Source organism: Marmota marmota, unplaced genomic scaffold (genome assembly GCF_001458135.2).
Source record: "Marmota marmota marmota unplaced genomic scaffold, marMar, whole genome shotgun sequence".
In the NCBI taxonomy this organism is placed as follows: domain Eukaryota; kingdom Metazoa; phylum Chordata; class Mammalia; order Rodentia; family Sciuridae; genus Marmota; species Marmota marmota.
The window spans coordinates 2,693,963-2,757,520 of NW_025999899.1; the positions used below are offsets into that span (position 1 = coordinate 2,693,963).

The 63,558-nt window shown below is 51.5% G+C and overlaps 2 protein-coding genes across 7 annotated transcripts in view; both read left to right on the forward strand.

Moving 5' to 3' along the window:
- Zzef1 (zinc finger ZZ-type and EF-hand domain containing 1) overlaps positions 1-70 on the forward strand; it is a 116,108-nt gene extending 116,038 nt beyond the window's left edge. For all 4 annotated transcript variants that reach the window (XM_015505889.2, XM_048798397.1, XM_048798398.1 and 1 more), the window contains one exon: positions 1-70. This exon is cut by the window's left edge and continues 2,561 nt beyond it. The gene's annotated coding sequence lies outside the window, so the exon portion shown is untranslated.
- Positions 71-18,935: 18,865 nt separating this feature from the next.
- On the forward strand, positions 18,936-59,183 carry Atp2a3 (ATPase sarcoplasmic/endoplasmic reticulum Ca2+ transporting 3). 3 transcript variants are annotated; one of them, XM_015505980.2, is made up of 22 exons: positions 18,936-18,967; positions 36,643-36,662; positions 36,916-36,998; positions 38,422-38,526; positions 38,693-38,831; positions 39,128-39,208; positions 39,294-39,379; positions 41,108-41,572; positions 43,206-43,294; positions 43,450-43,552; positions 44,747-44,878; positions 45,228-45,353; positions 46,801-47,019; positions 47,116-47,451; positions 48,326-48,546; positions 49,387-49,589; positions 50,113-50,198; positions 53,398-53,531; positions 53,740-53,857; positions 54,268-54,385; positions 54,767-54,866; positions 57,739-59,183. In XM_015505980.2, the coding sequence occupies exons 4-22, from the start codon at positions 38,485-38,487 to the stop codon at positions 57,800-57,802; spliced, it is 2,862 nt and encodes a 953-aa protein (XP_015361466.2). In that variant the 5' UTR covers positions 18,936-18,967; positions 36,643-36,662; positions 36,916-36,998; positions 38,422-38,484; the 3' UTR covers positions 57,803-59,183. The 3 variants fall into 3 exon arrangements, with proteins under 3 accessions (XP_015361466.2, XP_015361467.2, XP_015361468.2); XM_015505981.2 differs by having other exon boundaries at positions 54,767-54,839; XM_015505982.2 differs by lacking the exons at positions 18,936-18,967; positions 54,767-54,866 and having other exon boundaries at positions 36,645-36,662.
- Positions 59,184-63,558: the final 4,375 nt, after the last annotated feature.

Consider the following 63,558-nt stretch of genomic DNA (forward strand, 5'->3'; position numbering starts at 1 on the left):
GGATGTTAAGTTGTGGATAAAATATGCAAATGAAGAGAAATATATTGTACAAATTCTATATAAAAAAGTACAACTGTGTGTGATTCTTTTCCCTCTCATTTCTGTTTCTCTTTTGAAGATTATACTTAAGAGTTTCTACTAAACCCAAACAGATGGGATATATAGAATCTCATGGCTTTGGGTTTGAAAGGAATCAGGAAAGCTCTTTGGCCTCATCATCTCAATGTCTCTGGAATCCAACAGCCCCCTCTGCCACATGACTAGGGTGGATGCAATCAGGACCACCTTCTCCCTCCCTCCTCATACCTTCCCCCTCCCTCCTCATACCTTCCAAGGGCTTGGATTCACTTCAGACTAACCCTCCTTTTCAGGGCTCCTGGGGTCTCTGCACACAAATGGTGTCCTGAGTGTATTTCCCAGCAAGATTTCTCAATCCGATCCCACTGTCCTTCACCCCTCCTGTGGCTCACAGGACACAGGCTGGGAGGGGGCATGAAGAGGAAGGCAGGGATCAGGTCCCAGGACCAGCTGCTGTCCTAGGAGTCATTTCCCTCTTGCTGGCCTCTGAACCCATCTTCTGACAACCGAGGGCTGATTGTTTGCAGCCCTTGGGTCTCACGCTTCTTCCTCATATCTTTGTTTTGCCACATACTGCACTGCCTATTTCTCAGACATTCCTCAGGGCCAAGAGCTGTCTTGCAAGTTAGAGGAGAGTGCCTTTTTGATGGGAGATGGACTTAGCTAGCTATTGAGGCCCATTTGTTCTAGCCCTACAAGCTTGACACATAACCCTAAAGCCCCAAACTCTTCTGGGGAGTCCCTACCATTACTGAGGCAGGGCAGAGGCCTGGTTTGGGGTGACATTCAGGAGAACGGGGTGCTCCCAAGTCCCAGATTCTCCCTCTAGGGCTGATATTTGTGCCCTCCCCTCCTCATCTTGTCACCTGGGCATGATGGGGCTTTACCCAGAAAAGCAGGTCTGTGTCTCTGAGCCCTGGCCACTGGTGAGACAGACTGCTTTGCTGAGCTGGAAAGCATAGAAGAGTTGAGAAGTTCACTGCTAAGACCAGCACACGATCTACAGAGACTCAGAAACACAAGACAATTTGAACTCAAGCCTTTTAGCATGGAAGAGAAATAGGATTCAGCCAGTCAAGCCTCCTTATTTGATAAAGAACAAGATACTGTGATAGCGTGGAATGGGAGCAAGAAAGCACAGAGCTGAGCACACTTGCTGTAGCCTTGCTGTAGCCATAGCCTTGTGCTCATCCACTCACCACGTCCACCCAGAACCAGCACTGTGCCAGGGGTCAAGGCTTCCTGCAAATCATCCAGCTGAAAACCCAGCCTCTCAGACTGAGGCCAACTTTCAACATGGCTCTTCTAACTACTATTTGCTACCTACTCCCCTCATTCCCTGCTCGCAGAATCCATTTTTTTGGCAGGTAGTGATTGAAGATTCTTGAATCTCAGGGAAGGTGGGACTTTGTACCAGTTCGAGAAGAAAGTCCTCCTAGTAATCTCACCTCTGTTTGCAGAACACTTCCTTTCCCAGCTCCCCTTGGAGTGACTATGTGACCCAATTCCCTCTGAAGAGAAACTAATGCCTGCTGGAAGACTCTGCTCCTATCTACTCCCTTTGACTGAGGTGAGAGAGTGTGCTGCTTGGCACTCTGGGCAGTCTCACAGCCATCAGGTGAAAGAGGGAAGTGGAAAAGCCAATACGCTGAGACTATGGGAGCAGGAAAATGGAGTCTGTCTCCTTACCTGCATTGTTTGAGCATATGAACAGAATGTTTGTGGTTGGCTTTCTCTTGCAGATGAAAGCATTTCGGACCCAAATTTATGCAACAGTTTGGCTCCAGTAGGTTGAAATAAGATCACAGCTTTTTTTTTTTTTTTTCTTGTCACTTTACTGTGGACAGTATATGGACAGGAAACATGTAAGAAATTCCTGAAATATAAAGGCCTATGACCCTATCCAGTCAAGCTGGATAGTATCAAGTTGTAACCATTATCAGATTATTTCTGGGAACTCTTGCATATGCAGCTTTTCTCAGGTTCAGGGAGGATCCAGCCTTTAAAACTCATTCAATTGCAAGTTAAACTTCAAACTAACTTAATTTAAAAGGAGAATGTATTGACTTACAAAATGAAAGTCCTAAGAGTTTCATCTGGCTCGAGGCAAAGCTAAATTGTAGGGACTCAATGATATGAGTTCAGTCTGTCTGTCCCCCCATCCTGCCCTCCCCTCCCAACCCCCTGTTCCGCTTTTCTTCTGGGCTTTTACTAAGGTTCAAGGTGAACATGAGTGTGCTACCTGGTTCTCTGCACCTGGCCCCACCTGCTGCTGACTGCAGGGCAGAAAGCTTCCCATAACCACTTAGTGAGACTCCCTCAGTTGTTAGCTAATGGCTTCTAGCCATGATTTAGGCTCATGTTTAAAAGCTACTTGGGAGACTCATGAATTTGCAGGTTGTCACTTCAACTGCTGAGCAACAAGGCATCCATGACAACTAGGCAGACACTGCACCTGGGAAATCCCCACACAGCCACTGTGAATCATTGTTAACATATCTTCCTTGGTCACTCAGCTACTCTGACAGGCAAGGTGCCCCATAATGTGGCAGAGAGCAGATACATTAGTACAGAAATTCACAATGGGAGTGAAGAGAGACATCTAAAATCACTGATTATTTTCCCTTATTAAAAAAAAAATGTTTAATCAACACAATTGTATTTACTGGGTACTGTGTGATATTTCTATACATGTTTAAAATGTTTAATGATCACATCAGGGTAATTGGCATGTCATCACCTCAAACATTTATAATTTATTTGTATTGAGAACATTCAAAATCCTCTCTAGGATTTGTAGCTCCATTGTAGAGCACATGCTTAGCGTGCACAAGATCCTGGGTTCAATTCTCAGCACCAAAAACAAAAATTCTTTCAACTAGCTATTTTGAAATATTCATCTAATTATCAACCACTAATATTCTGTACTATAGAACATTAGTAGCTATTCCTCTTACCCAAGTATACCCGATACCTGTTAATATTCTCTCTCCACTCCCCACTTTCTCAGACTCTGTTAAGCACTATTCTGTTTCCTACTCCTGTGAGATCCATGTTTTAGCTTCCACCTATAAATGAGATTTTTTTAAAAAGTAGGTTTAATGGAAAAGAACAAGCACAAGTACATCAAGCTTATGCAAACAAAATCAGAGTCATTTAGTATCAGGCAAAAGTCATTTCATATATCAATATTTTTTTGCAGAAAAAGGGTATCATTTGCAATAAAAATATAATACGTGGTGGACACAGTGGCACATGTCTGAATCCTAGCTATCCAGGAGGCTGAAACAGGAGGATAGCAAGTTTGAGGCCATCCTGGGCAACTCAGTGAGACCCTGTCTCAAGATTAAAAAGGGCTGCAGATGTAGCTCAGTGGTAGAGCACCCTTGGGTTTAATCCCTAGGACTGAAAAGGAAGTAAGGAAAGAAAAAAAGTAAGGGGATGAGAAAAGATATATCTTGGAATTGGCTATCCATCACACGAAAGCAGGAGTAACAATATTCAATCGGACAAAATAGACTTTAGAACCAAAAAAAAATTATTCTAGAGATAAAAGAGGTACATATTATAATGAAAAAGGGTCAATACATCAGGAAGATAAAATAATTATAAATATATATGCACCTAGTAATAGTACTAAAAGAGCCACTCACTCTCATGGCAGGGTTCAGTTCCTCACAGGCTGTCCAACTGAGGGCCTCAGATCCTTGCTAGGTGTCACAGGCTTCTCCATAAATTGGTTCACAACATGGTAGCTTACTTCCCCCAGTATGAAGGAGCCAAGAACAAGAGCATCCAAACCAGAAAACAGTCTTTTTATAACCCAATTTCAGAAGGGACACCTTATCACCTCTGCTTTTTTTTTTTTATTTTATTGGTTATAAGGCATCAATAAGTCCCACCCACCACCCTCAAAGGTTGAGAATTTCATAAGGGAGGTAGGAATGATGGAGGTCATCTTTGAGGCTTCCCTCCACAGTGCCAGTTACTCTCTTTCCTCACAGTGTTGATCACAGTGTGCACATATACTGACTTACAGATTTATTTGTTGTGTCTCCCTATCAAACTATAAGCTCCATGGTGGTCGAGACAGTATCAATTTTGTTTATCAAAGTGTACCCAAATTAGAGCACAGGGTCTGGCATGATAAGCACTCACCAAATATTAGTTGAATCAGTGGATTTATAAATATTTACTTTGAACACAGAAAATACCTGGTAGCTTAGGTAAGAAAGTGAAGAGTGGTTTTATTTATTAATTTTGCAGATCTGAGGATTGAACCCAGTACCTGTGCATGCTAAGCAGGCACTCTATCACTGAGTGATACCTGAAGTAGTTATTTCTTTATATATATTTACTTTTTAGTTGTAACTGGACACAATATCTTTATTTTATTTATTATTTTATGTGTGCTGAGGATCGAACCCAGGGCCTTGCATGTGCTAGGCGAGTGCTCTACCGCTGAGCCACAATTCCAGCCCCTGTAGTGGTTATTTCTGAGGCATGGGTATAGGGTTGGAGAGGAGAAAGCCTTTTCTATTCCCCTCTTATCCCTTTGTTCCATCTGAATCTATAACAATGGACCAAGTGTTATTTTTGCAATCAAAACTTTTTTTATGGCACAGGGGATTTAATCCAGGGGCGCTCTACCACTGAGCTGCATCCCTAGTAGTCACATTTTTTCTTTTTCTTTCTTTCTTTTTTTAAATTTTGAGATAGGGTGTGAAGTTGCCAAGGCTGGACTTGAACTTGTGATCCTCCTGCCTCAGCCTCCAAAGTCACTGGGATTACAGGCATGTGCCACCAAGCCTGGTTTACAATCAAAACATTAAAACAACTGGACCTTAAAATCATAAATAAAAGACAAATGAAAAATTGGAAAAAAATACTTACAACATATACAAAAGGTTGTTTTCCATAATCTTTAAGGAGGCCTTACAAATCTCAAAAGAGAGCTGGGGTTGTAGAATGCTCACCTAGCATGTGTGAGGCACTGGGTTCGATCCTCAGCACCACATAAAAATAAAACAAAGATATCGTATCCACCTAAAACTAAAAAATAAACATTTTTTAAAAAATCATCAAATGAAGATCAACCCACCAAAAAAAGAGCAAGAGCCGTATACAATTCTCAAAAGAAAAAATACAAATGACCAGTAAGCAAAGGATAAATGTTCACCTGTATGAGTAATCAAAGAAAAGCAATAAACAAAATAAATCCAAGATATAAATGCAGAGGTTTTTTGTTTATTTATTTTGATACTAGGAATTGAACCCAGGGGCACTTAACCACTGAACAACATCCCCAGACCTTTTTTATATTTTATTTAGAGACAGGATCTTGGTTGAGTTGGTAGGTACCTCGCTCGGTTGCTGAGGCTGGCTTTGAACTTGAGATCCTCTTGCTTCAGCCTCCCAGGGTGCTGAGATTACAGGCTTGTTCCACTGTACACAGCAAATACTGATTTATTGGCAGGGATGAAAAGGCTCAATAGAACAGGCATGGGTGGGTGTGGGTAGGAAGGAACCTAGGTCTGCTTGTCCACCCTTTGCACCCACTGTTCCTCTCCTAAGAATTATCTAATAATTGGCCAACATACTGAGATGTTACAGCACCAGAAACCCTGAAAATATCCATATTAGAGAATTTATTAAATGTGATTATATTCTATGCAAATGATTAAAATAATATTGTACACGTGCTGTGGTTTGAATATTTTTTATCCCAACCAAAACTCATGTTGGGACTTAGTCCTCAGTGTAATGATGTTGAGAAGTGGTGGGACTTTAAAGAGGCTTTTGGGTCATGATGGATCCAGTTTCACAGAGGGATTAAGTTGTTTTGTGGGAGAGCGTTCTTGCTCTCACAGGACTGGATTAATTCTCATAAGAGTGGGTTGTTACAAAGCAGGTTTGTCCCTCATGTCTCTCTCTGTCTCATGTAGCCACTTGGTCTTCTGCTTTCTGTAATGAGTTAAAACACCATGAGGCTCTCACTATATACAGTAGCCCAGTCTTGGACTTCCCAGCCTCCAGAACTGTGAGCCCAAACCTCTTTTCTTTGTAAATCACCAGTCTCAGTATTCTGTGATAGCAGCAGAAAACACTATAAGACAACAAGTATATTTATTGATAATGCAAAACATGTTCACCACATTGCTTAGTGAAAAAACAAGTTATAAATAATACCAACAACCAATCACTTAAACGTAGAACAAAATTATATTTTTACCTATAGAGAAATGTCTGACATATTTTACAATAAAATGTTAACATTGGTTATCACTGGTGGTGAGATTATGGAAAATGTTATCACTTTCTGCTTATCTATTTTTGAATTTTTTCTACAATAGATGTGTAGTACTTGTATAATAAAAAAGGAAAATAAAAAGTTTTTTTTTTAATGTTCTATTGTGAGAGTTAATTTTTTTCAAGTTTTGTTTTTTAAATTTGTCACAGGGTTTGGCTTTCTGGGCTCCAGGCTGGAATATGTGGCGGGTTTCCTGCTTGGGGAATTGTGTGTTTTCCAGGTTGCCTAAGAGGCACTGGGAATTTGGAACAAACAGGAGTGGCCTGCTTCTCATGGAGCCTGGACAGTGGGCCTGGGTCACACACAGCCCTGGATGCTAAGCCCCACACACCAGCCCTGCTGCACTAAGGAAAGTGTCCAGTCCTGTGGAGCACTGTAATGAGAGCCTCATTGTCCTTGCTATTTACCCAGATCCATTCTTTTCTTCTCCCTGTGGCTCACTCAGTAAGAGTAGCCATGTGACACAGGTCTAGTCAATCAGAGCCTGCCATTCCCCCACTACAGTGATTGGTCCTGGGTTGGATATGTGACCCAGAGAGCCCAATGAAACTCAATCCCAGGACTTTTGCTCCAACTCTGCAGAAAAAGGAGTTCTCTCTCTGTTGGGGTGCTGGAGAAACGAGCAGCCCACCTATGTTTTTTCCCCTGATTTCTGTCACTAACAACCCAAAGAGGTCTAACTAATTAGTGAGCTAGGAGCCCAGTGCCATGCAAGGCCCAGAGCTGTGATGGTGACTGCACGCCATTTCTGACTTGCAGCACCTGCAGCCCAGTAAGCTCCAGGCTTCCTCCTCCTAGTTGACCTTGCCTGTAGTCTCCCCACCAACCTGCCCAGCCAGCCAGCCAGCCAGCCAGCCCTCTGGATCTTTCCATCTGCAAGTCCCTGGAGATGTTGTGAACTCCTCCACATAAGCCCCTCACTGGCAGAACAGCAAGATGTTGAACTCATGTTCCCCCCAAATACTTGGCTTCAACTTTCAAACTCCTTCATGTCTCTCATTGTAGCTTAAATTTTGTATAAACTTTGCATTCTCTACCGGTATGTTCTAACATTTAAAGAATGTTTTTCTCCCATGACTTCTGGAAACTAGACCCTTAGCAAATACATGACTTGCCAAAGTTTTCTCCTGTTCCTTGGGTTTGTCTTTTCACTCTGTTAATAATATCTTTTGATGCATAAATTTTTAAATTTTGAGGAAAACCAATTAATCTAGCTCTTCTTGCATGTGTTTTCAGTGTCCTGAGAAACCATTATCAAATCCAAGTTCATGAAAACCTACTCCTACTGCCCTGGGAGGATGGAAAAGGACAGACTAGGAGAGAGAAAGAGATGGCGAGTCAAGACAGGACAAGAGGACAAAGCAGGAGGGGAAATAAATAGGACCCAAGAGGTAACTGAAAATGAGGAGACAAGGACAGGCAGGCTGGCTGGGAGGGGAGGACAGAGTCCACCAATGACCACAGGAGAAGGGGTAGCTCACCAAGAGCCCAGAGGCTGGCCCTGGGATGAGGCAGAGACAGGAGACAGAAGTCCCTCACCCACCCCGCTGTGACACCCATGGAGGATAATGATCCTCAGAGGGTGACAGAACAGAGCATCTGGCTGACGGCTCTCAGCTCCTGGGGAAACCATTGGTTCCATTCCTCACCTCAAAAAAACAGATGTTAGTGTTTCCAGGTAAAATGAACCGTCAGTGTTCAAATCTTAGGTCAATTTAATCTGCACCATGACGCTTTAATAGAATACCACATATGGTCATTTATAATGAGCAGAGATTTCTTTGGCTCACAGTTCTGGAGGCTGGGATATGTCCAAGTTGGAAGAGTGGCATCTAGTGAGGGCCTTCCTGCAGTATCATAACACAGTGATGTTGCCACAGGGATGAGATCAAGAAGGAGAGCCAGAGGGAAGGAGGGTGAAGACATTGTTTATGATTCCTTACTCTCAGGATGACAATGTTAATCCATCCATTCATGAGGGCATAGCCCTCGTGGCCTAATTACTTCTTAGAGGCCCCCCTTAGACTTTCAACACTGTCGTATCTGGAGACCAAGTTTCTTACATGTGAACTTTGGGGATCTGCATGGATCTACTATGAACAAGCATGTGGTGGACAAGTGACTTCACCTCTCTGAGCCTCCGAGACCCCAGAAAAACCACCAAAGGAGGAAAACCTCAGGATGTAGCTAGCCCATTCTGTATGCCAAATATCAAACACTGTATATTGTGGGGATCTAGGAGCAGGTACCTGATTTATCTAATGACACATTTCCTAATTCTTTGCATATTTAGATTAATTACAAAGAGGGTTTGTGCATTTGTAAATAGAAACCCCACAAGGCCCTGTGTAGCCCAGACTTTCTCCCAGCCCAGGATGGGAAGCTGAGGGCGAAGGCCACACTATTGGTTTGACCTGAGCATGGCCAGGCTGGGCTTGGCCTGGGGCCGACTCGGGCAGGAAACATTTTCTGCCAGGAGTCCCAGACCCTTTGTGTCTGGGGCTACTGGGACAGGGGCTGCTGGACTGTGACTCTGTGAAGAGCCAAAGCAGGTCCTCCTGCTTTGTGATGTGACCCATTTTACAGCTCCAGGGTGTCTCAGAGGGAAGGCGACTTGCTCAGGATTTCATATGTTTCTGGCAAGGCAGCCCCGGCCTGGCCCTGGCTCCCTAGCTCCGTGGCTCCGTGGCTCCGTGGCTCCCTAGCTCCCTGGCTCCCTGGCTCCCTGGCTCAGGCTCTCAGCCCCACCTCACAGAAGGCCAAGGTCTAGGTCCAGGAGCTTGGGAGTCTTGAGATGCCTGGTGTCAGCCTCTGACCCCAGCTAGAGAGCCATATCCGCTGTTTGGCCGCAGGGTGTGGGCTGTAGCACCTCCTTGGGGAGAAGCTGGCATTGTGTTCTCAATGGCCAGTTATGGAAAAATCTCACGCAGGGAGCTGAGTAAACAGAGACGGGGGCTGCCACCATGGAAACAGCCGGGTGGAGGTGGCATTGGAGTCTAGTGGAGAGAGGCTGCAGCTTGGCCCAGGCTCACCTAGGAGCAGGGATCTGCCAGCACTGAACCAGGGTCCCTGAGGGGTGGCCCAAGGAGACCTGAAGCTCAGCAGTCCCCCAGGGTCACACAGAACGTCAGGGTCAGGATCCAGGGCAACACACAGGTCTCTGGTCTCTTGGTCCTCTAGCTTCTCTGCTAGATAGGCCAGCAGAGAAACAGCAGGCATTTTGTTGTTGTTATTGTTTGTTTGTTTATCATTTGAAGAGGCTTCAGAGACAACCCTCATCTTTTGTCTTCCAGGTGATGACCTTGATTGATGCCCAAAGCACAGAACCCTTGATATCCAGGTGAGATGGAAGGTGCTTTCCGAGTCTGCTCTGTGCTGTCTAGTTAAAACTTTGCAAAATCTCCAGAAAGATGTTACCACCTGGGAGACCTGTCACCCAATGGGTAAGCACACAAGGTTATTATCAGCACACGGAGGGATTAGCACATGGGAGGTAGTAGAGTTAGATTCAGTGGAAGCCAGGCTTGGTGGCATACGTCTGTAATCCCAGCTACTTGGGAGGCTGAGACAGGAGCTGCACAAGTTCAAGGCCAACTTGGGCAACTTAGAGAGCCCTGTCCCAAAATAAATTTTTAAAAAAATGTAGCTCAGTGATAAAGCCCTTGCATATGTGAGGCCCTGGATTTTTTCCCCAGCATTGCAAAAAAATAAAATTTTTTTCAGTAGATAAGGCTTCTGACACTCTCCCAGTACCAAGGACAGCTTTGTTGAAGTGGATGATGCCTCACATTGAGCATGGAAGTGCAGAGAGGCAAGCTGTGCTGTAACACGCTCCCTCGTGTGAGATAGGAGCAGTCCAGCCTCTGAGCCACATCAAGGCTTGGGCATGAGGTCAGCTTCTCTTGGGAAGCGACCACTTCCTCTTTCTAAGAATGAGGATCAAATAGCATTTCCCTCAAGAAGCTCCTGGCCACCAGGAGGGACTTGTCCTCTCAGGCCACAAGCCCTCCCTGATCCCCTCGTCAACTTTGGCTGCTGTGTGTCCCCCGCACACCCTATGCCATAAGCCTCCTCCCTGAGGGCTGTGTACCTGCTGCTCCACCTCAGGGACTGGGACTGGGTACTTAGTGGCCTCTGCCCTTTCTTTGTAGGGCCTCATTTAGAACCCATGAATGGGGATCTCTGACCTGAATGTTCCCATCCTGAAGCCACCATGTTCCTGTTGCTCAGCACCTGGACTCTGTGGTGGTGAGTCCCCGCCTCTGGCCTTAGAGCACAGGCGTTCATGTGGCCATCTGGAACAGTAAAGAGACTGATGTGGGAAAAGACCTGACCCCTTGAGGGCCCAACATGAGACTCAAGTTAGAGGTTGATAAAATGATTGGCAAAGAGAACCTCCTTCCTCTGGGGTGACCACTGAAGTGTGCTGTGAAATGGAGCTGCTGGCAGCCATTTTACCACTATGAAGGAAGAACCCCCCTGAAAACAGAGCCCAAACTCAAAGACAAGTTCTCAGACACAATTTTTTGGTTTTAGTTCAGTTTTGGTTTTTGCGGTACTGGGGATTTAACCCAAGGGTACTCTACTATTGAACCACATCCCCAGCCCTTTTCATTTTATTTTGAGACAGAGTCTCTCCTAAGTTTCCCAGGGTAGCCTCACATTCGCAATCCTCCTGCCTCAGCCTTCTGAGTAGCTGTGATCGTAGGCGCACATCCCCACACCTAGTTTCTAAGACAATTTGAGAACTCTTTTCAGCCATTTCTGAAGCCACCCATCCCCTGGAGCTTTCAGTGAATTGAGCCTGTGATTTCCCATCTGTGCTTCAGTCTGTTTGAACTGGGCAGTGGAAAGGGGACTGGCTGTCCATGTCAAGCTCAGACTCTGCTGGACCCTTTTCTCTGGAAGATCTCAGGGGTGAGCTGGCCTCCTGCTGGTCTCTGTCACTCCCTCCTCACTTAGACCTTCTGAAACACTAAGGGGCCAAGGGCACCAAGGAGGTGGTCCAGGGAGGGGGCAGGCTGGGCAGAGGTGTGGCAGCTGGGAGCTGGGGCCACTGGGCTGTGGGCTCAGGGATCCTGGCTGCCCTGGAGGTGGCCCAAGCACAGCTGGGAGGTTTCCTGAGGCCCTGAACTGAGTGAGACTAAAAGGGCTAGTGACACTTCCTTGTCCATCCCGTTGTATTGGCAGGGTCACTGACGTCACAGGCTACAGGGACTACCCAGAGCCCAGCCACCCAGCGGGTTCTGTCTGCTCAGTATCCTGAGGAAACAAGTGAGGCTCTGCTCCCACCCTGCCTCACCCGGAACCCCCCTCCTAGCCACAGCAGGTTCAGGATCCTCTGCAGAAGGTTCCTTTAGAGCACAAGTTTCTGCCTAAAACACTGGGCACTCAGTGGCTTTTGTTCTTCCTTTGGAATTCCTAAGGGCCTGGAACTGGAAGGAAAGCACCTCAGAGGCCACCTATACATCCCCACCACCTGCCCCTGTGCAAGACAGGAGACTGAGGCCCAGAGGGGCTGGTGTCTACCGGAATTTGCGTAGCAGGTTGTGGTCCTGGGTGTGGACAGGAATGGGAGCCTCCTGACTCCCAGGCCAGGTTTTGCCTAAGCGTGGGCATCTGGGGACATGAAGAGAAGCTGCCCAGAGGGAAAGCGGAGGACCATGAGTCATCTGGGTATCTGTCTGAACACGTTGGTGGGTCTGTCCCTGGACAGGGTGGGGGTCTGAATGTTCTGTAGCCCCCATTCCCATTCCCATGGAGCAGGATATGCCCGAGAGGCAGGACACACCCAGGGACAGAGGTCAGCAGTGGCTGGTGGAGAGCAGAGCTCATGGCCCCTTCAGGGGATCTAGGCTCCTGTCCCCAGCAGCATGGTCAAGGTGATGGTGCAGGGGCAGCCTTCCCTCCTCTATACCTCACCTTCTTCTGTCCCTCCGGGTCCCCACGTTGAGTTTGTTGGGCCTTTGCCGGGCAGAGGTGCATTCTAAATGAGAAGCCAAGGCAAGGAGTGTGCTGGTGGAGTCACAGTAGACAGGGACGAAGGGGCATGGGTCGGCATGGAGCAAGGGACCCCGTACCCACCTAGGGTCACAGTGAAGCCAGGTACATTCCCCACAGTGGACAGGTGCTCCTCCAGCCATCCACACAGGCCACGCTCTGGAGAGGCCACACTCCAGTCCTGCAGCCCGCAGCCCCCTCCAGAGGAAAGACCGCACCTCTCCTCCACAGCTAAAGGGCAGGACAGGAAGTTCCCAGGTAGGGATGTTTGCCTCTGGGACTTTGGGTTTTATAGTGACCTGTCCTTGTTCAGCTGCAGAGGCACAGAGGCACCCAGTAGCTTTCTCCTTGATGCCCGGGGCTGCAGGTCCAGGCTGGCTGAGGTTGACTGACACGCGGTTCCTCATGCAGTGTCCATGGGCGGGGCAGGCCAGCAAAGTCCATACTATCCCAACTTGGCTTCTGGTGGGTACCTTACTCTTCAACCCTGGGGCTGATGTTGCAAGGTAAACTTACTGAGATCTGGCCAGGCCTGGAGTCAGAGGGGAAGAACCAGAGCAGATTCAGCCCAGGAGACCAGAGGATGGACATATATGACCTGGGGCAGGGCTAGGAAAATTGTCCCAGCACCCCCTGCAGCAAGCACCAGCTTCCTCTGGGCTGGAGCTGGAGCTGGAGCTCAGTAATAGAACTTGCCCAGCAAACGTGAGACCTGAGGTTCTGTTCCCAGGACCGAAAAAAAAAAAAGAATTTTAAATTAAGCACCACCATAGAATTTCTTTAAGAATATAAGCAAACCAGGAGGCTAGACAAAAAGCCTTAGGGGCCAAGGTCTCAAGATGACTCATCTTGACTGGGCTTATCCTCAGGTCTCTGCAACCCCACCCGGCCTCCACCTTTGTTGTTTAATCAAAAATGCTGCTGGCTCTGGAGTCAGGTGGTTTCACTCCAGACCTGGGTGAACTCCGGGTAGGCGAGATCATCCACTGTCTGAAGACACAGGCGGGTCTGTTGTAGCAAAAAAGAGCATTTGTTCATAAAGCCGGTGATTAATCCCTGGGTTGCAGGGGAGCTGTGCTGCTCTCTCTTCCTTTCTTTGTTCTCCCTGGGAGCCCTCTGCTGGGTGGCCCTTGTCTGTTGGCTCCCCTCCAGCGGTGGCCTCCAGCAGAGTTAATGGCACCTCTGACAGTTCTGATTCAAATACAGCACCAATGTTTACAAGGTCGGAGTATAAGGCAGAAACAGGGGTGGGCAACATGAACTTGAAGGCTTCCAGGACAGGAGGGGACAAGATGCCATTGTCTACCAGTGGGTCCAGCCTCACTGGCTTTCCTGCCAGATGGGAGTCCAGCAGCAACTCTACCTGAGATCATCGCTACATCCTGGGGTCTTTGGAGATGCTCAGGGCAGCAGAATCATGGCTGTGTCCACTCATTCATTGGGTGTGGAATCACCCACAGCATTGATACCTATCCTTCCTCCCGGTCTACTAAGAGCGCAGAGATGAATATGGAAAGTCCTGCGATGTCTCTGTGAGATCACAGCTGATATTGATTGGGTACATACCAGGTGCCATATATGGTGCTAAGGGCCTATATCCCTGGCGGTGCATTCAGATAAAAGAAGCCAACAACTCAGATCCCAGTGGCCTTAAATAAAGGTATTTAAAATCATCTCTCAGAACAAGAAGTTTGGAGGTTGGAAATTTCAGTCTTTCTGCAGCTTAGCAATGTCCCCCATCCTCTGGCTCACACAACCTTATGTGTGCTTCACATCCTCAAGCTGGATGCCTCATGGCCACAAAACAGCTGCAGCAGCCTCCAAGCATCATAAACTTTCACAAGCAGGAAGGAGGAAAAGCAAAGGCTTCATTCTCTGGATTTTATCCAGTAAACCCCTGGCAAATTTCCCCTGATACCTCATTGGCCAGAGCTGTGTGACATGGTCATTCTTAACTGCCAGGAAGGTTGGAAAAGCCAGGATCTAGCAAAGAGGATGGGTATTTAACTTAGACTACTCATGATTCATGCCCTGGGCCTGGGCACTTTGCTACCTGGAACAAATTCAGATTTTTGTTAGTCAAAGGTGTGTGTGTGTGTATGTGTGTGTGTGTGTGTGAGAGAGAGAGAGAGAGTGTGTGTGTGTGTGTTTGTGTGTGAGAGAGAGTGTGTGTGTGTGTGTGAGAGAGAGAGAGAGAGAGAGAGAGAGAGAAAGAGAGAGAGAGATCTGTTGGGCAGACTGTTGCTCAGTGATCGAGCACTTGCCTAGGATGTGTGATGCCCGGGGTTCAATCCCCAGTACTGGGGGGAAAAAAACTTTACAATAGTCCACTGAGGTGGGGCCTATTATTATTTCCATTATAATGCAACTCAGCTAGACAGAGACATTTAGCAATATTCTCGAGATCATGAAGCTAGTAGCTAATTGGGATTTGACCCCAGAACTGTCTCCTGTATCCGAAGTGCATGTTCTTAAGTACACTACTGCATGCCTTAGGTACCTGCTGCTTAGGTGTGTACCACCCCAGACCCTAGAGCTCTGAGACAGGGTCTCCATAAGGTGCTGGGGCTAGCCTTGCAATCATCCTGCCTCGGGCTCCTGAGTCGCTGGGAGCACTTGCATGCACCACCGTGCCTGGCTACCCTTATCCTCTTAAGGGTGAAGAGACCCCATCTTTATCAAGGTATCATGCCAGGGTCTTGCTGACAGAAGCCTTCTGAGCTGATTTAAGCACAAAGCCGTCTGGTTTTGATACTTGCTACCTTGTAACGTGTTTCAAAGCCAAGAGGACAAATTTGCCAACACTACATTTAAAAACTACACCTATCTTTCCTTCTGTATTGTTTTCCACGTACCCATGCTGGGTTCTCCAAGTCCTGGGCAGGATTCCAATGTAAATATCACCAATGATGGAAATTTGGGGAAGGAGAGGAGGGTGAAAGACCAATTGAGGCTTGAAGAGTGTCAGTTCCTCATGGACTGCGGAGGTATGGAAAGTTCTTTGTTGCTGCTTGTTGGCTGCTTGCCTCCAGGATCTGGGTGGGTATTGCCCTTGGCCAGCTTCCTGGTCAGGTCACAGACAGTCTGATCAGAGGCAGAGAGTCCTGGGTAACAGAGGCCAGAGCCAGGGTAGGTCCTTGGGAGTGAGCCCAAGAACAAGATGGTCATTGCATCTCTGCAGGTGGCCGGGACCCCTCGCTGACTCTCCCTCATTTAGCTCTCAGGATGATCCCATGGGACTGAGACTACTACACTGTCTGTTTTATAATGAGAGGCTCAGAGGTGAAGTCCCCTGTCCAAGGTCACAAAGTGCAACCAGAACCTGTGGGCAGCTCAGGTGGAGTTTCTTTCCTGGCCATAGGTGACTGGTAGAGACCTTGGAGCCTTGAAGAGGGTATAGAGGTCATCTTGGGAGCCAAGGAGGTCCAGGGGCCTCCTCAGATCTCCCCCCAGACCATGTAACTCAGTGGCCCAGAGCAGGGCCTTTGAAGGCAGAGCCAGGGTACAAGCCCTGCCCTGTACATCGAGGTGACCTGGGGCCAGCCGGAGGGCACCTGTGCTATTAATGGCATGGTTAAAAGCCTGGGTTCTGGAGCCAGAAGGCCAGGGTTGAACTCCCCACCTTACCAGGCCCCAGTGTGTGACTCTGGCCTCCTTGGGCAAAACAGACCCTGCTCTCCTAAAGAGCAAAGCGCTTCTACTGGAGTCTGCACCAGCAAGGAGGCTGAGGAGGTCCTTCCTGTTAGCTATCATCACTTCCTACCCTCAGGCCCCTGGGGTAACATCCTTCCCTCCACCCCAGCTGCTGCCTTTGTGACAGAAGTTTGATTTGGGTATGCAAATTAGGGGTGTAGCTCCAGGGAATTTGAGGCAAATACAACTCAACTTGCAAATTTGGGCATTTTCGTGAAGTGCAGTTGTTAGAAGCGAGGTGACTGAAAGTCCCTGCCTACCCAGAAACCCAGTGACATGCAGGTCACCCAACCACCCGGGAGTGACCATGCTCACTGCTAACACAGATTCCCTTGGTTTCCTGGGCCTGGGCGGGGTTTGCCGTGAGTCAGGGCCTCCGGGAGGGAGCCCAGGAAGGTAGAGGACATGCCAAGGTCACCCACAGGGCCAGCTCTGGGTTTGAGAGCCCGGCCTCCCATCTCCCCAGGCTGGCCAGGGCCCAGCCATCAGATGTCTTGGATACCGGGCTGGGCTCTGCCATGCTGGGGATCTGGTGCCTTTGCCAACTTTCCCCACTCTCTGGGCTCCCAAGCCCCACCTGGGGACCTGGAAAGGACCCAGAGCAATGGGGCTGGACTGGAAGACGCAAGTCTAGGCGCTGGGCCACAATGGCAGGATATCCCCGGGGATCCGGGCCAGCTGCCCACACAGGGAACACCAGGGCGGGGACCTGGCACCGCTGAATGAGAAGGCCCAAAGGGCACCAAGGGAGGAAAGTCAGAACAGCTGGGCTTCAAGAAGGTAGAGAACAGGCCAGCATTGACATGGAGGCCATGACTGGTGGGGGGGGGGGGCGGAATTGGGTGCCCACAAATAGGGACCTGAGTTTTTCTACTGCTCCCAGCCTGAGAGCCAAAGGGAGGGCCTGGGTCACCTGTTATTTTGTCCTAGTGGGCTATAGGAGCAAGTTCCTATCAGAAATCATAAATTCCAGATACTGGTCTATCTCACCCCAGCAGCCAGATGACCTGGGGGCAGCAGGGAAGGGGCTTTCCCAGACTTCCACAGCCAGTGTGGTACCCAGGAGGACCCAGCCTGGCTTGAGGACTGGCTAACCACTCTAGGCCAGTCACAGGCCTAGAAGTACCCTCTGTATAAGGTTGAACCAACAGCCCAGCCCCCAGCCCTGCCCCTATACACTGGGGCCAGGGATGGCCTCCATGCCCAGGGTCTAACCAAGATGAACCTTACCCTCAGGTGTCTGAAAGGAGCCTCTTCCACATTCCAGATCTCAAATTCCTTTTCAAATTGTGCCTTAAGGTTTACAAGCTTGGTTGTTTGTAACAATTTACAAAGCAAATAGGGATTTTGTGTTTTATCTGCTTAGAATCCACTACTGCTGAGGCCCCTGCAGGTAAATTGGTCAGGCTCAGCCTGGAGCAACAGCCCGCTCCCTGACAGGCAGGGCCTTGGCTCTCATGGCCAAGGTGCTGATAATCATGGCACAAGGTTAGCCTAGAGACTGCTTAACTGTGGCTGATGTTGCAGCAGGTAGAGTGGCACAGAGCTAGGAGGGAGCCCAAGGCACTGTGTGGCAGTGGGCAGATTCCAGGCTCTCCCTGAGCTCATGATAGGATCCCTAAGTCTAATGCATCCAGTGGTAAGAAGGGCATGAGCTTAGAGAAGCAGATGTTCATTTGTTCTTTCACTTCCCAGTATTTGTACTTCATTTGCTTTTCTTGTTTTATTGCGTTGGCTAGAATAGTGTTCATTTAAGCAATATTTTTGAGGGTCTAGTAAAGGGAAGCCCAGGGGCTGAGTGGACACTGAGATGCAGCCCTCAGTGCTTCAGACCCATCTCCTGCCTCAGGACGTTCCCAGCCTAGAGGGTAACTGTATAGTGACCTTGTGCCCCAGCTGTGCTGTAGAGGCCTCCTGACGATTCAGGTGGGAGAGATGTGTGGTTTGGAGGCTGCAGATTCTGGCAAATTCACACAAATGCTGGATTGCTGAGGAGATTCCTGAGAGAGCAAGAGGACTTCTTGGAGAGGACTGTGAAGAATGAGGAGTGTTTAGACACATAAACATGAGAAGAATGACTTTCTAAGTACAAGTAATAACATGGCCAAAGGCAAGGAGGGAGGAAGTCTTGGAGGAGGAAGTACAGAGAAGAGAGGTCAATGAGACCAGAGTCTGGGGTGGTGGAAGGGCAAGGGTACAAGGTAAGGCTGGCAAGTCAGCCTTAAGGACAAGCTATGGACTTGATCCTACCTGGGAAGGCCATAGGGAGCCATGGAAGGCACTTGAGCAGGTGAGTGCCTCATGGCTATTTTAAGAGGATAACTGTGGTTGCAGCAGAAAGAGGAGGCAGGCCTGGAAGGGGCAGGCCCAGCCTTACATGACGCACTGCCCCTTCCTGAGGTCCAGGGGGGTCTCTGTCCACCATTGGGAGGGAGAGGGCAACTTCCTCTCCTTGGTCTGGCCGGGAAGATAAGGGGATGAGGACAGGAAGTTGCCTCAAGGAGCTGAGGAGCATGCAGCCTGGCTGAAGCTCCCAGCCCCATCCTGCAGGGTGTTCCTGTAGTGGTGGATGCGAAGGGAAGGGGCAAGTCCCCTTGTGCCAAATTGGAAAGGTGCCCTGGGCTAGCCAAGGGGCCCTGCGTGCCTGCTCTGTCCCCAGAAGGCCCTGTGAGCTCTGTGCAGGAGGAGTGTCTCCTCTGGGACTTCCCACAGCAGCTCAGCCCTTCAGCAGACACCCTCCTGACATGCCTGGGAACCGCGATGAGTCAGACCAGGCGACACAACCTCAAGGGTGTCTGGCCGCAGAGGCGCAGAGCGATGATGAACACCCAGGGTGCTGGAGGCTAGTGGGGTCACTTGGGGCATCGGGAGCGCTACTGGCCTCAAGGATCAGGGAGGGTGGAATCAGCTGGCTGGATGGTGGAGGGGTGTTCCCAGGAGAGACCCCAGAGGTGGGAGCTTCCTACTGTGAGATGTGGCCCCGGGAGGCCCCCAGAAGAGGCAGGAAGTGGTGAGAACAGGGTGGGGGAACATGGGGAAGTGGCTCTAGGGCTGAATGGTGGGATGGGGTCAGACTAAGAGGAGCCCAGGAGGGTGGGGCGGGGGAGGACTCTTGGGAGGGGTTGGAGGAAAAGGTGTGAGGAGAGCTGGGGAGCCCAGGAGGATGGATAGGGGTATGTCAGGGACTTGCACAGGGTTCCCAAGCCTGAAAGACTTAAACAAAGTCCTTAAGGGGGGAGTCCCCTGCTCTGGACAGTGGGGAGCAGAGGGCTTCCCCACAGCAGGAGGAGTAGACTCAGAATAGGGTCTTAGAATGCCTGGGACACAGGCTCACTGAGTCCTAGTAACCCCTAAAATATACAGTCAGGTTTCTAAGCCTAGAGGGATGTTTACAATTTAAAAAAAAAATTCTGTATTATTTTATTTTTACAGTTCTGGGCATTGAACCAGCTCACGACTCTACCAGTGAACTACATCCCCAGCTCTTTTTATTTTCTATTTTGAAGGGGGGTCTCACTAAGATGCCCACGCAGACCTCGAATTTATGATCCTCCTGGCTCAGCCTCTGGGTTTATGGGCCCAAACCACCACGCCCTGTTGCACTGTTTGCATTTTGATTCAAACTCATTTACAAACCAAAGCGGGGCAGTGGAGACAACCCTGGCCTCTCTGCCTCTCCCAGGGCAGAGGCTGCCCAGCCATGTGCACTACCCACACTGACACAATAAACCCCAGAGGCCTCGTGGCCACGTCAACTTTGTTCCTTTAGCCTTCAAAAGTGTCACTCCCTCCAGAGAGTCTCTTCTGGTCTCCCTGACTAGGAGAAGTCATCCCCTCTTCATCCGCCAAGTTCTCAAGGCACACTGGCCGCACACACTGCAGTCTGTTCTCATGTGTAGTTGGTTTCTCCACCCAGCCTCATGCCCCCAGTGCTTGGGATTGAACCCAGGGGTGCTCAACTACTGAGCTACATCCCCAGCCCTTTCCATTTTTTGAGATAGTATCTCATTGAATTGCACAGGTGGCAACCTTGAACTTGTGATCCTCCTGCCTTAGCGTCATGTGTCATTAGGATTATAGGTGTGCACCAAAAGCCCAGCTCATGAGTTGAGTCTCTCTCTCTCTTTTTTTTTTTTTTTTGGTGGTGCTGGGGCTCAAACCCAGGACCTTGTACATTGCTAGGCAAGTGCTCTACCACTGAGCTATCCCCCAGACTGGTTATTTGTGATTCATAAAAACAGTGAATTTTGTCCAAGCTCTGCCTCAGCCTCCCAGGCTCCACACCACAGCTTCAATCTATTTCTCCTCCTGGGTCTCAGCTTCCCCTGTGTACATCAGGGAAATAGGACTTGCTCTCTGGGGGTCTTCTAGGGGTCTCATTCAGAACCAGTCAAAAGCACATAGGGAAGAGTTGGGCTCAGTGGCACGCACCTGTAATCCCAGCAGCTCTGGAGGCTGAGGCAGGAGGATTTCTTCAAAGTCAGCTCAGCAATTAGCAAATCCCTAAGCAATGTAGCAAAGGGATGGGGATGTGGCTCAGTGGTTAGGCACCTCTGGGTTCAATCCCCAGTACAGGGGAGGGGGTAAAAAACTGTGCAGGGAAGAGAGTGAATATGCAAGGTGAGGGTGGCCAGTGAAATGAGCTTCCAAAGTGGGGAGAAATTTTAGGGAGAGAAAGCTAGAAGAGCAACCTAGGCCAGAGGAAGAGTATAGACAAATGGATGAAGCTAGAATGTGCCAGGGCAGTTTGGGAAGGTTTGAGGAGACAGTTTGAGGAGACCTGGCTGTGGTAGGCACCAATAGCTAAAGGACTTCAATTGCTAGGTGCAAGTGTTTGGATTTAGTCCTGCCAGTACTAGGGAGCTAAGGAGTCTCTTAAGCACAGGAATGAAGTAATGAAAGCACCTTCTCAGTGAACCAATGTTCCTATACCAGAGGTAAGTCTAGAGGTAGGGAGGCCATGGAGGAGGCTGTGGAAAGGCCCAACCTCAGATAGAAGATGGAGGCTGGGTTTGGGCAATGATAGTAAGTAGGAGCGGGGGCATGGAGCCCATTCTAATCTCCACTGAACTTGTGCTTTTGGAGAGATTGCAGGCAGGCAGGAGTCTCAGCCGAGTGCTCTTGGGAAAGTCCCCTAGGCTCTCTGAGCCACTCCAAAACTTTGTTCCTGTGTAAAATGCAAAGAGGGCAGGCTATACAATTTTGGAGACCCAGTGCAATGGGATTCCCACTTAAGAAACGGGAAAAACAAAAAGGACCAATAAAGACATTAAGATATAATGCTTTTCTTTAATCTCTCTCAACTTCTCATGGTGGATTGTTTTGGTTCTTGTTTTTGTTTTTGTGGCTGGGTACTGAACCCAGGTATGCTCTACCACTGAGTACATCCCCAACCCTTTTTATTTTGCAACAGGGTCTCCCTAAGTTGTCCAGGTTGACCTTGAACTTGTAATCCTCCTACCTCAGCCTCCCAAAGTTGCTGGGATTTTTTTTTTTTTGGTATTGGGGGTTGACCCCAGGAGAGCTTTACACTGAGCAACTGCTGAGAGCCGTAGCCAAGTAGGAATGACGCATGGCATTTTTGGTTGAAAGGTGACGCCAGCAAGCCATTGAGATGATAATGATTATGTTAAGATGTGCATTCAATTGGAGATTAGACCCCTGCTGTCCCCCTCGGCCTGCTACTTTGGAGCTCCCGGAGAGTTCCCATTGGTTGGGGAAGTGCGGTAGGAGGGAATTCCGGAGGAGGGATTTCCGGTTGGTGTAGTGTGTCCCGGGAGAAGGTCGCGTGTGTGAGATTCACGGGAGGTTTTGGAAATAAAGCTTGTTCCTGCTTGAGTGGCTCGTGATTTTGTGCCCAGCCAGACTGTGGTAAGCAACGTGCCCAGTCCTTTTTATTTTATTTTTTAAAATTTTGAGACAGGGTCTCATTAAGTTGCTGAGGCTAGCCTTGAACTCACAATCCTCCTGTCTCAGCCTCTCAAGTCATGTGTCATCGCACCTGGCTTGTGGCACCATTTTTAATGCAAGTGGTTGATTAACTCAGGAAAGTAATGTAAGAGCAAATAGGAATTGCATTTTTTAGAGCACTGATGTCTTCTTCCTGCATGAAACTAGTTCTGGTTCAGACAGAAAGCACTGCCCGAAGCTGCCAGCACTGACCCCAGCTCTAGATGTGGCTGCACTTTCCTTGGACTCGATTGGAATCACCGAATTCCCATACATCAGAGTCCACCAGAGTTCTGTGCTCACAGAGCAGCAAGAACATGTTAAGTAAATGAGGTGGTATATTATATGTGTCTTCTGTGCTCCTACCACACATACAGCCAGCCATCAGACTTCACTCACAAAGCTCAGGTTCAAAGATAAAATGATTTTCCAGCCAGATATGGTGGGACATACCTGCAGCCCCAGCAACTTGGGAAGTTGAGGCAGGAGCATGGCAAGTTCAAGGGCAGCCTCAGCAACTTAGTGATGCCCTAAGCAATACTTATACAAGGGTTGTTGTGAAGATTTAATGAGGCTTCTTTGCATGTGGTTCTGGGAGTGAACCCAGGGCCTCATACATGCTAAGTGCCACTCTACCACTGAGCTACAAGATGAGGTTATTTTTGAAAAGTGTTCTGCATGGGACCTGGCACATGTTGAGAGTTGATCTCACTGTCTCTGATCACAGATTAGTTTCCCCACCTGGCTTGGGGACTCCTGCCCTAGGGAGGTCATAGGTCTAAGCCCCTAGGCAGAGGGAGGACTGCCCCAGACAAGCCTGAGGCAGATCAGGAGCTGGGCTAGGTGCCAGCCACAGACAAGGCCTGTCCAGAGCAGGGACCTCTGGGAAACCTTCCTTTCTTGGGCCCAGGTTCTCCATCTCCCTCTCTTGTCTATTCCCCAATCTCCACAGCACATTGCCCCCCAGTTCCCATAATAACAATGCCAGAAGCTACCTGTGGAGTCTGTAACTACTTCCAGATACCGTGCTTTCCAAACATCCATTGGTTAGTTCCCAACAGCTATTTCAGCCCAATTCTTTCTTTTTCAAAGAGCAGAAGCCCAAATACATTCCCTAAAAGGAATTTTTTGACTCATATAACTGAAAAGACAGAGGACAGATGATGTCAGGGCTCATAACTGATATCCAAGGGCTCATAACGTAATCAGAAACCTGCCTCTCTCTGTTTCTGTTTCCTTCTTAGTGGATTTATTGACATTCAAATTCTACCCTTGGTGACAAGATGGCTGCCAACCACTGTAGCAGCCAGCTTAGTTATCACCTTACTTATAGAATAAGAATATTTCCCCCAGTAGTCTAAGAAAAATCTAGGTTGACATTCTAATTGGTTGGCTTTTGGTCTTGCACTCCTCCTAAACCAATCTCTGTGGCCAGGGAATTGGAGACCTCTCATTGGCTAGGACAGAGTCATACACCCACCTCTAGATCTAGGAAATGGGATCAGGTCTATGGAAATCAAAGGGAATGGAGAGGGGAAAGGAAGATTCCCAAAATGAAAATCAAGAAAGAAGGATAGACACTGGCTGTGGGAACAATTTCTTGAACCCTGGGAGTGAGCTGTTATTATATCCATGTCTGGCTTGAGACTGTTTACCTGTTTACCAACCCTTTTTCATCATCTTTCTGGGCACAGCTGAACTACATTTCCCAGCTTCCTTTGCAGTTAGGGAAGGTCATATGACTAAATTCTAGCCAATATAGTGTGAGTGGAAATAATGTCATCACCTCCAGGACTGGCCCATAAAAACCTGATTATCATCGACATCCTCTTTCTTCCTCTCCTGGCTTGCTGCAGTGTGGTGACCTTGCAATCAAATTGAAGATGGCAGAGCCACAAAAGGGAAGGGGCCTGGGTCTCCATATCACTACCCCACTAAGTTGACAATGGGCTTCCGATTTTACATCACTGAGAAATAAACTGGGATGCCTTTGTACATTTTTGGAGTGACTTTGTTATGACAGTTAAGTTAACCTAACTAATAATTGCAGATGAGCAAAGTGAGGCTCCGAAGGGTGACGTGCCTTGCCCTGGGCCACACAGCCTAGCAGAGGTTTAAAGCTGGATCCATTTTTAGACACAGCCCTTTAGCTACAATAACCGACTAAACAAATCCCCAAGAAACTGCTCAAAAACAGGCCATTCTCTGGGAAGGGCACAACAGTAGGCTCCATGAAATCTGGGGAACCACAGGGAGAAGTTCAGTAAAGCCTTTGAGGAAACTGGGTGCCACAAGGCAGCGTCTCTCCCCATCCCTTTCTCTCCCCTACTGGAAGTTTTGTCTCAACTCCCTGTTCCTTGTGCACTTGACTTTCCTTTGCTCTCCTTCTGTCCCACTTGATATGATATTGAGCTGACCCTCTAACTCTGGTCCAAACACCAGTGCCCTCCAGAAACAATCTCTGGCCCAAAGCTTAGGATATCAGCAAGGAGTCAGCTTGGGCCAGCAAACCTTCTCGTGGCTGACCTACTCTGGGTCAGGGCCTCCACTGTCTATTTGGCAGGGGTCAGAAATTACATGAGCAGCTCAGGCTGACTCCCAAGAGGCCTTCTTTAGCCCCCAAACACAGAACTATGTTTGTTTGTTTGTTTGTACCAGGGATTGAACCCAAGGGCCCTTAACCACTGAGCCACAACCCTTTTAATTTTTTGAGTTTGAGACAGTCTTGTTAAAGTTGCTTAGGGCCTCACTAAGTTGATGAGGCTGGCCTCCAATTTGCAATCCTCCTGCTTCAGCCTCCCTAGCCACTAGGATTATAGGCATGCACCACTGCACCCAGATGAGGCTGTTCTTTTTGTGTTTTTTGTTTTGTTTGGGATGCTGGGAATTAAAACCAGGGGTGCTCTACCACTGAGCTACATCTCCAGCCCTTTTTTTAAAACTTTATTTTGAGGCATGGTCTTGCTAACTTTTGAGGCTAGCCTCAAAATTTCAACTATCCTAGCTAAGCCTCCTAAGTAGCTGGGATTACAGGTGTGCACCATCATGCCTGGCAACTCAGGCTGCTTTTGATTACCTGTAACACCCTCTTCACTAAGTATTCAAATTCTTCTGGGGAAGACCTACCTTTCCTCTGTCTTGGCACATAAAGCAGACAGTCATGGCTGCTCCAGAGAATGATACATTCTGCCTCTGTCTGTCCTGTGGGGTAGTTGGGAAGAACTGAGATGGTGTCAGGCCTGAAGCTCTGGGCCCATAGCATCTGGGAAGTGGGGAAGACAGACCTGTCCTTTGGACAGTCTTCCTGTGACCATATTGTTCTTGTCACTAGCTCTTTGTCTAGGTGCGGACAGAGGGCATAATTGGGGACACACAAGCAACTGGGCAGGTAGTTGGAGTATAAAATGACTGTGATTTGGTGGAGCTTGGAGGGAGCAGAGCAGGCAGGCATGCTGACAGGTGTGTCAGCCTTCCAGGTGGGGGCCACACTTGCCAGCAACTGTTTGCCTGTCCAGGGGTGGTTTGGAGGTAGGGTGGGGTGGGCTGAAGAAAAGGAAATGGGCCAGCCTGCCAGAGCAAACAATCAGGTCTTCTGGCCCTACCTTCTAGCAAATGCCAACTCACAGCAGAGGGTGGGGTGGAAAGGGAGAGGCTTAGGGTTAAGATCCCCAGGGCTGGCAAAGGGGCTCTCAGACCCCAGGATATATGTGTTTGGAGGGGTAGGAGTATTCCAGCTGCTTGAATGCCTAGGACTCTACATTGTCTGAGACAGAAGTGTGTAGTGGGGAGCTATCTGGCATTGTCTTCAGCCTCATCCTGCCTGACATTATTCCTAGCAACTTACGGATGCAATGGGACTTTGTAGACTGTAGGGGGTGGGAGGAGGGAAAGGGACCAGTGGAGATATCCGGAGATATTGGCTTGTGATCTAAAACGTCCGGGCTGAAAGGATTCATAGCCAGACAACAAGCCTCAATCTATCTCCACAGCAGCAGACTGATGTGATGTGGACGGATGAGGGAGTCTGGGTGACCCTTGAAAAGTGGCAAAGTGGACCAGCCAGTCCTGACCACAAGTGTGTAGAAAGGGAGAGACATTGGAGGAGAAGCCAGTCCTATTTCCTGAGCAAAAGCTAGAAACCAGGTGCACAAGGTCAGACATAGCTAGAACTTGAGGCTTGCAGGTGGGGGCATCAGGAGGTGGGTACAGTTGCTATTATCCAGGAAGGCCACTCCTGGAATCAATGATCCTGTGCAGCCTTGGTGATCCCAGAGGCTGCAGCTCTGGACAGTGGAGGCCTGCTTGGTGGATTGGGGTGGGGTAAGACTGGATGAGTCTCTCAGGCTGGAGGGGTAAAGATCAGATTGCTCTCTTTGCTCCCCTTTTGGGTTGGGTGGGTGGTTTCTGTCTTCCCGCATCTTCTTCCTCTGATCTGCACTCCTTCTCCTCGCACTGGGGGTGAGCACTGGAATGGGGGACCCTCTGTGCCCCTACCTCCCTTGATCAGGGTTACTTTCCTCAAGGACCCTGGGTAGAGACCTTGGTCCCACCCCTCAGGTGTTTCTAGGAGCACACACACACACCCATCACCCCAGCAGCTACGTTTCCTGCAGGGGCAGAGGGGTGTGCTTGCATCCCAGGTAACAAGTCTGGTTTTCTCTACCTTCTCCTCCACTGATTCATTGTTAGTCTTTCTGGTTGTATGATGAATAACCCGCTCATCGCTGCACATTAGGAGAATAATGAAAGCGCAAACATCCTAAGAGGAAACCATCAGGTGGTTTCCTCTGGAGGAGCCCTGGCTTATTCAAGGCTTTTGGGTTCCCTCCAGATTCAGGGTCACACTGTGCTGAATTGGAGTTGGAAAGTAGGACGCCCCTCTATGGACAGCTCCATTTTGCAACACATCCCCCCTCCACCCCAGGAGAACAGGAAAGGAGGTGAATGTGGCAGCTCCTAGATCAGCACTGAGCATTCCCCCAGCTCTGCAGGGACAGGGATGGAGCCCCCACCGCCACACCACTCCCAGGCCACGCGCCCTCAGCTGCCCCTGGCTCGGCTCNGGGTGGGGGCGGGTTCCGGCTTGGGGGGCCGACGCCTGCCACCCCCTCCGCGCTGGGTCCTTCCAGGCTTCTTGCTGCGGTGCGGTCCCATCCATTTCTGCAAGCCTTAGCCAGCCTCATTCGCAGTCCAAGCTGGAACCCCGCGCCGCGCTGCGACCCGCGGGTATCATGCAGGTGCAGCAGACACTGAGACCTGCTGGCCGGGAACCGGCCGAGCACTCTGAAGTCCAGCCTCCTAGCCGATCCAGGGGTCTCCCCTCAGGGCGCAATAAAACCCTCAAGTAGGTGCAGCTTGTAGGCTAGCGGCCGTGGTGCCCCCACCCCCACCTCCACCCCCAGGTCTTCCTCTTTCTGCAACCCCAAGCGGATGTAGCTGGCAGGAGTCGTTGGGGGCTTTGAACTGCTGGGGCCAGAGACCCATCTTCCTGGGCTGGCCGACTGGAGGTCCCAGAGAGTTGCCAGAGGCTGGGTGACCTGGAGTGGTGCCTGCCCATCTTGGGCACCAAGGGAGCCTTCCTGCTTTTGCAGTTTGCGTGGGAGAGAAATGGGTTCTTCCTCATCGCCTTCAAAGAAGTGGGGGATTCTTCTTTTTTTTGCTAAGGCAATGGGCAAACGCCTCCTGGTACTATCCAAATGAGGCCCAGCACATTTGGAGGCTCCTGAGGATGGAAGTCTCTTGACTGCGTCCCTTCCAGGCAGGATCTGCTACCCTCACAGCACCTGGTAGAGTGTGAGGGGACCAGAAAGAAAAGTTGCTTCCATCCCCAACGTATTGCCTGAGCCTGTGTAGTTTTGGGATTTGGGGTCTCATCCTTTGGGGTTCCCAGTCAGTTGGAGGGGAGGGTGCTCTGGCCTGTGTCCCTGTGCTCAGGGCTGGCTTGGAAATTACACATTGCTGTCAGAAAGGTTGCTTCGGTTCTGTATTGGTTTATGAAAACCACCTCTTATATAAATATTATCTTTCTGGAGCAGAAATCCTTTTTCAAAAAAAATAGTTGCTATATTTAGTTGAGCTGTGGGAGGAACTGGGGAGATAAATATTATTTAATATCCCCCATTAATGACTTGGCAGGGAGGGTGTCCTTCGCTGCAGGAGAACAGGGTAGCAGGAACTGCCCCCTGGCTCTGGGGTAGGGTGGGAATCCCTGTAGGCAGGTCTGGGCTCCCACAGCCTTTTTGGTATCGCTGTGGTCCAGCTTGGGAATCTTGATTCCCAAGGGAAGCTGGAGATCCAGCCCTCCCTTCCATTTCCAGAATCTCACACATTCTGCCCTTGCATGACCCTGGCCAAGGTTCCTGTCCTTTCTAGCTCTCTTGTCTTCAGGGGTCCAGCAGAGGAGGAACTGACAGTGTAGTCCCTAGTCTCCTGCCCCTGTGTAGTTTTGTCTGGGTGAGGGGATCCTGGAGTGCTCTGGCCCCTCACCATCTGTGTGAGGTGATGGGCGTGGTGTATAGATCCACAGGTAGGCGGGTGTGTGTTGATGTGGTAGGAAAATGGGGACATTGCTAGGTTCCCCTGGTTCCTCTGTACTTTGCTAGTATTAGTAATAAAAGCTGATGCTCACTGAGCACTTACTATGTGCTAGGCACTGTTCTCAGCACTTTTTCATCTATCATTTCATTTCTTTCTCCAAACAACTCAGATGTTGGGGCTATTGTCATCTTTATTTTAGAAAGGAGGTAACTGAGGCACCAGAAGTTTAAACAACTTGGCAAGATCACATAGGATTGTAGTGGACTTAGCACAGATGCCTACTCCTCTCTGGGCCTCAGTTTACCTATGTGTAAAAGATCACAGGTTCTGTAGGCTCGGGGACCCTGGTGTGGCAGCATCTATACCAGTTTTGTCCTCAGACCCTAAGAGGCCTCAGAGGGCTCTTCCCTCACATCTCTGGTGCTTCTTCCTCAGGAACCATTCCAGGCCTCTGGAAGTGAGCAGAGGGAAGCCAGCTGCCCCTTACTGCCCTGTGCTCCACGGCCTGTGGATGAGGCTTGTATGTCCTCTAGGTGCTACCTGCACAGCTTTTGGGAAGGGGCTGATGGGGTTCTGCACCCTGGCTCTGCCCCTTCATAGCTGTGTGACCCCAGACAAGCCCCTGGGCCTTTCTATGCCTTGGTTTCCTCATTGTCAATGAGGCCGCAATAAAACCGTCTCTTAGAGTTGTTTGTGCGTGTTTAGTGAGATCACTTATACCAAGTCATCTGCCTCTGTAGCGGAGGAGGTTGGGCTGGGCTCCTGGCCAGGAGGTGGTTGGTAGGGTACAGGGCCTGTGGGTGGAGGGAACACCCCAGGGACTAGTGTTCCTCCCACCCCAGGCGTCTGTGCACCTGCAAGGTCGTTAGCACTGGAAACCACAAGGAAGTCATTTGTTTAAGTCTTAAAGTTTGCAAATTCTGCCAGGGGCTGGGGGAATGGAGCCTGGGGATCCCACCCTCCTACCTCTCCTTCTCCTCCTTCCTGAGGACAGAAGCCTCAGAACAGGGGGTGGGAGCCTCAGAGAGACAGTGTGTGTGCCAGCCGGGAGTCCCCTGTGCATACAAAACACCATCTGTCCCAACCTCACGGGAGCTGGTGAGGCCCCAGCAGGGTTTATCTTTTTTGCAATACTGGAATTGAATCCAGATGTGCTCTACCTCTGAGCTACATCCCTAGCCCTCTTTAATTTTATTTATTTATTTGTTTTTTAAATTTTGAGACAGGGTCTAATTGAGTTGCTAAGGCTGGCCTTGAGTTTGTGATCCTCCTGTCTCAGCCTCCCAAGTAGCTGGGATTACAAGCCTAATACATACCCGACATAAATTTTTTTTTTAATTAAAATTTGCGTACAGTGGGCTGGGGATATAGCTTAGTTGGTAGAGTGCTTGCCTTGCATGCACAAAGCCCTGGGTTCAATCCCCAGCACCACACACACACACACACAAAGAAAAATTGCATACAATATAATCTTCAAAGGGTACAAAAGGTGCACAGTAAAGACATCTGACTCTGTCCCTAACCACCTATCCCAGTGTTCCCAATTCCTGTGTCTCCTTCCCAAAATATTCTGTGCATATATGCATGCACATCTAGGATCTTTTTAAAAATTTCCTGGCTGTGCTGGGGATTGGACCCAGGGCCTGGCATGTGCTAGGTGAGCCCCTTACTAAGTACACTAAGTACACCCCATCCCTGGGATTTTTTTTTTGCATGAAAGGGAGTGAGTTCTATAGCCGTTTCTACCCTGCTTTCCACTTGACCAGCACTCTTGGAGGTGGTTCATAAGGGAGCTTTCCTGGGTTCCCAGTGGCTGCGCTGGGTTCTGTTGTGGGCCTGTTCCGGTGTTTCTTCATCCCACTTCTGAGAGCCGCTTGCGGTGGTCACAGCCTCTGCTATTACATGCAAAAGATAAAGAATATCCTTGTCCCTCTATCACTTGTGAATAGCCCTGAAGGATAAATTCCTAGAAGTGGAACTGCTGTGTGCGGAGTGTGTTTGCAGTCTGACAGCTGTTGCTACTTTACTGTCCCGAAGGTTGAACCAACCGACCTGCCCATCTGCCACCTGGCCAAAGTGTATAAGGCACTTGTGTAAGTGTGTAACTTGATCTGTGCCAGTCATAGAAAAGTCCTTGTGGGTTCTGTACTTGGCATTTTTCTATTTACAAGTCAGGCTGGGTATCTTTTTGTACCTTCAGGAGTCATCCAATTTCCTTATATCTGCGCTCACATCCTTTGCTAGACTGGGGCCAAGGTCAAAGACTGGACTGGGTTGGGCACATCTGCCACACAACCTTGCTCCTAAAGGCCCTGGAGAGCCCAGGGATCTGAGGGTCAGATTAGATCCCAAGAGGTCTCTGGGGGTGGCCCCTGTTCAAGGGAACTTATGGAGAGAGAGCGTCTGGCCTGGACCTGCCTCCCTAGTCTGCACACTGCCTGTCTGTGCAAAGGGTACAAGGTCCCCAGGGCTGCCGCAGGGTGGGAGCGGTGGCCCAGATTTGGAATCCTTCCAGTGGTGTTTTGGCTATGGCCTTATTTCCTGCCATTATCCCAGGCCTCAGTTGGAAACCCATATGCATGACCCCTGGAAACCAGGCCACCAGGAGTGGGTTAAGTGGAACAAGAAGGTGACTGCAGTGGCCTTACTTGCTGAGTGGCCCCAGGCAGACTTGCCCTTCCTTTGGTCTCGAGATCCCCTAAGGGCCTTGAAGGATCTAACACTGACTCCCAGTGGGAGAAAGTGTGATTCGGCTGCAGGCCAACTGGAAACTCAAGGATTTTCAGGCTTCACCCTAGTTTTCACACCTACTGGCCCTTGCTGGGCAGCCTTCATCCCCCATGAGCAATATCAGGCCTTGCCCCACACTGCCACAAGACACATAGGTGTTGAACAAACCCTTAGCATCTAGCGCCAGGTCAGCCAAGTAGGCCGGCCGAGAGCCTTTCTGCACAGCAGGAGCCACTTTCTAAGGCCCCTCAGTGTCCTCTGAGGAGCAGGGCCAGTTTGTCCACTCTAGGTGGACCCTGGAGACAAGGTCAGGGCCAGGTGGGCTGGGCGGGCTCTGACCAGCCAAGGCCTCTCCCTACCTCTGCAAGTGATGATTTGATTGCTTTGTAAATTTACCTTGGAGGAAGCCTTGGGTGAGTGCTCTTGTCTCCCCGCTGCCACTGACATTTAGAAGCTGAAATTCCAGTTTCCAGTGTTGTGAGAAGGAAGGAGTTGGGGGATTAGGGAGCAGGTGGTGTGTGGAGCCTGGGGGCAGCCCTGGCTGTACAGCTTCTCCCTGGCTGCAGGCTGTGGGCCCAGGCCCTGTTCTGAACCATGGAACAACTGAATAAACAAAGGCTGGGAGGACTTGGTGTGGACCAGGAAGACTCAGCCTCTCCCTGCCCTGGAGGTGCTCCAGTCTGGAGTGAATACTGATGACTAGGCCAGGAAGGCAGGGCCATCAGGTGGGCAAGGAAGGCTTCGTGGAAGGGTTCAGATGAGATAGGGAAAGGTTTTCTGGACAGAAGGTAAGATGCAAGCAAAATATTGGTGGAGGAAAACAGGGAGGTGGTAGCAATCCTGAGGCTTGATGGGTGGCAGAGAGTTCTGCATCTGAAATGTGGACGTAATTCTAGAAGGGCAGGTTGGGGGTAGCTCCAAAGTCTGAAAGACCATTCCAAGGTCAATTATTATTATTATGCAGGCTTCGGACAGCCACTGAAGGTCTATGACAGGGCAGAGGCTGGGTCACTCATTCTTCAGTTTGTTCTGAGTAACTACTATGTGACAGGCACCGTTCTGCTACACTAAACACAGTGCCACTATCATGGAGCTTATGGTCTAATAACCGTTGTGCCAATGACTGTCACTGTGGGCTATGCATCCTGGGCACTTTGTGCATGTCATGCAAGCTTCACATAACCTTATAAGGTATCGCTGCTACTAGCTGCTGTGTGCTGACGGGAAAAGGGACACAGGAGCTTTCATGGCCTGCCTGTTGCTATGACAGTACCAAGAGACAGAGCAGGACTTGAACTCAAGCCCTCTGGACCATATTCTTTGCTTTAAACCCTGGAGTTTCTCGGATCACTGCCCCACTAGCCCGCCCTAAGTCCACAGTCTCATTCTCAGGCTCCTTGGCCCCACAGGGGCATCAGCGGACACCAGATCTCTCAGTCTGGCAGCAGTGATCCAGAGCAGGGGTAGGTTGGGAGAGGCCCAGATGAGAATAGTAGGGGTCGTGTGCCCCTGCATCGGCCAGATGGGGATGCAGGAGGAGCAGTACCCCCTTACTGCTTTGCCTTGAGCTGCCCAGCCAATAGCACAGAGGTGAGCAGGGTAGGGCAATCCCCCACTTAGCAAATGCAGCATCTGGCTCAATGGGAACTGGCTCAGCCCTACACCATGCAACTGCGGGTGACATGGGGGACCCAGCATCTTCCTGGGATGCCTGTGGTGGAGGCATGGGGCTCTCCCAGCCATGGTTTCCTTCTGTGGCTCTGGGACTTGTTCACGTGAGGGGAAAATTGTATCTTTGGATCTTTGGTGGAACTGACACTTGAAGCAGACTGGGCCTGGGCTGGCAGGGCCTCATGGCCCCCATACACCTCCTGTGAGAAGAGCAGATCCATTTGGACAATGATTTTGGTTGGTGGCTCTGGGGCTGCTACAGAGGGATGGGCTGGTGATGGGATGACGGCATCCAGTCCAACTATCAGGAGACTATTAGGATATCAAATTTTGTTAGGTGATGGCTGGGTGGTAAAGGGATCAGAGGAGGGAAGGCAGGGCAGCCTAGGTGTTAGCACAGGAGGCCCAGAGCAGAGGGTCAAGAGCTAGACTGCCTGGGCTCACTACCTCTCTCTACGCTTCCTGGCCGCATAACAGTTAAGTAGTCACTCAGCCTCTCTGGGCTTTGGTTTTCTACTCTGTAAAATGGGAACAACAACAGCATCCTCCTTCTTAGGTTGCTTGAGAATCATAAGGGAATAACATGCCCAAGGGGTTAACACAGTTTCAAGACCCACTGCTCCTGGGTTGCCTGCTGAACACCTCTTGGCTTGGCCCCCAGTTATTGTCCCATGTATCCTCTGGACGTGAGGTAGGTAAGACCTGACACACTGCTTGGTGAGTGGTAGGAGCTCAGTGAATGTAGCTCCTGATGGTGATGATGATGATTGTCACAGCAACCCTTCAAGGTAGGTGTGGGTACCCATCCTCCCAGTAGGGTGCAGGGCCCCACAGGGAGTCAGCTGCTTCTGCAGGACTGGAACCACTCATGCCACGTGCAGGGATGGGCAGGCTGGCTGAGCCTCCCCAGGTGAGGGTGGAAGGGGAGCCTGGTGGTAAAAGCCAGGTCTGAGCCAAGGTAGGTTATTGCAGTAACAACCCCAAGATCTCAATGGCTGGCTGGGCTCCATGGTGAGCACCTGCAGTCTAAGCTACTCTGGGAGGCTGAGGCAGGAGGCTCTCTTGAACCCAGGAGTTTGAGACGAGTCTAGACAGCATAGCAAGATCCCATCTCTCGTCCTTTTTTTTTCCCCAAAGTCACAATCCTCTTGCCTCAGCCTCCAAAGTAGTTGGACTTATAGGCATGCACTACCACACCCCAGCAAGATCTCATCTCTTAAAATATCAAAAAGCCCCTCAATGGTTCATTTCTCACTCTTGCTGATTGCCAGTGGCAGGTTGGTCATCTGAAACTCTGCTTCCTGGCTCTGTGATGAAGAAGACTGAGCAGACACCCCTACACAGGTTGTTGCTGCTGTAGCAGAGGGTCACAGAGCTCCAGACCTGCACTGTCCAGTGCAGCAGCCACCAGCCTTATGTGGCTACTTAAATGAACAAAGCAAAATTTAAAGCATAGTTCCTCAGTTAACACCAGCCACAGTTCAGTTACTCAGTAGCTACATGTGGCTGGTAGCTACTGTACTGTACAGGACAGGCAGAGAGAATTTTTGTCATCACAGAACATTCTACTGGATGGTGACCTTCTAGAAAGTCTTGCACCCAAAATCCAATGCTCCAGCCTGGAACTAAAACACACTCTTATTTTGCGAACTCACATAGGAGCCGAGAGGTACAAACTCACTATGTGGCTGCAAGGTGGGAAGAACCAGAAATATTTGGGGAACACCATGATGATCTCCAAAGAGTGGATCCTGGGTCATTGTGGGTCAGGGAGCAGGAGAGAAGATTCAGGTGGACAGGTAGAGATCACTTGGGGCAAGCAGAGGCATCTCGGAGGGACTAGAGTTGGTATATGTGACTGTGACATACATCCTAACCTCAGGTCTTGCCCTACCCAGGGTAGATGCACTAAAGAGCATGGCAGCCTGGGAGCTTCATACCTCATAAGGAGGAGTTAGGGAAACAGTAGGAGGGATTCAAGTGAGACTGTCAGATGGACTCTCCCCTTGGTCAAAATCCCTAAAAAAGGTGAGGTTTTGGGAGTCTCCTCAGTAGAGCATGTCAAAAACCTGGCTGATGCGTGCCAAGAGGTTGGCAGTCTTCTGTTGTGAGACTGGGGCATGGCTGAGATGACCTCTAAAGAACCCTACTGCGTCGGAGAATTGGCCCAGAAACCAAGCTGGCCCTCCTCCCGCCTTTCCTGTTCGCTTCAGTTAAATAGATCAGAAGGAAAATGTCTGTTTGATTTTAATCTCAACTCAGGACACTGGAGATTACATTTTCCACGGAAAATGTCAGCCGTTGCCTAAAATAGGACTTTAGAGAAAATGCTAGAAAGTGTATTTTTAGGTTATAAGTTTCCCTCCTGGATTCCTGCGGTCCAGTGGGCTGCTTAATACTCTCCCTGGTGCAGCCGCCAGGTGCAGACCCCAAACCTTCCAAACAGGTGGTCTGGAGCAAGGATTCCCATAGGAAAAAATGCTTATAGACCAAGAACAGGTGGACACATGCAGGATCCGTCCCATGTGGGACAGGGGCCAGCCAGGGGAAGAGGGCCAGCCAGGAGCCTCAGATCGGCACCACTAACAAGCTCCAGGGTGCTGCCGGCTCTGAGTGGCGAAAGTCATGAGATGGTAGAGATGGGTTAGGCTGCAGCCTGGGAGAAGTGTCAATGGCTTCAGCAGGGACAGGAACTTGGTCCAGGGTTGGGGAGCCCATCAAGAGTGAAGCTTTTGCCCCCCCACCCCGCACAGCCCCACACAGCCACTCCCTGTGTGACCTGGCTTCAGCCTTGTCTAAACTCGGACCCTCGATTCTGATGTGTGTGAAGTAGGTCTGGAGCTCCTGCCCTGCCTCCCTTTAGGCTCTTGGGAAGATTCAGGCTTGGGTACCAGTGGCGGCTGGCTATGGCTGGTACAAAGGGTGTTTGAGGAAATGTAGAAGATTAAAAAAAAAAAAGTGGCAGGTAAAGTGAGGCAGGTGCTTGTGGTGTTTGGAAACAGCATTCTTCAAGATGGCGTGTGGGACTGGGCACGTGGGGCAGGGCTGAGGGTCCTCCCTGAGCAGGTCTGGAGTAGAGGCCTAGGAGGGAGTCAGGGAAGGGTCCTCACTGTCTGGGCCATTGGCGGCTGGAGGGTTGGTCCAGGGGAGCCTGGCTGGGGTGGGGCTCCGAGGGCTGGCTCTGCTGCTCACCTTGATCAGGTGGTTCTGGAAGATCAAGTGGCTCAGAACATGAGGGAGAGGAAGCTGAGCAGTATTCAGAAGGGGCTCCCTTGGCATGGGGTTGAGTGACATTGACCAGGACTGGGCAGCCAATCAAGGGAAGAGCAACCCAGGGGACCATGAGAACTACCAATTCTCTGTGTGACCTTGGGGTTCCTTGTGTCCTCCAGGCCTCAGTTTCCCCTCTGTGAATGGGAGGAGGCCAGAAGGGCCCCTCCTGGCTCTGGTCTTATGCTAAGGTGAGCCAAGCCACACTAGAACTCAATGTGAGTTGGGCGGGGTTGGAAGGACTTGGGCTCAAGCCATGCTTTCACAGAGGGCTGTGCAGACATGTCCAGGCCAGTGTGGCCTGGGCAGCACAGTGGGGAGGGGCTGCCAGACTCCTCAAGACCCCACTACATAACCCCCTCCTCTCTTGTCTCCTCATGCTCCTGTGGCTACCTGGATTCTGCAGAGCTCCCCACCGAGGAAGGTGAGGCCGGGCCTGGGGCATGCTGCCAGGCAGGGGCAGGACATCCTTGGACAGTTCTGTGAGGTTGTGATTTTCCTCTCCCCCAAGAATGAGGCCCTGCTGAGTCCCCAGCATTGCCCGAGCCTCTAGGGGCCTTGGACTCTCCATCTTTGAACTGCAAGGAGAATCGGGGATAGGGGGCCCCTGAAGCCAGCCCTGAATGGGGAGGGCAGTGGGTCAGAGGCTAGGCCTTATGCCACTCTCCTGTTTTCAGGGAAGTCCCTTTGGGAACTGGTGCTGGAGCAGTTCGAGGACCTTCTGGTGCGCATCCTGCTGCTGGCAGCTCTGGTCTCCTTTGTAAGTAAGCCCCGCCTGCCATCCCACAGTGTTGGGTAGCCCGGGAGGGTGAGCTGTGTCCCTGTGGTGCTCAGAAGCTCAGGCTGCAGGCCACAGAGCCACTGTCCTCTCAGCCATGGGCACCACTAATCTGCTCTCTGCCCCCCACCCCCATGTCCCTTTTCTGCTTTAGTCGGACTTCAGCTTCTGTTGCCTGAGCCTTTGGACCCTCAGCACTGGGCCCCTGGCTCCTATCTGCCCTGCCCCCATCTATCTTATGCCCTGCTGTCAGAGTGAGCGTTCAAAATCACAAGCTGACCTCACCCCTCCCTCAGCCCGGGGTTCCTCAACCTCAGCACTGTTCACATTGGGACCAAATAATTCCTGGTGAGGGTGGAGGGATGTCCTGTACATTGTAGGCTGTTTGGTAGCATCCCTGGCCTCTGCCCATCCGATGTCAGTAACAATCAAAAATGTCTTCAGATGTTGCTAGATGTCCCCTGGTTGAATGCTGCAGCTCCTTCTAGCACTCCTCAGGCAGATGCTGGCTTTAACCTCCTGCAACCTCCTCCTGGCTGCTGCTTCTCTTTGCATTTCCCTCATTCCTGCTGCCCACACCCCCTTCTAAATGTAGGGCCAGGCCCAGGGTGGACATGTGCGAAGGGACAGTGATCATTGTTTTTGGCTGAATAGCAGGGACTTGGGGCTGGAAAGCAGCCTCCTGTTCCTGGTCTCACTCCCAATAGGGCCTTGGGGGGAGACCTCATCTTGGTGACCTGGAGTGTGGAACAGCAGGGGCACTGGCTTGGGGCCAGCTCTTCCCCTCTAGTTGTGCCTGGTCCTTGTGGAATATGGGGACTCTTAGAAAAAAAAAATCTGCACATGGCAGAGCCCCAAGCCTGCTTGCACCCCTTTACAGCACAGATGGCCACACTGAGGCCCAAGTACTTGCTTAGGCCAAGAGGTGGACATGGGACTTGACTGGAGTCTCTGTCCAAGTCCTAGGCTCCAGGGCTGGAAGGATACTCCTCTGGCCAGGGACCTTGAATGGGAGCATGCATCAGAATCACTTGGGCTTTTCAAACAGATTCCTGGACCTGCCCCTGAGCTGTGACTCAGGAGGTCTAGGATAGGCCTGAGCACTGTGTTTCTAGCAAGTCCCCCAGGGCTGTGATAAGAAGCGCTGCTCTAGGCAGACAGAAGTCTCTGGCTTACCCCCACTCCTTGAAGGTGGTCCTGGATGGGTGGGAGCTGTGGTGGTCATATCTATGGGATGGGTGTCCAGTACCAAGGCCTTCTCAGAGGACAGCCCCTCTGCAAGCCCAAGACTCCCTGGGGGTATCTCCCTCGAGCAGGGAAAGCAGACAGGAGACCCAGGGTACAAAGGACAAGGAGAACAGCTAGCCCCCCAGCATGACCTGGCTCACCAGCTCTGACCCCGCAGGTCCTGGCCTGGTTCGAGGAGGGTGAGGAGACCACAACAGCCTTCGTGGAGCCCCTGGTCATCATGCTGATCCTTGTGGCCAACGCGATTGTGGGCGTGTGGCAGGTGAGAGGCACAGGTGTGGGACTAGGCGCAGGGCTTTCCTGGCTGCAAGTTGGGACCTCTACCTGTAGGTCCTCCTACTAGCTCAATCCCAGGTCCCAAGGGGATCACTCTGAGGGGAGACCTGCTGGGGGTTCCAGGACAGACCACCTGCCCGTCTATTGTACAGGAACGCAATGCTGAGAGTGCCATCGAGGCCTTAAAGGAGTACGAGCCTGAGATGGGCAAGGTGATTCGCTCAGACCGCAGAGGCGTGCAGAGGATCCGTGCCCGGGACATAGTCCCTGGAGACATTGTGGAAGTGGCAGGTATGCTGGGGCCTCCTCCTGCCTGTACATAACACCAGGGAGCCCTGGCCCTCTCTGTGCCTCCATATTTCCAGTTATTTATGTGGATGGGGTGTCTGTCACATCCCTTCAAAGATACTTGGCTGAAGCCTTATTGAGCAGATTGGGCGGCTGCGACCAGAGGGGCAGGGGTCTTCTTGAGGGATCACAACTTGGGTTTCTGACTCAGCCCTGGTCTTGGTTCCTTGGAGCCTTCTTGACTTTCCTGGGGGCTAGGGCTCAACACCACCCTCAGCCAAACCATTCTTCTTGCATAGTGGGAGACAAAGTGCCTGCTGACCTCCGCCTCATCGAGATCAAGTCCACCACGCTGCGAGTGGACCAGTCCATCCTGACGGGTGAGGCCCAGGGGCTGGGGTTGGGGCGGGGCAAGGGGATGGGCATGTCTCTGAGTGGGGCTTCTCATATTAATTCTACAACCAGGCGAATCCGTGTCCGTGACCAAGCACACAGACGCCATCCCAGACCCTAGAGCTGTGAACCAGGACAAGAAGAACATGCTGTTTTCTGTAAGTTCCTAGGATGCTCGGGGCCTTTGCCTGGACGATGATAATAAAAACAGTCACATTAATGTTAATCAAAGTTCTATTGGAAAGAACCTTCTCAGTTATCAGGAAAGCATGCAAATTTATAACAATAATAGTAGCTTGTGTTTACTGAGGCCTTTGTGCCTGGCACTGTTCCAAACTCTTTGGACACACTAGTTTATTTAATCCACACCACAAACCTTTGAAATAAGGTTATCTGGATCTTGTTATCTGTGTTTTTCCAGAAGGAAACAAGTCTCAGAGAGGTTAAGTAAATTGCCCAAGGTTACACAGCCTGAGTGGCAGAGCTTGGTTGTGAACTTAAACATCCTTGCTTGAGACCTTTTCTTCTTTCCTGCTAGGATACCCAGTCTTAACCTGGGGAGGGGCAGAGCTTTCCATTAGTCATTCAACAGAAAATCCTCTAGAGGGAAAAGAGTTACAAAAGTAGTGGAGGGGCTAGAGGTGTAGCTCAGTGTTAGAGCGCTTGCCTAGCACGTATGAGGTCCTGGTTCCATCCCCAGCACTGCAAAAAAATAAAAAATTAAATTAAATTTAAAAAAGAAGAAGAAGAAGAAAGAAAGAAAGAAAATAAAAGTGAAGGATGGTGGGAATGGTCCATTTCTCAGATATAAAAACTGACCCCCTCCAAGGCATGATACTAAGTACCCTGGCTCTTCTCAGGGAGAATGGTAGCTTCAGCTCTGATGAGAGTGGCCTGTCCCCGTGGCCTCCAAGGGAGTTAACAGGTAATACAGCTGTTCAGCAATATCCTGGAGCCAGCATTGCATTTGGTGCCACAAGGAAGGGTCAGACCAGTTGGACAGTGGCCGGGGGCACCTAGTTTATTATAAGGGACTGTACAGTCTCCCTGAAAATGGAGACTGTGATGTTCATGTGGAGCACTTCTGAGGAGAGTGCCCTGCCCAGCTGGATGAACGTCTTGGACAAGATGCTTTGGGTGGGAGGGAAGCTCCTAGAGGTTTTCTCCAGTGTCAGCAGCTGTCACTAGGAAGCTCTCTGAGGGTGGTGTGGCTAACCACAGGCTATTTCCTTAGCTAAGGGACCTGCGCTGCTCAGGGAAGAAGGGAGACGAGGCTGCCGCAGCACGTGCCCTCTTGCCAGCCTCCACAGCATGGCCCTTTGAAGGCACACCCAGCAATCAGCTTCCTTATCATGCCGTCTTGGGCCTCTGATGAACCATTTTGCAAAAGAGGACTGAAGCACAGAGTTGCCTGTCCCTTACGTGGAACTTGGGGATTTTACTGGGGCCTTAGGAATGGATGAACTTAGATTCAGGTTTTCTTCATTCTTCAGTAAATATTTAAGAACTGTGTACCTGGAATCATGGTCAGCCACTCTGCTGTGTGGCCATAGTGGTTGTTTATGAATCATGTTATAATGGGTTTGATGGGCTTATGCCCAGACTGTGCTAGTTGATCAGACTGTCAAGCTCAGCCCCAGAGCCACCTCTGCGCCAGACCCTTTGCTAGGCACTGGGGATATGGCAAACCAAATTCCTACCTTCATAAATCTCAGACTATCATGGAAAGTTATCAATGTCCCAATAAAAAAGTCTACAGGCACTAGCAGCATGGAGAAAAAGAAAGCCAAGTCAGAGGATGAGAGTCCTCCTCCTGCCTTGAAGAGGTTGGGTTCCTGGCCCTGGTTGGAGGCTGAGCAGTTCTTTCTTTGTCTCTCCTTGGCCAGGGCACCAATATAGCATCAGGCAAGGCAGTGGGTGTGGTGGTGGCCACAGGTCTGCACACGGAGCTGGGCAAGATCCGGAGCCAGATGGCAGCAGTGGAGCCTGAGCGGACACCACTGCAGCGCAAGCTGGATGAGTTTGGGCGGCAGCTGTCCCACGCCATCTCTGTCATCTGTGTGGCTGTATGGGTCATCAACATTGGCCACTTTGCTGACCCAGCCCATGGTGGCTCCTGGCTCCGTGGTGCTGTCTACTACTTTAAGATTGCCGTGGCCCTGGCTGTGGCTGCAATCCCCGAGGGCCTCCCAGCAGTCATCACTACGTGCCTGGCATTGGGCACACGGCGCATGGCACGCAAGAATGCCATAGTGCGGAGCCTGCCCTCTGTGGAGACCCTGGGCTGCACCTCAGTCATCTGCTCTGACAAGACGGGCACTCTCACTACCAATCAGATGTCAGTGTGCCGGGTAAGTGGCTGTAGCCAGCTTGGGGTCCCTCAGGTGTTGCTATGAGACCCTGGGCAGCTGGGCTTGCCCCCTCCCCTCCGTTTTGGCAAGGGATAGAGGAGGAAACACAAGCTCTCTCCCCTGTGGGAAGCAGATCCAGGTTTGATGAGGCAGAGCAGATGACTGGTAGGCTGTAGCAGATGATGCCTGCAGAACACATGTCACTGTGGCCTGTGTGTTACTGTGGGGCCCTGGGCAGTCTGTGGACCTCAGTCTCCTCAACTGAAGCTTGGATGTACAAACCCTGCCAGGTAACCATTAGGAATCCAGGAGAGTGTCAAGTACAACCCTGGTGTCTCAGTCAAGCTGGATCTGGACCTAGGTTCTATCCTGCTCGATCATGACAGTGTAGTTGATGCCTGTCACTAGATATGCCAGCTCCAGTGACCTAGAAGGACGAGGGCAGGAATTATTCATTCCCTGGCACTTGATCCCATATCTTGGGCCCACTGTCCACATGCTCCAGGAAAGCTGGCTGAGGGCAGTGGGCTCCTCCTGACCCAACAGAGAGGTGGGTGGTGAGATGATGAAGGCTATAGGTTCCCCACTCTTCCCAGGTTTCCCATCACCCTTCTTCCAACCCTGCCTCTGAAGTCTGTGCACTAGGCCTCAGGAACCCAGGCTCAGTATTTTGAGATCCTAAGGTCCCATAGAGGTTCATCCATCAGGCGGACGTGCTACCGCTTGAGCCACATCCCCAGCCCCCAAGGTTCGTCCATCAGAATGGGCAGGGAATGTGGCAAGCTTTACTGCCCTGTGGACCCTGACCTGCTAAGATCCCTAGTAGCATTTTATCTGAATAGTGTCTCCCTTGACTGAAATAAAGATTTTAAAAGCCCAGTGTAGGGAAGATATAGAGGCTGGACACACTGGATAATAGGCCTTGTTTGCTGGAGTAATGCCCCTAGAACAGAGATAAAAGCAAGAAGGTCATTACTGAGCACCTGTTGCATGCTGGGCTGGCCATTTGATTATGTGCAGTGAGGAAGGCAATCTCCGGGAAACAAGAACTGTCTCCCTAGTGGAACTAGCTAACAGACAAGGAAGCAGGCTGCCCTGGGCGGGAAGAGCAACCCTGTTTCTGAGTTGCAGAGATATGGGCCTGCCAGTAGGCCCTGCTGGCAGGGCCTCCCTCTCTGGAGTCACCTCTGGGTTTGGAGGTCTCTGTGCCTCAGAGCAGGGTGTGTGTTTCCTACCCTGAAGGCCAGGAATTCATCCCCTGGAAGAGAAAGGAGCAGCTGCTGGACTCTGAGCCCACTTTTTTCCCATATTACCATTGCGAAATCGAGGTTCAGGTACTTGACCAGGGATCACACTGTGAGACGAGGAAGGACCCAAATTAGCAGCTGCTCCCAGACACTGAAGAATCAGCCAAAACCCCCTCAGAGTCTACAGCAAATGGCCAGACCAGAGCTGGACATACTTGGGCAGAGTACCCGCCTCAGCTGGGATCCTGTACTTACTACTTCTCTCCGGGGAGGGGGGACAGGCGGCTTTTGGGGTCGGGCATCCAGGGGTCAAGCTTTATTCAAACTGGTTGCTCTGGGAGAAGGGAGGCCATCCAGCCGCCTGAGCACTCCTGTGTGCTCCCCAGATGTTCGTGGTAGCTGAAGCGAAAGCGGGCTCCTGCAGTTTACACGAATTCACCATCTCGGGTACCACGTATACCCCGGAGGGAGAAGTGTGAGTGCGCGGGAGAGGGGTGAGCGTGGCCTCAGGTGGGCGGGGCTCACCGAACAGCGCAGAGGTGTCCTTGGGCTTGGCCTTCTGGGGGCGGGACTAAGGGCACCTCCCAGGGGCGGGGCCACAGCCTTGTACTGACCATCTCTGCTTCGCAGGCGGCAGGGGGAGCAACTTATTCGCTGCGGCCAGTTCGATGGGCTGGTGGAGCTGGCGACCATTTGTGCCCTGTGCAACGACTCGGCGCTGGACTACAATGAGGTGGGCTCCCAGTCCCTTTCCTGACCTCTCTAGTTTCCAGGCGTTCCAGATCTTTTCCCAGAGTCTCGAAGTTCCCAGGGGTGGGTGGTCTTTTCCTCTTGGGAGTGTCCCAGGAGCCTAATCACCCCTGCACATCCCTGCTCCCATCCCTCCCTCTGGCTCCGATGGCTTCAGAACCCTGTCCCTGGGTTTTGGGGGCTATGGAAGACCGCAGTGTAAGGGTCTGAAGGGCCAGGGATGCCTGGGGGAAGAGGTGAAGGAGGGCAGGGCGCGAAAGGGCATTTAAGGCAAAAGGCACAGCCCAGGACAGGCTGCGATGTGATTTAAGCATTGAATACCATTGTGTGGCGGAGCTGGGGAATGGAGTGTTAGTAGTGTGCCCCAGCCTGAGGGGAGGTCTTTGGTCAGATCAAGTCAATGCCCCTACCAAGCTGAGGGCAGTGGAGAGCCAGCAAAAAGTTCTGAGCAGGGAGTCATGTAGTGAACCTTGCATTTACTAAAGATCTTCCAGGTTTCTGGATAAATGATGGTACAGGCAGAGCAAGATGGGAGCCAGGTGCCCTGTGTCATCTAGGCCAGAGAGATACCAGCTGAATCCTGACTGCAGGCTTAGGGAGAAGGAGAAGGCATGAGTCAGAGAGAGATTTAGGAACTGAAAATCCTATGACTTGGTGGCTGGGTAGGTGAAAGAGAGGGAATAAGTCACTGCCAACATAGGGAGAGGAGGAGGTGGCCTGAGGGGACCTCAGGGAACAAGGTGCCCTAGGCAGCATGTGGGTGTGTGGGCTTAGAGTTTGCCAGAGAGGTTCTTGACTGGGCTCAGCACTGGCAGTCAGGAGCACTTGAAAGGCAGTGGAAGCAGGAGGCATTTGGGGTCTCGAGGAGAGAAGGTGGGAGGGGGGGAAGCAGGACCCAGGCAGCAGGCTTTCAAGACCCAGCAAGGAGAACCTGTTGAAGGAGGTTGAGAAGGAATGGACAGAGACTGGGAAGGCACTGATGCAGGGACTGGAGTGTAAATGTCAATACCAGACACCATCCCAACCACACGTCAGGCTGGCTGGGAAGGGCTCACAGGCCTGTGCAAAGACACTTTGGCAAAGGGGTCTCCAGGGGGCAAGGAGAGAGTGGGAAGTGAGGCTGGAAAGCCAAGCTGGGATAGCTGCCCCTCACTCCCTGTCTCCTTGGACCCGGCAGGCCAAGGGCGTGTATGAGAAGGTGGGAGAGGCCACGGAGACAGCTCTGACTTGTCTGGTGGAGAAGATGAATGTGTTTGACACTGACCTGAAGGCCCTGTCCCAGGTGGAGCGAGCTGGCGCCTGCAACGCGGTGAGCAGGGTGGGGGTCTCTGGGTCATCTGGAGAGGAGAAAGGAAATCAGAGTCATGGGAGGCTTCTGGGAGGAAGAAGGACCTCAACCTCCTAATAAAACTTGGATCTAAGCAAGGAGAGGGAAGGGATGAATGTGGGCAAGGGTTTGGAGTTGGGAAATGCACATTAGGCCAGGAAGTGCTGGGCTTTTAGAGAGGAAGGTAGGGCCTCAAATGCTGTGACCAGAGGAGTACAGATACCAGGCCACAGAGAACAAGAGGTGTCTTCTTGGGGCCAAGTGATTGGTGAGAAGCAGAAATGAGTTGCTGGCTCTGTCCCTCATGCCCTGACCCTCCTGGACTCTGCAGATCATCAAGCAGCTCATGAGGAAGGAGGTCACCCTCGAGTTCTCCCGGGACCGGAAGTCCATGTCAGTGTACTGCACACCTACCCACCCTGACTCCAAGGCCCAGGGCAGCAAGATGTTTGTGAAGGTAGGGGCCTGTCTCAGGGGCACCTGATTGCCAGTCCTCTGAAGCACCAGAGCCAGTAGCTACAAGAGGTTGAACTAGGGGAGGAAGAGGCCCCTTGTAGAGTGACCATGCTGTGGGGAACTGGGAACAGTATCCAAGCGTGATGGGGAGAAGCTAGGGCCAAGGGACCAAGGCTGAGGGACCCTGCCTCACCACATGGCCTTAGAGTCATCCATGCTTCTTTGTGGGCCTCAGTTTCCCCTTGCAAACAGCAGGGTCAGGCAGGCAGTTCTTAGAAGACCATTTTGCTTCTGGTGGTTTCGAAGTAGTTGGTACCCTCCCTTGGTGCTCCCCCTCCCCCACATTTTTTTAATTGGTACATAATCATGGGATTTGTTGTTACGTATTCATACATGCACACAATATAGCAATATAGTTTGGCCAGTATCACTCCCCAGCACTTTCCCCGCTCCTCTATTGTTCTCCTTGCCCACCTTTGTTTTCCTTTTTCCTCTCTAGCTTCCGCATAGGAGAGAAAACATATGACCCTTGACCTTCTGAGTTTGACCTATTTCTCTTGACATGATGGTCTCTAGTCCCACCCATTTTCCTGCAAATGCCATAATATAATTTTTATTTAGGGTTGAATAAAACTCCATTGTGTATATATACCACATCCTCTTTTGTCCATTCATCCATTCGTGGACACTTAGGCTGGTTCCGTAGTTTGGCTATTGTGAAGATGCTAGGGATTTTGGGGACACTGAGTCCCTCAGAGGGAGAGGCACCAGTTCCCAGGCAGACCTCCATGCAGAGCACCTCCAGTTGCTGCTTTCCAACCTGAAGTAGGAATCACAACCGGGACTTCACCCCACGAAGCAGATTTTAACCCTTTGCAAAATGAAAAGACTTTCACCCTGGGAGCCTAGGTTACTTTGAAAAGAGAGAAGGAGAAGCCATTGAGGGAGCTTTCAGAGACTGTTCCTAGGCCTGGGGTAAGGTCCAAAGTGAGACCCTGAGGCTGCAGAGGAGCCTGTCACCCCCGACCCCAAATACACACCAGCTTCCCAGGCTCACACCCACCACACCCTCTGCACCTCTCTATTTTGGGTCCCCTGGCTGGGCTCAGCCTGCTTCTCTACTTCCAAGACTCCTACAGAATTGGCCCCCCAGAGGCACCAGGCAGGCAGGAGCATAGTGCCTGCATGGGATGCCAATCCCACCCACCCTACCCCCAAATGATGCTACAGGCCTTATCAATTGTGGGCTGTGACCTTATCTCCCCTTTCCCTTGAGGTTTTCTCACAGTGGGGCCTACTTGGTTTCTACTCGGAGTTATCTAAGAATGGATTCTGTGCATCCTTGGGAGACCTTTCCCCATATCTGGGTCTCCTTTCCTCAGTTGGGCAGGGAGGGGTTGTGGAGCCCTAGCTGACAGAGTTGCCTCGCCTCCTCCCCACCTCTGCAGGGGGCTCCTGAGAGTGTAATTGAGCGCTGCAGCTCAGTCCGTGTGGGGAGCCGCACAGCACCCCTGAATACCACCTCCAGGGAGCAGATCCTGGCAAAGATCCGAGATTGGGGCTCAGGCTCAGAGACGCTGCGCTGCCTGGCACTGGCCACCCGGGATGCACCCCCCAAGAAGGAGGACATGCAGCTGGACGACTGCAGCAAGTTTGCTCAGTACGAGGTGCGTGCTGGCACCATGCGTGTCCCTTTAGTGACCGGGCAGGTAGCAGGTCAAGGGTGGGCTCAGGTCCAGCTTGCACCTACTCCCTTCCTACAGACAGACCTGACCTTCGTGGGCTGCGTGGGCATGCTGGATCCCCCACGGCCCGAGGTTGCTGCCTGCATCACACGCTGCCACCGAGCGGGCATCCGCGTGGTCATGATCACAGGGGACAACAAAGGCACGGCTGTGGCCATCTGTCGCCGGCTTGGCATCTTTGGAGACACAGAGGATGTGGAGGGCAAAGCCTACACAGGCCGCGAATTTGATGACCTCAGCCCAGAGCAGCAGCGCCTTGCCTGCTGCACCGCCCGCTGCTTTGCCCGCGTGGAGCCAGCGCATAAGTCCCGCATTGTGGAAAACCTGCAGTCCTTTAATGAGGTCACTGCCATGGTGAGGTTACGAGGCTGGCGCCAGGGGAGGTGGTTGACTTGATTACAACTGTAATCTAGTTCTTGATCTTATGTTTAACTTCAGTGCTGACTTTGTCCCTGACCTTGACCTTGATTTCTGTCTTTTTTTGTGTGTGTGCTAAGCACTCTCTGCCACTAAGCTATATGCTGGCCCCTCTGTCTTCCATTTTAATCTGGTTCTTACTTTGAGCTCCACCCTAATATGGGTTTCAGCCTTGACCAGGACCCAGAGCTGATCCCTGACCACCCACCCCACCACACATGCCATGCAATACTTTAATGTTGACTTCAGCTTTAATATGGCTTCCAATCTTGATCTTGAGAGCAACTCCAAACTTGACTATAATATCACTTCTAATGTGGATGGTAACCTTGATTTGGCCTCTGATTTTTACTTGACCTCTACCGTAATCCTTTTTTTTTCTTTTCTTTTCTTGAGCCTGAGTTTAGTATTGACCCTGACCTTCACTTTAAGTCCAGCCTTCACCTTGACTCCAATACATACCTGGCCCTTGACCTGGGTCACAACCTTGGCCCCTGAAGTGCCCTCAACTTTCTCTCTAACTTCAGCTTCATCTTCTACTCCACATCCCACCTGAGTTTCATCCCTGCGCTCATCACGGACTCACCCTCACTCTCCCTCCACCTCTTCCTCTTCCCTGACTTTACACTTTATCTCCCGAACTTTGCCATGGTCTCCACCCCTTGCCTTTCCTTTAGCTTCATTCTTCACCCAGTTTCTAAGTTCATTCTTGATGTCATCATTTGTTCTGTCCAGATGTCTGCTGAATTGAGGGCAGTGGGGAGGTGGAGGGAAGTTTCTCAGGTGCTGTGCTCCCTGACCTGGCCCACAGACTGGTGATGGGGTGAACGACGCACCTGCCCTGAAGAAAGCAGAGATCGGCATTGCCATGGGCTCAGGCACAGCTGTGGCCAAGTCAGCTGCAGAGATGGTGCTGTCAGATGACAACTTTGCCTCCATTGTGGCTGCTGTGGAGGAGGGCCGGGCCATCTACAGCAACATGAAGCAATTCATTCGCTACCTCATTTCCTCAAATGTCGGCGAGGTTGTCTGGTGAGGCTCTGCATCCTTCCTTCCATTCTTTTGGAGCAGCTCTGTGTCCCTGAGACTGGGCTGCAGGGATTGAGGGACACATGTCCTGGCCTGGTCCCACCCCAGGTTGAGGAGAAGCAGAGGCACCTCATCATTCTCCAGAGGCCCTGATGACCTATGTGGACCCCAGGGAGGTGCCTGAAGGGTCCCTTGTCATTCTTCCAGCCAGGGTCTCCTTTCCACTTTCATAGAACTAGCGTCACCTTTGGGCATTAATGTGTCCATGCATGTGCAGAAGTTAATTGGCCTGTGTGTGCACTTAGTGTGAGTGCCCAGTGAGAGGTACGTGTGTGTGTGTCTACATGCATGAATACAAACAGGATGATCAGATTGTGGGCATCTCACCTGTGACCCACCTTCATTCCTGTCCCCATCCATCATCTCCCCCTTTACACGTGATCTTCTCCCCAACCTTGTCCTTGTCTCCAACTTATGTTCTTATGTGAGAGATGCCTGTGAGGGGTGGTGAGCACATGCTTGCTGGACATGTGGCTTCTGCACCTCTGCATATTGGGGCAGGCAGGTAAGTGTCTGCTTGTGTTGTGGGACTCTAGGTTTTTGCATGTGACTGATGCTTGGCCATTCGTTGTTTGTGTGTATGTTTGTGCACGCATGTGTGTGTGTGTGCGCGTGTGTGCACATGTGTATTTGGCCTCTGGTAGGTTTAAAGAACAGATGTGTCCAGAGTCCAGAGCTGGGACTAGGGGAGGCAGGGCTGGCCTAGGTGTGAGCAGGAGCTGGACCCTCCATCTGGTGGAGGCTGGGCCTGCTGGGGGCTAGAGCCCATGACTCTGGTTCTAGCATCTTCCTCACAGCAATTCTGGGCCTGCCTGAAGCCCTGATCCCCGTGCAGCTGCTCTGGGTGAACCTGGTGACAGATGGCCTACCTGCCACAGCCCTGGGTTTCAACCCACCAGACTTGGACATCATGGAGAAGCTGCCCCGGAATCCTCGTGAGGCCCTCATTAGTGGCTGGCTCTTTTTCCGATATCTGGCTATTGGAGGTGAGCAGGGCCCAAGCCGTTGGTGAGCTTCCTGAGAGCCTGTATTCGTTAGGCTTGCAAACTACAGACAGAGAAATTTGGCAAGCTTATACCAAAAGAAACTCTGAGGGCTTGTGTAAAAAGACTAGAGCATACCTCAGATATGGCTGAATCCAGGCCTCAGACAGTATTACTGTCATATTTTGGCTCTGCCTTGGCTCCATTTCTCAGACATGCATCCCTCAGTGTGGCAGAATGGCTGCTGCCGCTCTAGCCCTCCTGCTTGCTGTATTACAACCCCAAATTCAACAGAAGAGAGAATTTTTTGATAAAATTCTCAAGCCTGTTCTCATTAGCATAAGTTGGGTCACCTGATTAACTTCTAGCTAATTAGTAGAAGTTGGCATTGAGGGTAGGTGTCTACAAACCACATGACTTAGAGAGGGCAAGGGTGGTCCCCTGATGGAAATTCAGGAAATGGCTAGGAAGGGGAAATGGAAGCCAGGAAACTGCCACTACAGCCAGTCTCCTCCCCTCCCTGCAGTGTACGTAGGCCTGGCCACAGTGGCTGCCGCCACCTGGTGGTTCCTGTATGATGCCGAGGGACCTCACATCACCTTCTACCAGCTGGTGAGCAACTGATGGCCAGGAAGCCTGTTGGGTAGACTCAAGGTAGAACTTACCATTTGGGCTGTTGGGAGTTCCATGGGAGAAGGATCCAGAACCCCATGGTTGCCCACACTGTCCTACACCACTCCCCTTATTAAACATCCACCACCTAAATAGCCAAACTCGGAATGACTGGAAACTCAGAGACCCCAATGGAAGTTACAGGGTTTCCTTCCCTGAGTGTGTCTGCCCCTGGCACCCGAGCAGGAGGTGGCCCCGGGACCCACATTCCTGGCATCCAGTTGCCCTTGAGGCTATGGGATGAGCCCTCCTGAGGCGGTGGAGAGCCTGGTCCCAGGCCCTCATCCTGAAGGCCAGCAGCCCTCCCTTTCTGCCCACTGCCGAAGCTCAGGTCAGCCTTGGGTGCCTGTGCCCCCTTGGTTCTTGTGGGAGCCAGACTACAGTGAGGAAGATGCCACCTCCTTCCAGCCCTGTCTCTGTGACCATTCTTTAAAGATTCCAAATCTCCAAGACCCTGCCCCCCCACTCTCTTTGAGCCCCAGCCCCATACATCCAGCTGGATGTCCCTGCAATGTCCCGCGGGCACTTTGTAAATCCTAAATCAGTTCTTTCACCTTCCCCCACATTGGTTCCTCTCTTCCCTCCCCATCTTGGTTGCACTGCCTGCCTGGTCACCCAGCCGGTCACCTGAGAGTCACACTGATCCCTTCCCATGCCCTCCATCAATCAGTGCCCATTGGCTCTGCACTGCCCTCTCAACAGTCGGAGCTCATCCCTTTTCTCAATTAGCTGCTTGACCAGGAAATGGCTATTAAGCATCCACTGTGTGCCCTGCACAAACTAATAAGCCTTTGGCAGTGATGAGGAAGCAGTTCCTGCAGAATTTAGTCTGGGGTGGGAGGAATGAGGGCCGTGGAAACAGGTGTTCACATTCAGCAGAGAAAAGATAGGTGGTTGTGGGAAGTAGTCAGGTTTAGACCTAAGGGAGAACTTTCAGCTCCAGTTGTTGGGTTTCAAGAGTCTAAAGTCCTAGGGTTCCCGGAGGAAGCTGCTAAGAGGCCACAGAGCAGGAGGCATGGAGCCTGGATCACAGCTGCCAGGTTCACACCCTAGGTCACTACATGCTAGCTCTGTGAGCCTGGGCAGACTGCTTAACCTCTCTGTACCTCATCTGCAAATGGGTAATAATAGTTCCTACCTCATAGGGCTATTGAGAGGGTTAGCTGGGTTAATAATTATAAAGTGCTTAGAATGACACCTGGTACACAGTAAAAGCCATGAGTGTTCATTAAGTTAGTCAAACCCAAAACACCTTACAGGGAAGGCAAGGAAGAAACAGGCAAAGGGAAGGAGTAGACACAGCAGTTGCTTCAGTAGAAATGGGCTCGCACAAGGATTCCTGATGTGCTTAGGAAACGGACAGTTCAGCCCGAGCACCTTCCAATGAACCATGTAGGAGTCCACACTGCGAGCTATGATCTGGGGCATAATGTGTGTGTGGCCTGGGCTCACTGGGTAGCATCTAGGAGGTCAGAATGGACAGTGTTTATACCGATGGATTTATTGAAACACCTAGGTATGATCCTGCTGGTATTTTTACCCCCTGTGCAGCTCAAGGCTGTACCTGTTTTGCATGTTCACATAAGTTGTCAGGATCTGGGAGGGTGGGATCTGATGGTGGTGGCACAACTAGCAGGAAGACTTGGTTCTCTTGGCCTCTTGGTCACTGGGTGGGTAGAGCCAGGTTCCAAGTTCAGGACATTTTCTTGGCTCTATGATTAGCTCCAAATAAAAGCGAGTACCCTTGCCTCTGATGTGTGGCTTTGGGAGAAACAATTCCTCTCAAAAAAGAGACAAGATTCTCTATCTCTATCTCTATCTCTTAAAATAAGAACTAGCCAACCCATAGTTTCCTAATTTTCCTTCCTGCATGAGAGAACAGAGGCAGGTGCCCAGAGCTTCCTTGGCCACTGCCACTCGTGCCGTGGGGGGAATCGGGCTGCCCTCACTGCGCAGGTGGACAGACAGTGCATCCCTTCATGAGTTCCCCTTGGAGGATTATTTTCACAGCACAGCGCCCCATTTTCAAAGCTCTCTGTGTTCAGATTAGACTCCCAGAAGCACCACTCTGTCTGGTGGTTTTGAATGTTTACACTCATCCCCATGACATGGAAGAGAATGCAATGGAAGTTCTCCTGAAGGTTCTCACCTCAGTATCTCATCTCATTAGATGAGCAGCAGGGAAACTGCCCCAGGCTACAGGGGCCAGGGCCACTTCCTTTATCACACCCTGACAGTTTCTTGTTAATTGCACCCATGATTCATGACCCATGTCATAAGCAAAAAGCAAGTCTGCCGGAGCTCAATTTCAGTGGCAGAAAGGGAGTGAAGTAGGAAGGGGATTGTTGTTGTCATCATTGTTTTTGGTACCAGGGGTGATTAACCACTGATCCACATCCTCATCCCTTTTTATTTTTTTATTTTGAGACAGGGTCTCATTAATTTACTGAGGCTACCCTCAGCCTCCAGAGTCATTGGGAGAATCGACATGCACCACCACGCCCAGCTGAAACCTTTTTTCTAATAGCAGTGAAGAGCTGGGCATGGTGGCCCATGCCTGTGGTCCCAGCTACTCAGGAGGCTGAGTCAGGAGGATCATTTGAACCCATGAATTCAAGACCAGCCTAGGCAACGCAGCAGGACCTTGTCTCAAAAAAAAAGAAAAGAGAGGAAAAAGAATCAGAATCAGAGTAACAGTGAATAAGGCCCGTGTGGCCTTCGTCTTCTACACCCTAAAGGGAAATTTCATTCACCCATGATTTTGTTGTTTAGTTTTCACATGCTTTTACTTATTCATGGGTCTTGGTCAATTCCTGCACCTGAGAGACTCAGGGGACCCTGCAGAGCCTTGGGGCAAACCCTGGATCCTCCCACCAACTGCAGGCCCCTGTTGTCTTCCCCAGCCTCATGCGGCTGTTGTGCCTCAGATCTACAGACCCCCCTGTCAGTGGCCCTCCTTCCTCTGCGTCTCCTTGCAGCACAGTGTAGCCCCATGTTGCCCCCACCGAGGAGCAGCTCTCATGGGGTCCCTGAGTTCACCCTGCCCACTATTATCCTCAGATGTGGCTGAGGGCAGGGGTCGGGGGATGCTTCCCTGTCTACCTGCCCGCTCCTCCCTGACCGCGCCCTGTGCCCTCAGAGGAACTTCCTGAAGTGCTCTGAGGACAACCCACTCTTCGAGGGCATCGACTGCGAGGTCTTTGAGTCCCGCTTCCCCACTACCATGGCCTTGTCGGTGCTTGTGACCATCGAGATGTGCAATGCCCTCAACAGGTAGGTGGGCACTGGGCTGGAGCGGGGCTGAGGGTCTGGGGGTACCCAGGAGGGGCTCTGAGAATCAGTGAGGCTAGAATTGGGATCTGGGGGACAAAGGAGGCCAAGGCTGGGGTGTGAAGGGAAGTCTGAGTATGCTGGAGTAGGGGGTGGCCTAGCAGGGCCCCCTGCATCCTGGCCTGAGGTGAGTACCCCATGCCCTTGGCAGCGTCTCGGAGAACCAGTCACTGCTGCGGATGCCGCCCTGGCTGAATCCCTGGCTGCTGGCGGCTGTGGCCATGTCCATGGCCCTGCACTTCCTCATCCTGCTGGTGCCACCCCTGCCCGTGAGTTGCTCAGTCTGCCTCCTCCCCTCCTTTGGTTCCTGAAGTGATAAGGACCAGTCTTTGGATGTTAGGGGCCCTAGGCTGGGCACTGGGCCTTCCCAGGTCCCTCTGCAGTAGAAGGAGCCCCCAGACTGAGGGGCAAATGTGGAGACCCCTTGCTGATAGAGTATCCCAAAACTGGGGCGGAAGGCAGTCGCAGGGCCTTTTCCAGAGCATGGATGGGCTTAGTCCTGTAGGTGAGAGAGGGGAGGGCACTCTGGCAGAGGAGACTGAGTGGACAAAGACCTGCAGATGGGACATCAAGGGGGGGGGGGTCTTAGAAGTGCTCACAGAGAGGCCATTGGTGTCCAGGTGGATGAAGCAGGTGGCCGGCTCGGGCCTGAACCAGATCTCCCTTCTCTCCCCACCAGCTCATTTTCCAGGTGACCCCACTGAGCGGGCACCAATGGGTGGTGGTGCTCCAGATATCTCTGCCTGTCATCCTGCTTGATGAGGCCCTCAAGTACCTGTCCCGGCATCACATGGATGGTGAGTGGGAGGCCCCAGGCCCTCTGTCCTGCTCGTCCCCAGCCTCTCTCCCTGCCTGCCTCTGCTCTTGAGCTGCCATGGCCACCTCAGTGTGGATGCCTCAGATGGTCCCAGCTCCAGCCTACCTGTCTGAATGGTGAAAGTGTTCTTGGGTCACAAAGTCGAGGATGGGAAGGGGCTCTGGTGGCTGTGACACGAGGTGTGTAGGGGTCTTGTGTTGCAGGGGTGTGGTTGGACTCACAGGGCTGCCAACTGGGACACTGCTGAGGGGCACGCTGCCTTGCTGTCCTCACGCACCACCACCCCACTCACTGCCAGGACACTGTGCCTTCCTTCTGGCCTTGGCCTCTGACCCCTCTGCACTGGCCTGTCTTTATCCAGGCATTCTCGGGACAGTCTCACAGGCCTGGAGTAGGCAGCCGCTGACCAGCTCCCGGACCCCAGACCACACCGGGTTGGCTTCTTTGGTGTCACCTTGTGGGTGGGTGCAAGGGGAGGGTCTGCCTTTATCCGACGATGGAAGACAGAATGACAGGGGTCAGGTGGGGAGGCCCCACATGGAGGAGCAGGCTAGGGGAGGGGCCTGCTCTGGGCACTAGGTCTTTGGGGGCTACTTCTGGCAGGAATGTGTTCCTGCCTTAAGGAAGTGGGACGAGCTATAAATAAATCACATGCTTATCATTCCACAGGGACCAAGGCAATCAATTGGCTTCCATCCCCCCACTGGCCAGTGTGCTGGACACCACAAATAATTTGTCTTCTTTTTTTTTGTACCGGGGACTGAATCCAGGGCTATTTAACCACTGAGCCACATCCCAGCCCTTTTTTTGTATTTTATTTAGAGCAGGGTATCACTGAGTTGCTTTGGGCCTCGCTAAGTTGCTGAGGCTAGCTTTGAACTCACCATCCTCCTGCCTTGACTTCCCACCTTGACCTCCTGAGTTGTTGGGATCACAGGCATGCACCATCACTTCCAGCTAAATAATTTGCCTTTTAAGAAGGATCTAGACTTGGGTTGTAGCTGAGTGGTAGAGTGAGTGTGTTGCACCTACAAGGTCCCAAGTTCCACCCCCACGGGGTGCCATAAAAAACCCAAACAACAATAAAATAAAAAGGGCCAAATGAGTCAGCCTCTTCACTCTGGAGAACCTGGCCTGTTATTATAGGTTTGTCTAGGAAGTGACTGGACCCAAAGCAGGGTCTGTTGGAGTCCCTGAGAGGGATCGGGGAGCTGGACTGGACCACTTTCCCTACCCTACACACGTGATTCTTTCCAGCTCAACCCTCTGTGGACACCCCTGGGAGATGCTGAGGAGAAAATGTGTCCCACACCTATGGGGGCCCAAGGCATCCCAGCTCCGGCCAGAGCACAGGGATGTTCTACTAGGAAAATCCTCTGGCGAACCCTGAGCTCATCAACTCACCTTCAAAGCCAGGCCTCCCAGGCACACAGGCAGCTTGGATGGCTCCTTTGTCCTCATCAAGAGATTTCCCCAGGGGCTACAACTGCTGAGGAGTGTAGCAAGTTTTCTTGAGAAAATTTAAAAATGAGAAAATTCTGTCCAGGGATAAAATTCCTCAGCCAGTGTCATGAGAAGCCCGTGTCATGGGTGCTCTTCAGCATTGGCTGCTGGGAAAGGAGGGTTCCTAGGCCCAGTGGAAGTGGGAAAGGGAGCCCAGCATCAGGGCAGGAGGGGTTCAGGCTTAAAACAGATGTTTAAAAGGACAGGACAACCTGGTGAGGCAGGGGCTGGGGGTGTGTCTTATGGGGCTGGTGCCTGGAGTTCAGGGCAGAGAGGTGAGGCCCAGAGGGCAGCAATATCCCTGAATGTCATGGTGAGGGCCTGAACATTATCCTTAGGGTAATGGGGAGCCACAAAGGGGTTGCAAGCTTAGGAGGGCCTGTGGCAACCATGGCAGACACGTAGAGAGAGACTGGAAGGCTGTAAGCAGGGAGATTGGGGGGTGCTAAGCTGCACCAGGGAAGGGAGCTGGTCTCAAGCAAGACCTTTTCCTCCACCTTTTTTTTTTCTTTTTCCCCCAGTACCAGGGATTGAACCCAGGGGCACTTAACCACTGAGCCACATCCCCAGCCCTTTTTTATATTTTATTTAGAGGCAGGGTCTCACTGAGTTGCTTAGGACCTCGCTAATTTGCTGAGGTTGGCTTTGAACTCACCATCCTCCTGCCTCGGCTTCACAAGTCACTGAGATCACAAGCACACCACCATACCTGGTTTCCCTCCACCTTAAACCAGAGACATTAACTGTGGTCCCCCTGAAATTTTACTTGAAAGGGCAGTGACTTTGGGGCTCCGGGGAGGGACCCAGGGTGGGTACCTGAGGCCACTTCTGGAGGTGGGGTAGAGGAATGTGCTTGCTGGAAGCCTGGACAGCTCTTCCCTGGGCATGCAGGCGGGCAGCTGCCGTCCCTTGAGACTCCTAAAGCCGGATGGAGTGGGGGTGAGAGAGGGGACCCTTTGCATTCCCAAGCCAGCCAAGTGGCCTTTTAGGGAAGTTTTGCTGAGGCTTGATGCCTGTGGCTTCCCCATGATTTATGAAGGATGTGTACTGGGGAGAATTGTGGATGCAGGGTCAGTTCTAGGGTGTTGGGATGGGGGTCCTCTTGTTCCACCTCCTGGCTCTGTCCAGGTGTGGCTGGTCAGCTGTCAGGGGAGGCCTGTGCTGGGCTATGAAGAAGGAAGGATGGAGAGGCCAAGTGGGGACAGATCTGGGAGAGTCCTGAGTACAAGATAGGCTTGGACTTTATTCTGGGGACAGTGGGGAGCCATGAAAGGGAATGGGCTGCTCTGGACTTTTGCTGATTGCCTGTGGCTGGAAGTGGATGGTGAGGGGAGACAGGGCTGGGGGCTGGGACAAGGCTTGAGGTCTTCAGGCCCTAGTGACGTATAGTGGAGGAAGACTTATAACTCAGTGATTTAGTCGAAATCCAGCTGAGGTATGTGTGATGGGGAGGAGACAAGGATGACCCCTGTTTCTAAACTTCAATGAGGGTAGGAGGTTCCCCAGACTACAAAACATGAGGACCTTTCACTGGGTGGTTGGGGGCATTGACGGAGTATGTGCAGTGCAGGAGGCCTGGGGGGACCCCAGGGGAAGATGTCCAGGCTGTAGCTGGATTCTTGGGGATGCAGCTGAGGAGAGCTGACAGACTGAGGCTAGACCAGGATCCTGAGGAAGGAAGACTATGGTGAGGGGGTGGGGAGGTGGGGGGGTGGCGCTGTCTCCAGAGAAATGGAGAGTGGAAGGGGCCCAGGAAGGAGCTGGAAGGCGCCGGGCTGGATGTGTACTTTCACACATGTATCTTAACATGATCTCTGGTTTTTCTTCCAGAAATAAAGGACCAGAAGTGAATGCAGGGATCAGAGCAGAGTCTCCAGTGTGTACCTCAGACTGATGGTGCCCAAGCATTTGTCCCACTCCCACCCCTGCCACCATGCTCACCCACCTGCCCACTGGGCCCTGCTGGACACGCAACAGTCCTGAGGCCAGAACGGTCACACCCAGGTCCAGTCCTGGGGTCCCTGTCCCCACTGCCATCTGACCTGGGGGGCTGTGTAGTTCATGTCTCTTGAACTCTCCTGGGAAGATCCCTTGCTGAAACTCTGGCCCAGGAGCTGAGCCTGGTAGGGGGGCTGTGGGAAGCCAGAGCTGGCAGTAGATCTGGAGCTGCAGAGCCCCTGGACCTGCATATCTACCAGCACATACTAGAGCCTGCACCCCTTGCATGGAGGCTGGGCCTCTACTTGGTGACCCGTGCCTCTGCACTGACGGAGAACACCGGCTCTGACCTCTCAGTCAGTGCCTGGTCTGGAACCTGATCAGCTCCATGGAGGGGTATCGGAGGGGGCCATCTGGGCCCAGCTGTGTACAGCGAGGCGGGAGGCCTCCACCAAGTCGGCTCCTGAGAGCTGGAGTCTGTTTCTGTTTATATGTGCAGGCCCCAGGGGGTTGAAGCGTCAGAGAGAAAGGAACACAAGGGGCAGGGAGGAGGGGCGAGGCAGAACCCTCTTTGCCTGGGGGAGACACTGGGCTGCCTGCCTCAGCTCAGCTCCCTTTCCAAACTCAGGTTTCCCTGTCCTTAGCAAATGACTGGGTGGTGCCTGGTCCACCAAGCAGAGGTCAGATTTGCTATCCATGTCCCTGGTGCCTGAGACACCAGATGTCCTTAGGTCCCTGACCACTATGCTGTTCCATCCTGCCTGGTGTGCAGCCATCTGAGTCTCCTGGATCCTTGGCCTCACTTTTTGCCCATTTCCTCCATACACACGCATCCATGAGCCAAAAAGATGTCACTAAGGATGGCTGTCACCCAAGGGCACTTACCCCCTCTTCCCGCTTCTCCCTGGAAGAATGCATCTCTCTGTGGGTCTCCTGTCAAATGGTAGGAAGACAGCAGTTTGATTGACAGGAATTTCCTCTTACTCAGCTTTTGTTCCTTTGGCAAAAACTAGCTAGGCATAGCAGAAAATAGCAAGTAAAGAACTGTCTATATGTCTTCTCCCCTTCTTGAGAGTGTACCAAGTGATGATTTTACATGTAAACCAAGACTCACATCCCTGTCCTGGTCCCCAGAATTTCCCCCTCCTCCTGCCTCATAGTTTAATGGTCTCCTCATTCTGCATCCCCTTCTCTCAAGCTTCCTCCCACCCTCTTGCAGTTTCTGGAAGGGCCCTGAGAAAAACGAGTTGGGGGTGCTCTGGCAGGGGCAGGGCCCTATACCCACCTGCTGACATGCTGCCTGGTAGAAAAATAAAAGTGGTGTGCCTGGGGCAGTGGAGGGTGGCCAGTGTCTGTTTTCTGGAGTATGGGTCCACCTGGGGTCCACCGCTCCATCCCTCAGCAAAGCAAAGGTCTGAAGCTCCTGCATCAACCAGCATCTGTCTCTTCTTCCAAGACAAGGCTTTGGAGAGGCACTGAATTCCAGAACCACATCTCAAGCGAATCCTCACACTTGCTTCTCCTGTGGACAGCACTTGACAGTTTGAACACATTCAAAGGCCTTTTAAGAATGTTATGATCTACATGTCACTCCCAGCATGTCACCAAAGCCCTGAGGCAGGATTGGGTCTGGAACCTGAATATTGAGAGCCTCTTGCACATCGTAGAGGCTCCCCCATCCCTGGCAGTTTTGTAGGTCTGTGACACTCCCTAAAAAGTCCCATGACTCTTTTGCTCTGTTTCCCTCCCTTCAATCCTTAGGATCCCATTCATCCATGGTGCTAAGCCCTGTTCAAATGGGTCTCCCATCTCCCCAAGGCTTCCCTCAGATCACAGGACCCTGAGGCCTCTGTGGCTGCTTGAGATGACCTAACCTGCCCAGGTGGCCCTGCCTTTCTGGGGGCAAGGCTCTCAAAAGGGACTAGCCATGTCCGTTGTTTCTTTGATCTGGAGGGAGGACATATCACTAAGTTTTGGTATCTAATCCTCAGCTCACCTGGGAAGGACACTCAGGCCCTGCCAATGAGACCAGAGGCAGGACCCACTATACAATTTGCAGGGCCCATCACAAAATGCAAACATGGGTCTCCTTGTTCAAAAATGAAGAATTACAGTGACATCAGAATATTACGCCAAGTGCCAGACCTTTCTGTTTCTGAGCATAGGCCTAATGCAGTTGCAGAGGCTGCATGTCCATGACTGGAAAAGACAGACCTGCCTTTAGGGGCTTCTAGGGTTTTTTTCCAGGGAGTGAGACAGGATGGGTGAAAGAAGTCTTTCCACAAGGGCCATCTATAAGACCTCTCTGACACAAAACCTTTTTCATACTCCTCATCTCCCAGGGTCTTCAGCAGGCCTGTGAGATGAGCCAAGAGGTGTTACGACTCCATCTGATCTCTGAGGAAACCAAGGCCCAGAAAGGTGATGTCTTGCCCAAGGCCTTTTGAGGACCTGACCATTGAGGCAGACAGGCAGGGTGTGGGGCTAAGACAGGCTGAGGGGACTTTTGTTGTGCCAGCTACAATCTTCCCAGAAGCCTCTGGGGCTCCATAGCTAAGCCTACATTGCCTCCACCCCCACCCAGGCCTGCTCAAGTCCAGCTCTATCCGGCCCACAGCATGGAGTCCGCAGGCCAAGATGGGGCGGCCAAGGTAAACAGAGAGGTTTCCTTACCTCGCAGCTGCTCACCCAGGAGGGAATTCCAGGGCAAGCCCTGGCACACTCCTCTCTGGCAGCTGCCAAAATGCCCGTGGGTTCCTCTGCCCCTCCAGAGACCAGGACTTCATGCTCCCCAGGCCCCCCATCCTCCACCCCTCACAGTGGAGGGAGAGACCATGTTGGAGCTGTGTTAGGAGAAATGGGGGAGAAACTCAGACACAGGGAAGAGAAAGGAAGACACGTGTCCATGAAGACCTGGCTTGGGTGTCTGTCACATCTTTTCTCATTATAGGGCCCAAAAGTTCACCTGTGATATGTCCATACAACAGAGTACTCCTCAGCAGCAAAAGGAAACAAATTACTGATAGATTTAACAACAGGAAGGAAACTTAAAATCACTGTTGAGTAAATATAAGCCAAAAAAAAAAAAAAAAAGCTCATCTTATGTGATTCCACCCCACTTCTACAAAGTTCTAGAAAAGGCAGGACAAATCTGCAGTGACAAAGCAGATCTGTGACTGCCTCGGCCTGGGTGCTTGGGAGAAATTGACTGCAAAGGGGCAGGAGGGAACCTTCTAGAAATGATGGATTGCAGGGATGGGGGAGGGGGCTCCACGCATTTGTCAGAACTCATCAAACCTTGTGTCTAAAAATAGGTCCGTTTTATTATATGTGAATTGTACTGCTACCTAGTTTGATTTAAAGTGCATGAATAAATAAAAAGATAGGAGCTGGAGAGGCAGGTTGGTGTGTGTCCTGCATGGGGGTGCTGGGGCGTCCAGTGGAGCTGGGGAGGAGATGGAGACTCCTGAGTGAAGTGGAGAACAGACCTCAGCCAGCCCCAGGGGCTCCTTTCTTTCAGCAACTCGAAGAGTCTGGGACCCGAGGGGAAACAGCCCTGAGGGATGGAGAACAAACAGGGTCCTTGAACACTGGGCAAGATGGCTCCCAGCCTGGTCATGGCCCACACATAGTAAGGGGAGCGGCTGTACAAGTCCCAACAATGGGGAGAAGCCACCCTGGGGACCACAGCTGTGCCCCAGGCCTCCACATAGATGACTGCCTTCCTGCCGCCTCCCCTTGATAGTCTGTTAGGCTGCCCCAGGTCCCTGCTCAGTGCTGTTTGAGAGGCTGCTTGGAACTGTGGGACCCAGGACAGCCAGGCAGGCCTGACGGCATGAGAGTTGGACTAAGGTGTTGGGACCCTTGGGACCTGGGTGGCTAAGGAGAGCAACTGGAGCCTGGTGCACACCCTCTTGAGGGTTCAGGCTGGCCTCCAGACCTGGGCAGTGGCTCCAGGATGGGCACCGGCCCCCTCCATGCACCACAGAGCCGCTAAATTTAGCCAGGCAGGGGAGGCCATCCTGGGGCCGAGTGCTTGGCAGCAGGGTTTTGTCTCCCTACAAGGCCCGGCCCAGTACCCGAGACGGCCACCCGGCCTTTGGGCTTATAAGGCAGGCTTGGCGGATCTCAAGTGCTGGAGTCTTTAAGTGGCCCTGGGCCAAGCCCTCAGACTTTGGGGAACCTCCTTTTCAGTCATCAGCAGACATGGAAACTACTTGTTCTGTGACCTTGGGCCAGGGACTCAACTGCATCTGTAAAATGGGGATTCTGGTACCTACCTCTTAAGTCTGTGATAGAAAACCCTGCTTAGTGTGTGAAATTCTAACCTCTGCCCGCCCACCCATGTTCCCATAATGCCCAGAACAAACACAGGTGTCTGTCCCTGAAGATGCTGGATGGAATTGTGGCCAAGGGTGAGAAAGATGCTCCCCTCTGAGCATCATTTGCAAAATTAGGCATGATATACACATGGACCCCATCAGCTGGCTGTCTTACTCTCTCTTAGCAAGAAAAGAAATTTAGGTTTTTGGTCACGCTTTTTGGATTTGCTAATTTCTCCAAATGAGCTTGTCTTCCATGACAGTCTTCTTTTGAAGGTCAGCGCCAATGCCCAGGCTGTAACAGAAGCACATGTGTGCAGGATGTGGTTCTTGCTGTCCATCTGTCCATCTCCAAGCCTGGCTCCTTAGAGGAGGAGGAGGGAAGGAAGAGGAGGAATAAGAGAAAGAAGAGGAGAAAAATGAGGGGGAGGAGGAAGAGGAGGAGGAGAAGGAAGAGGAGGAGGAGGAGGAGAGAAGGGTAAGGGATTAGACGATGACTGCCTGCCTGACTCATTTCCTCCCTCCCTTCCTTCCTTCCTTCCTTCCTTCCTTCCTTCCTTCCTTCCTTCCTTCCTTCCTTCCTTCCTTCCCTCCTTCCCCTACTCCCTCACTGCCTGCTCCTCTCTGGAACATGGCATGGGTGTCAGGGAAAAGGCTGGGTACAGAGAGGCATAGGAATGGCTCAGCCTCAGCACATACCCACTACTGTCACACACTGCTAGTGTTCTGGGGCCTCCTAGACCAATGACCTTGGGTCAGCTGGGAGAGGGGTAGGGCTTTTTGTTTGGGGTCAAGACCAGGCCAAGGGGATGTGCCGCCAACCACAGCTCTGGCTCCAAGAATCTCTGGATCTTTTTCCTTAGAAAACTGCAGGATGTGGTTCTTGCCAACTCCCCTTGAAGGTGGCGACGAACAGTTGAGCCCTGAGCTCTCTATCCCCACTGGATCGGCAACAGCTCTGCATGTGGTGAGGCTATTCTCCTTCACGAGGAGGGATGGGCCTGAGCTGTGGGCTTGCCTTCTTTGGGAGCCTCTTGCTGTCCAGAAAGCAACCCTGCTCATGCTGGTTCTGGGGGCAGCCAGGATTCCCAGCCCCAGGGCCTGGCTCCCTGCCCAGAGCAATTCCCCAGCTAGTGGCCTGCCAGGAAGAAGATTCCTTATCAGCCCTGTGGGGTGGGGGGTGGGGGCATCCTGGACAGAGTTCTTGAGGTAAGGGCTGGCTGGGAGGCCCCTGCTTCAAGCTTGAACCTCCAATACTGCCCATGGAGAGCTTAGGACACTTATCTCTCCCCTCTGAGCATCATTTGCAAAATTAGGCATGGGGTAAGGAAGTCTCCAGCTCTGGGGTCTGGGGCCCCAGATTCAGTGCCAGAATTACTGTTGGGGAGGG

Excerpts from the sequence above, each read along its gene's own strand:
- Atp2a3 (XM_015505980.2), top strand. The coding sequence starts at position 38,485 with ATGCTGATCCTTGTGGCCAACGCGATTGTGGGCGTGTGGCAG. Across the intron at positions 48,547-49,386 it reads AATGTCGGCGAGGTTGTCTG|CATCTTCCTCACAGCAATTC; the intron begins GTGAGGCTCTGC and ends CTCTGGTTCTAG. Across the intron at positions 49,590-50,112 it reads CCGATATCTGGCTATTGGAG|TGTACGTAGGCCTGGCCACA; the intron begins GTGAGCAGGGCC and ends CCCTCCCTGCAG.